General features: G+C 42.8%; 1 long non-coding RNA gene and 1 pseudogene across 1 annotated transcript; one reads left to right on the plus strand and one right to left on the minus strand.

The window, feature by feature from the left end:
• Positions 1-17,544: 17,544 nt before the first annotated feature.
• Positions 17,545-17,640, minus strand: LOC115297350 (annotated as a pseudogene).
• A 29,512-nt stretch (positions 17,641-47,152) lies between these two features.
• On the plus strand, positions 47,153-48,196 carry LOC115295728. Its single transcript, XR_003910551.1, has 3 exons — positions 47,153-47,328; positions 47,429-47,512; positions 48,079-48,196. It is a non-coding gene; the product is annotated as an uncharacterized LOC115295728 (long non-coding RNA).
• The last annotated feature ends 23,893 nt before the right edge of the window (positions 48,197-72,089 follow it).

Raw genomic sequence — 72,089 nt, forward strand, 5'->3', positions numbered from 1 at the left:
AGACACACAGCTCTCCCCACCGCCTCCTGACACACAGGAAGCTAGGGAAAGGTTGAGAGTGAATCATTAAGCCATTTAAAGGGTGCAGGGGTGAGTGCTGGGGGATGAGTTAAGTCCAGAAAGAGCCAGAGGCTAAGACGGCAGCTGGCAGCTGGACCAGTTCTCCCTGCCTTAATCCTGGGCAAACAGGCTACTGGCCCCTTTCCATTTCACTGCTCTCACTGCTCCTCATTTCCTCTCCATCTTCCCCACGATTACCACGCTCCTTCACTCCCCTCATTTGGCCTGTGAACTTGACCTCCTGCCAACCTCTTTCTTAGGCCCTTGTGCGTTTTCTTACAACACTTGCTACCATGGGGAGTCATTTTATCTATTTGTTTACTTTTTGTTGTTTGTCTCCCCCACAAATATAATCTCCATAAATATACAGGACCACATCCGCCCTTTTCCTCATGATACCTTGGTGGTATCTCCAGTACCTAGTAGTGGGTTAATAAATATTCTTAAATCTATCTCCTCTGACGTATCTGTTTATCTAGCTGTGTCCCTTCAGAGGGCCCCCTCTGCTCCCCCCAATGCTTCCTCTCCAAAGAGGGGATGGGAGATGCTCGACTGTGGCTCAGGGGAATCTGACATTGAATTGGGAATAACTGTTCAGGCGATGGTTGGCAAAGCCCTGGCCCTCACTCTGTATAAATCCCTGGCATAAGAGTGAGTTGTGCCTGCTGGCCACCTGGAGTATTGCTGCATTACTAACTGAAGACTAACATGGGAGACAAAGGAAGGAGACAGATATTTGGAAGTGGGAACTTTTGAAAAAGGGAATCAAGGTTAGAGGGCTGGAGTCAGGGTACTCAAGGAATAGAAACTGAAAGCTCAGCGGCATCTGGATATTTGGTAGATACTCAGTAACTTTGTTGACTCCACTTGGTTTTGCAGTAGAAAGGAGACATGATGTAGCAAAAAGAGCGTATTAGAATCTAGTGGTGTTAGAGGAAACTGGGTTTGAATTCCAGTTACTTAACTTCTCCAAAAATGTCTTCTCAATTGAAAAGTGGGCAAATTGGCTTTCAGGTTATCGTGAGGATTAAGGATAGAAGTATACGCTCCTAGGCACATAGCAGGCACTTCTTCCCATGATGGCCACTATTATGATTAAACGAAGAGGGGTTGCTTTGGGGGGAGATATGGGCAGCAGTGAGCTGAGATCAAGGTTACAAAATAGCCTCAAACTGCTAACGTCATCAGGACATAGAATTTCTTTTGGGGGGGCACCTGGGTGGCTCAGTCAGTTAAGCATCTGACTTCGGCTCAGGTCATGATCTTTCGGATCAGGAGTTTGAGCCCTGTGTCGGGCTCTGTGCTGACAGCTTGGAGCCTGGAGCCTGCTGTAAATTCTGTGTCTCCCTCTGTCTCTGCGCCTCCCCTTCTCATACCTGCCTCTCTCTCTCTCTCTCTCTCTCTCTTTCTCTCTCAAAAAGAAATAAACATTAAAACGTTTTTTAAATGGAATTTCTCTTTCTGTTTTCACCCCACCCCCTTCCTTCCTTCTCCATCTCAGATGGGTTTTGTGGCTTTTTCTTTTCTTCAGAGAAGCAGAGACTTCTGCATTCCTAGTTCTTGCTCAGCCAGTTGACTGATTTTAAACACCCTTCCCCTCCCCGCCCCATGTACACACATTCTAGCTGGAACAATTCTTGCAAGAGGCATGGCAATAGGGTGAGCTGGTGAATTCTTGGCAGCAAGTTAATAAATGACCCTCAAAGACACTCAGTTGGACCTTAGGAAGGTCAAGATCAGGACCTGACAGTTTTCCCTGATGCAAAAGGAAGCCAAGAATGCCTGGAGCACCAAAGCAAGGTCACAAAAGAATATGGTTTCCCCCGTCCTGGTATACAGGCTGGTCCATCCTAGCTCTGTCCAACTCAACCAAAATTTCTTGGAGGCTGCTGAGAGTGGGGAGCTGGGAAAGGACCCAATGTACCCGTTCCTGTGCCAACACTAGCTTTCTAGGACCTGGTGTTGTAGCTCCTCCCTTTGGCCTCAATTTCCTTCCTATCAGATGCTCTATGAGAGCAGGACTGTATCCATCTTGTTCACTGCTCTATATTCAGTGCCTAGAACTGTGCTTCTCCATTGTTATAGGTTACCTGAAAAGGCTGGACATGGAGGGCCCTTTAGCTCATTAATGTTACAGAATTGTTCATGTGGGAAGCAGCTTGCATCTCTCTGTAGAGAGCTCCCATGTCGGTATTTGGAAAGTATGATTGCAATTTAATTCAAAGTATAATGTGGGTGGTGGGGAAGAGGAAAGTGCAACAAGTAAAGTATTTCCCCCTTTTGTCTCACCTTTTCAGACACTCTGTATTTACTGGATGAGTATCTATAAAGTCAAGTGCTTAGATTAAAGGCTCTCTGATGTCTCTCCCTCCTTTGCAACCCCATAATTCAGCAGGGGCTCCCCTGGGTTCTCAGAAGTTAAACTAGGCCTCCCTCCTACTTTTAGCACAGCTGCCATAGGCCCTTTTCTTTGAAGGTTGGGAGAAGCCTCTGGGGATGGGATGAGAGTTCTGGGCTGGCCTGCCTCCAGCTGCCAACAGGCCCTCCTCCCTGTATCACGTGTTAGCACTAGGGCTTGACTGCCTGCCAGGGGGTGAGCGCTGAGGCGGGTTTTCTGGGAAGGGTAGATGCCTGTGTGACTCAGAACCAAGTTAGGGAAAAAACATATTCACTCAATCTCTGACACCCTCCTGCCTGGCCTGGCTTTGACCATGAGCTCATGAAAGAGGAAGCTGGGCCAGGCAGACCTTCCCTCTTGTTTTCTCTCCATGGCCTCACAGATTCCCTGCAGTGTCTGGGCCTCATGTTGCCGTCATCCTGGCTCCAGGGTGGCCCTGACTCTTTTGTGACAGTTTTCCTTCCCAGACAATTGGTCAGTTGTTTCCCCAGGTTGGAAATCCCACCCTGCACAGAAGGGGATTGCTCACAAGGGGAGGCTGAAAATACTGTTGTCCCTTGAGTTTGTTGATCTCTCAGAGCCTGGAGTCTGCTTTGGATTCTGTGTCTCCCTCTCTCTCTGCCCCTCTCCTGCTTCCACTCTGTCTTTCTCTTTCAAAAATAAATAAATATTAAAAATATTTTAAAAAATTTCTGAGCAACTGAGCTACTCTCAGGGTTGCTTTATACTGAGACTTACCTAATACTTTTGGCATGCAGAACAGTCCACTACCAGAAATGCATATTTTATTTCAGTGGAAATTATGACAAGGATGGGCTACAAAGAACCTTCCTAACTCTCCTCCCCACTGTCCATCTTCTATGTCTTCCTCAGAGCTTTCTTGTTAAAAGATGGACTTGACCGAGTCAGTGCCTGCCAAGCAATTCCGTGCCTCCCAACCCTTCAGTGGGGTGACACTGGCTTCCCAACCTGAATCTGGGCAACTTCACAGGATTTGTCCTTCAACTCCGCCAGTGCTTTCCTGGTGACCAGAGATACAGCACTGCTGTTCTCACAAGTGCCAAACTCTTACCCATTGGACACTTCACACATGACACATGCGGTTTCCTCTCCTTTTTCCTCTCCATCCTCCTGGGAATACCCTGCCCTGACTCCCATGTACAGAATTAGTCTATCTACTTTTTAAAAAACGTATTTATTTATTTTTGAGAGAAAGAGAGAGAGAGAACACAAGTGGGGGAGGAGTGGAGAAAGAGAGGGGGACGCAGAATTCGAAGCAGGCTCCAACACAGCAGGCTGTGCTGACAGCTCAAAGCCCCAGTTCAGGGCTCAAACTCCTGAGATCATGACCTGAGCTGAAGTCAGACACTTAACCGACTGAGCCATCCAGGCACTCCTAATCAATCTACTTTGTACAAAAACCTCTTGAGACATCAAACACAGTTTATAGTCATTTGTTTATCTTTCTGATTGCCTGGATAGCCATTGCCTTTTCTCACCAGACATTGTGATGCAGCCATTTTGATACTAGGAATCTTTTGACAAGGCAAAAGAAGTTATTAAATTGGGCACCTGGGTGGCTCAATCAGTTGAGCATCCAACTTCAGCTCGGGTCATGATCTTGCGGTTTGTGAGTTTGAGCCCCACATCAGGCTCTGTGCTGACATCAAAGAGCCTGGAGCCTGCTTCAGATTCTGTGTCTTTCTCTCTACCCCTCCCCCGCTCATTCTCTCACTCTCTCTCTCTCTCTCTCTTTTATTCTCTGTCTCTTTCTCTCTCAAAATTAAACATTAAAAAAGAATTTTAAAAAAAGGTTATTAAATTACCAGCACTTAAAGAAAATCAAAAAGAGGGGCACCTGTGTGACTCAGTCAGTTAAGCATCTGACTCTTGATTTTGGCTTAGGTCATGATCTCACAACTGTGAGTTAGAAGCTCCACAACAGGCTCAGTGCAGAGTGTGGAAACTGCTTGGGATTCTCTCTCTCTCTGCCTCTCCCCTGCTCCCTATCTCTCTGTCAGAATAAATAAACCTAAAAATATAAAAATCAGAAAGAAATGTATAAACCAGGTATTCTCCACCCATCTTTGTGGGTTGTACTCACCCTGTCTCTGAATCCCATCCCTTCACATAGAATTTGCTACTGCTTGATATTACCTTATTATTAAAAGTCAGGTGTATTGACATATAGCTTACATACAGTAAAATGCATCATTTTTAGGAGTACAGTTTAATGAGTTTTGACAAACTCATAAACTTGTGTGAATGTCACTGCAACATGATACAGAATATCCTCATTGTCCCAGAAAATTCCTCATGTTCCTTTATAGTCAATACCCTCTCTCCACACCCAGCCCCTAGTGACCACTGATCTGATTTCCATTCCTGTAGTTTTGCCCATTCTAAAATGTCGTATAAATAAAACTATATGAGGCATTCTTTTGTGTCTGGATTATTTTGCTTAGTATAATATCTCTGTGATTCATCCATGTTCTTGCATGAATCCCTGGACTTTTCCTTTTGATTTCTGAATTGTATTCCATTGTATAAATAGACCACAGTTGGCTACTCATTCACCATTGGTGGACATTTGTGATTTTTTTCTTCTTTTTGGCTGCTATAAATAATACTGCTCTGAACATTTTACATGACTCTTTTTGTGGACATGTGTTCTTTTTTTCTTTTTTTAATTTATTTTTGAGACAGAGAGAGATGGAGCACGAGTGGGGGAGGGGCAGAGAGAGGGGGAGACAGAATCTGAAACAGGCTCCAGGCTCTGAGCTGTCAGCACAGAACCAGATGCGGGGCTTGAACCCACAAACCATGAAATAATGACCTGAGCTGAAGTCAGACGCTTCACTGACTGAGCCACCAAGGCTCCCCATTGTTTTTCTTGCATAAATATCTAGGAGTAGTATAATTAGGTGTAGATTTAACTTTATAAGAAATTTCCAGAGTGGTTTACCATTTTATTCTTTTAAGGAAGGTGCCTGAAAACATCTTTGTTGCTGGGACAGCTGGCTGGCTCAGTCAGTAGAGCATGCAACTCTTGAGTTCAGGGTGGTGAGTTCAAGCCCACTTTGGGCTAAGTATAACTAACTTAAAAACAAAACAAACAAAAAATCCCCGTCAACCAAATCTGCCAAGTGAAAATGTTTTCTTCATCAGAGAATAGGTTCTTACTCAGGTTACCTCAGGGGACAGTGATGGGCTGGAATGCAGCTATGTCCTTGGTTAGCAATTGATCCTCTAAAGGACTGTCACGTCCTCAGGATGCTGCTAGCAATTTCCCTGGGAACTGCAACAGCTTGAAGAACACACTCTCCTGCCCTCACCCAACAACCTTGTGTCTCAGTATCTCTGTCTGCCTTGTTCCCACTCCCCTGTAGGCACTGTTCTTTCTGACTGCTATGAATGAATCCATTGTTGGTTTTCACAAACCTCGGATATTATTATTTATACCCTTATTTTACAGGGGAGGAAAATGAGAGGTTCGATGAGTTTCCCAAGACTGCATAACCCTAAAGTAGTAGGAGTTAGACTAGAGCTCTGGTCTACCTCATTCCGAAGACCAGCCATATGGCATATTGGTCAGAATGAAGTCTAGAGCTAGTCCACTTGGGTCAAATTTCATTGTTCAAGTTTATCTAGTATTAGTAGTAAGCCTCTGAAAAGAGGGCCTTTATAACATCTGTTTAACAAGTGAAGAGACCCCCCCAGGCCATTATGCAGCAGGGGAGGAGCAGTGTTAGGATTGCCATCCAGGAAATTTGGCTCTAGAGACAGAGCAACCAACCTCTATGTTTTCCTGTCTTTCAACAATTCTTATTATTAAAGTTATTATTTGGCTCACTGCCCTGGCTTTTAGTGTCTTTGGGGTTTTACACTACTTTGACAGTTGCATCCTTGCTTGGGTCTCACTTTCAAACTCTGAATGTGTTGTGCACTCACTTTCCAGGATAAAATAACCTTGGTAGGCATCCCTTTTGGGCATGGGTACCTCTGGCCATATCAATGCCCTTTTACCAGCTCTTGAGAGCTGCCTCTAGCGCAGGCAAGGATCCTAATGTAGCAGGTAAAATCAGGGAAGTAAGTTATTTGCAGGGTGACCCAAGCCCAAGAAATCTCCTCCAGCTCTTTATCTCAAGAGGATAAGGACTTGAGCTCATCTGAAGGGATTATTTGCTTCCATAAACAATTTTTAAATATAATTTATTGTCAAATTGGCTTACATACAACACTCAGTGCTCATCCCAACAAGTGCCCTCCTCAGTGCCTATCACCCATTTCCCCGTCTCCCCCTCCTCAATCGTTCTCTGTATTTAAGAGTCTCTTGTGGTTTGCCTCTCTCCCCTTCTGTTTGTAACTATTTTTTCCCCATTCTTTCCCCCATGGACTTCTGTTAAGTTTCTCAAGATCCACATGTGAGTGAAAATATATGATATCTGTCCTTCTCTGACTGACTTCACTCAGCATAATACCTTCCAGTTCTATCCATGTTGCTGCAAATGGCATGATTTCATTCTTTCTCATTGCCAAGTACTATTCCATTGTACATATAAACCACATCTTCTTTATCCATTCATCAGCTGATAGACATTTAGCCTCTGTCCATAGTTTGGCTATTGTTGAAAGTGCTGCCATAAACGTTGGGATACATGTGCCTCTATGAATCAGCACTCCTGTATCCCTCGGGTAAATTCCTGGTAGTGCTGGATCCATAAACAAATTTTGAACTCTTTCAGTTGAGACAATCATTGAACCCATTGTCAGGGCTTAATACTGCACCTGACACATATTAGGTACTCAGTGATTTTGATTGATTGAATGAATGAATGAATGAATGAATAAAGGATCCAGATTCTTTTAGTTTAGCTCTGTGCTGTCCCATTGGGTTTCATGTGGCTATTTACATTTTAATTAAAGAAAATTTAAATGAAGAAAAATTTTTAATTTACATCACCATATTTCAAGTGCACAATGGTTATCATATTGGAAAGCATGGTTATAGCACATTTCCATCATCATAGAAAGTTCTATTGGACAATGCTGGGTTAGAGGATGGGGCAAGAGAAGGAAAAGTGGTGCGTAGGGAAAACATTTACTGAAGGCTGATAGCTTTACATTGTTTTAAATACTTTTAAAACAGCCATGATCAATCTTCTCTCATTAGATTATGTTGCATACTGTCCATTTAGAGGTCTCGGAATCACTTCAGAAATCTATTCTTGAAAAAGGGGAATTAGATCTCTGATCACATCCATGAGCCAAACTTCTGAGAAACAGAAGACAGGAGATTGAAGGAGGAACTAAAGCCACAGTTTTCTTTCTGTCATAGGCCACATGGAACTAACCCATCCAGGGTGCATTGTGCCCATTATCTCATCTGGTCTTCTCAACAGCCCTGTAGGATACAAAAGGGCAGTGGAGGTAAATGGCTGAAGGTCATGTATTTATGAAATGGTGGAGGTAAATTCCCATACTCAAAACATCAGTAGATTGAGTAACAACTGTGTTCCAACTAAGAGCAGTAAAAGGCAGAAAGATGGATAAAATATGCTTCAAGAAGCTTATAACCCAGTGAAGAAAGACAGAATAACTATATAACTGTACATATATACACATGTATATATGTATATATATTATATACATGCACGTATACATTAATATGTACACATTCTATGTATGTATAGACATATATGTGTGTGTAGATACATAATAGCATATGACTAACATTTGTTTGGTATATTAAAGCTTATAAGTACTTTTCCTCAGCAAACCACTATGATGAATAGCAAATGAATAGAATGTTGATACAGAAAGCAAGCATTCTAGGAATTCAGTGCAGGGTGAGATCACTGCAGGATTGGGTGAGGGGGAAAGTTTTGGTGGAGGCACAGAACTAGCAAGAATGCTGGGCAGTCACACAAACTCAATACAACTTCTGGCTTCCATACTAGAAATCTGCTAGACTCTCCGTTGCTTATAGTTTTTAATGAGGTGATTGTAAATTCATTTTACTTTCTAGAAGATAAAATGCTAACTGAGTACTAAGGGGTCTGTGTTTTCTCTCTGATTCTCAATCCAAATGATCAACATATTAAAAACAACAACAAACCTCCCACACACTTTATGTGATTCTAGAAGCATGGAGTAACTTGGACACTCTATATAAAAAGATTTGAGTTGCCTTTACGTAACTACCCTGTGATGGGTATCCAGGGGTATAGTTCAAACACCTTACTTAACACTCAGGGTTGGGGTGCCTGGGTGGCTCAGTCAGTTAAGCGTCTGTCTTCAGCTCAGGTCATGATCTCACAGTTTGTGGGTTTGAGCCCCATGTTGGGCTCTGTGCTGACAATTAGCTCAGAGCCTCCGTCCTGTCTTTGGATTCTGTGTCTCCCTCTCTCTGACCCTCCCCTGCTCGCTCTCTCTGTCTCTCAAAAATAAAAACATTTAAAAAAAACACTCATGGGTATGTAATGTCAATTCTGCTCATAATTCCTGTGGTGTAGAATGCATAAAACTCCAGCCCTGCATTCTGACTGGGCTTGCCTCAGTTCTCTTTACCTAATCATGGCCACTTCCCTGTTGGTAGTGATTTAGAAAGGTCTTTCTAAGGCTCTCTGCACTTTGCCTCAGCTTCCTTTAATTTTATCTAAGGCTTCTGTCTTTCTTCCTTTGGATTTCTTTGGTTTAAAGCCACAGAAACTCATTATGGCTAACTTAAACAGCAAAGTTGAATATTAGGAGGATATTGGATAGCTCGAGAAGGCTAGAGAACCAGGCTTAAGGAACAGAGCAACAAAGGAAGCTCCAGGGGAGTCAATGGCGGAAATTAAATCTTGCCCTTGTCACCTGCTGAAATGAATGAGTGACAATCAGATTTTCCCATCCCTCCCATTCATGTTCATCATTCCAAGCCCTAGTGAAGACAATCTGGTTACCCTAGTTTAGGGGCTAGGAGGAGAAAGGAAACTTTATCTGACAGTCATTACAACTACTCAGAGCAGAGTGTATACTGGATGATCAAACCTCAGAAAATATCCACCATATCCCATTTTCTCTTTCTAATCTCCATTTCCTACTTTTTCTAATTATCCATAAGAGGAGTGACCAACATATCTTCTAAGGTTATAGAAAAGATATTTTAAAAAATCCAGTTGTATTGGAAATTTTCCCAAAAGGTATTAATGGTTGAGGAAGTTTGGCCTTACCCCTCAGCAGATGGTAGGACTAAAGAAGATAATGTATGCAAAATGCCTGTTAAATGCTAACATGGGGTAAGTTTCATTGAACGTCATTGCTATCCCAGCGCTTCCCTAGTGGTGTGTCAGAGCCAGCTCATACACCTCACACAAGAGCCAATCATTACATTTTTAGGATTTTTGAGAATAAATTGACATAATATTGGTAGCTTGAAGTTGACCTTGATGGGAATATTTACATCATGGAAATTGGAAATGTTGCAAATGAGGAATTGCCCCTTACCCCACCAGCAACATAGTTTTTAATTATTTACCTATCCACCACCACATCCACTTCTTTCTTCACAAAATGTGAATAGAACCATGAAGGATTGAGTGTCAGTTAGGATTAGATTCAGCTGTGAGTAAAAACAACAACAGTGGTTTCCACATATAAGTTAATCCTCTAGATCGAGGTAGGCAATTGGGGCTTGGCTAGTAGCTCTAATTTGTTACCTCACCATTTTCAAAACATGGCTTTTACCTTATGATATGAGATGGCTGCTTTAGGGGCCAGGGACTGGCTGCCCCAAGATAGGCCAGTTTGGCATGAATATTATTTTCAGTTATAAGCAATCAAAAGATGAAGAAGCTCTTCACATCTCCTTCACTGCCTGCTTACACTGAGAGAGATTTCTTCTACCAAAGAGAGCTATTTTTTTTTAAGTTTTATTTATTTTTGAGAGAGAGAGAGGCAGAGAGAGGGAGAGACAGAATTCCAAGCAGGCTCCTCACAGTCAGCATGCAGAGCCTGACGTGGGGCTTGAACTCATGAAACTGTGAAATCATGACCTGAAGCCAAAATCAAGAGTCAGCCTCTTAGCTGACTGAGCCACCCATGATCCCCTAACAGATTCCTCTTTACCTAAGAAACTTACCTGCATAATAGTGAGACATTTGTTTTTTTAAATATTTCATTTCACCTTCTTGCTAATGGTCTTTCTCCTTTGTATCATCAGACACTACCCTTCTCCCAAGCTCATATAAGCATCATGTTGCCTATTGTCTTTGGAATTTCATGTCTGTGTGGATTCCCTGTATGTATGGTATTACATCTGATTTTCTTCTGTTAATCTCTCTTATGTCAATTTGATTCTTAATCCAGCTGGAAGGACTCTGAATGACAGAGGAAATTCTTCCTCCCCAACACTGCTTAAGCTCCACATTACAGCCAGTAGAGAAGAGAAAGGCAAAGAAAAACAGTCCCCTTCCTATTAAGGCCATCAACAGAATTAACACACAACATATCTGCTTATACAAAATAAGTTGAGGTGAAGTCACTTAACCATATCTAGCTGCAAGGAGGCCTGGACATGTTTATTTACTCCAGGCAGCAATGTGCCCGGCTGGAAACTGGGAAGAAAGAGCATTGGATACTGGAAGACTGCTGGCCATCTCTCCGGTCACCAGCTAGACCCAATGGCTTGTACTCACTGATCTTTGTCCCACATTTTTCCTTAACCTCTTTTTTCCAGCTTATCTCTTAACTCAGGCAAATGGAAAGCAATACTGCCCCTTGATCAATAGCAAGCGCCCTGACAAGACCTTTAGCCGGCCCAGAGCACCCAGACCAGTTTGAGCTTAATTCCCAACTTACACCTGCACAGATGGATGATGGAGTGATCTCTAGAATGACCTACCATTACCTTTACCTCATTATAATACTAAAACCTCTGCCCAAGGAGGAGCCTCAGCCTCATTTAGATAACATAAAATGTATCTATAGGCATATTTCCTAAAGGTGCATGCATGACCTTAAGCCCAACTCTACATGACAAGATTTCCCTATCTAAATATTCAGCCTAACCCTAAATAAAATGGAACCCATCCACCCTTGTTCACAGAGTCACAGCTTTAGAAGTTATTCCAAGTGATCTACTTATTTGCTGCAAATAAAGTTTTCTTTGTGCGACAACCTGGTGCAGCATCTGATTCATTAAGGCGTGAACTCATGTTGGTTGATTCCCACTAATGGGAGGGATTTAGGAAAGTATAGGTGAGAAGGGAAAGTCCTGATGGTGTGATAGGAATGTGTGTGTTTGTGGAACTCTGAAGGAGCTAGCTGGAATCAAAAACTAGAAATATTGAAAATGAGACTAAGTAAATAAGGTGGAAGCCAGATCTCAGTGAGAGGCCAGGAAAGCGGACAAAAAGATCTTTATCTGGTGCCATTAGAAACAGGAGGCATTGAACTTTTGGGTAGGGGAGCTGTACAATCAGAGGCATTAAAATGTTTTTAATCTGGCAATTACATGCTGGACATTTCGGAGAAGGGTGGAAAAACAGGAAGCATCAGGCAGGGGGCAGGGGAGACCCATTTCACAATCCAGCTGTGAGGTAGGAATACATCTGAGAGCCATTTGCTAGATAATGTGTTTGGCTTGATGGCTGGCCTGATAGGGGGTTTCAGGCTGAGGTGGCCAAGACACCGGATTTACAGGGTAAACAGAATAAACCTGCCTTGGAAGGTGTTTTCAATTGGGCCACTTAGAAGCAGAGCTTAATGGGGCTCCTGGGTGGCTCAGTTGGTTGAGCGACTGACTTCAGCTCAGGTCATGATCTCACAATTCATGGGTTCAAGCCATGCTGCCAGCTCAGAGCCTGGAGCCTGCTTCACATTCTGTGTCTCTCTCTGCCCCATCCCCCTTCCCCACTTGTGTAAGTGCGTGTGTGCACTCTCTCTCTCTCAAAAATAAACTAATATTTAAAAAAAGAAGCAGGGCTTGGAGGGACATTTATTCAAGGGATTGACTAAAGGAGGACAAGAGAGTAAGGACAATGGGATGGCAAAGAGGAAGCAGCTGAGCAATTGTGTGGACTGTACAGTCTGAGTCCATAGGAAAGCTCTTGGCACAGATGGCATAAGGGTGGATTACAGCTGTAGGCAAAAGTGTGTGTAAGTGGGGGAGGGCTGGCTCCCATTTGATCCAGGACAATTCTTCAAAAAGGGTACAGCTGTGTGTGGTTATCAGCCAACATGGTGTGGGTAATGAGTGGATATGCTGCTAAAAAGGATCTGAGTGAGGTCCAGACAGAATCCATTACAGTGGGTCCATTTTGGGTGTGTTAGATTTGAGGTGGCAAAGAAATAAGGTATTGGTACATGACTAGTGTGTAATGAGATCTACCAGATAGGAGTTCATGCATATACTGGAGTGAGGGACTCTGGCACACAGATGATAGTGTGATAACAAGAAGAAATGAGCTCTTTGAGAGAGAGAGGGGACCAAGTCTTTGGAAAGTAAGTTGGTTATTCTCTAGGGAAAGTGGGTGGGAAAAGAGGAATCAACGAATAAATCAAAGCAGAGATCAGTAGAATGACATATTAGTGTGGTAGTGTAAGGATGCAGGTCTGAATTGGCTTCTCAGAATCATTAGACAATAGAAGGGCACACATTGCCCAAGGCAGGAGGGACCACCCTTGTAACACCCAATCAGGAAAGCCAGCTAACACCTTTAACCTTTCTAACGGCAGGCCTAGAAGGCTAGTCACACCCTACGTGAGGGTTTTGGGCCCACTCTGTAATTGGTCAATACTCTAAATGTTGTGATTGACTCCCACTAAAAGTATCAATGTATGGTTAAACTTACTGCCAGTATTGATAGGTGATAGTGATTGGACCCCTGTACCTGTGTCACAATTTCCTATAACTTCCCCTTCCCAAACCCATAAAGGCCCTGCCGCCCCTTTGTTTGGGGCTCTCGGCATGGATCCACTGCGCTGGTAAAGTCTGTGAGCCCGAATTTAGGTCCGGTGAGCCTAAACCCATAATAAGGCCCTTTGCTTTTGCATGCGTGACTCGGTCTCCCCGGTGGTCTCTGGTTTTTCGGACGATAATGAAAACTTGGGCATAACAGTAGTTTAACTTGTATTATCACTGGAAGTCAAGGGAAGAAGATGTTGGAGAGGAATGAGTATGGAGAAAAAGTTGAGGTGTTTTGTTTCGTTTTGTTCTTCTGGTAGTTCAGATGTTGGTGGCCTTTAAGTGAACAACTTCACAGCATAACTGGGTTAGAAATCACATGGTGAGAGCTAGTAATGCTTTCCATATTTAAAGGCATTTCATTCTGGTTAAGTCTTCTAGGGCACTTCTTGCTTCATTTGATATGCTGCTCATTCTTGCTTGCCCTAAGGTTACTCTGTATTCTGGTTATCTAGTATATGTGCTGCTGAAGCAAGCACAATGTTCTGGTTCTCTAATGTTGCCTAACAGATTACCCCAAGATTTAGCAGCATGAGACACCCTTAGTTATACTCATGGGTTCCGTGGATTAGGAATTTGGGTGGACACAGTGGGGATGGCTTGTCTCTACCCCATGATGTCCAGGGCTGCAGCTGGGAAACTCAAAACCTGGGGACCAGAATCATCTGCAGGTTTCTTCACTCACATATCTGACAATGGATGCTGCCTATTGGCTAGGGGCCTCAGTTTCTCTCCTGGTGGTCTAGATTGGGTTATTCCTGCATGGTGGCTGAGTTACTGAAAAAGAAGCAGGTATGAACTGTATTTTTTTAATAACCTCATCTTTTTAATGATCTACATTGCTCTCCCTGTACCCCATGGTCAGTACAATCACAGCCCCACCCAGATTCAAAGGGAGGGAACATAACCCCACCCTGAAGTCTAAAGCTACTGAAGAAGAGCATGGAGGGAGAGGGGCACTTATCTTCAGAAAATGCAATCTGCTATATTCTGTCAGAGCTCTCCATTTGCCTCTTATGAGTGGCCCCTTTATTCAACAACCATCAATAATAACATGAATAAAAGGAACTACCTGAGGCTTAGAGGGCTAAGTGTTGTACTCTAGATAACTCAGCAAGGGCTCCACTGTGACATGAACCCAGTGCTTCTGGGTTGATGTTACTTTTATTAAGAACTGGATGCCTCCAAAGAGCAAATAAACTTGTGGAAACTGGGACTGTTCTTCAGATGCCTCCTCCATCGTCACAGCAGCTCAGGGCCAACTACAGAGCTATAAACAGATCTCTCAGCCACTTACTGACTGGTCCTACATTTGATACACTCATTTAATATGATGATTTAGTATAATTTTGTATCTCTTTTCTCAGGAGAACAGTCAAGGGCTAGGACACAGACCCTCATGCTGCATTCAACTTCCTGGCAGGAAGACCAGGATGAAGTAGCTTCTCATCTCTATGTTAGCAGTGAGCAAGTCCGCATTCATGTCAGGAGTGGGAGATGAGTGGGATATGCCAAGGAGTGTTCAGGTAGAGCAATTAGATGGTGATCTGAGGTAATTGCGTAGGAAGAGCAGGGAAGGCTAGAAAGGAAGTGGCTGAAGCAATTCGTGTGGGTCCAGCTCAGAGAGGGGAGGGGAGCCAATTTCCACCCCCTCCCCAACTCACATCCCAGCATCACAGCCCCAGGGGGAGACTCTGGCAAAGGACCCAGGGTAGGTAGCAGGCATGCTTGTCACTATCAGGAGGCCGATCTTAGAACTTGTATCAGGTCAAAATTTTCCAGACTCTGCCTATGCCCTGCCCTTCCACCCAAACCAATCATTGACTTTTATCTCTTTAGAAATGTCCCTGGGCTAGCAGTTTCTTTCTCAAAGATTGCAGATCAGGAAGGACCTTTGGAAACCACAATTTCCACTTCCGCTGTAGGGGCAGAAAGCATGGGGCAGCCCAACCCCTCAGTGCCTGGGAAGTAACATAGGAAGTAAGCTGAAGCTGTAGTACTACTGCCCTTGCCAGGTCCCCGCTGTCCTGCACCAGCCCTGCAGGGACCTGTCAGGGGGTCTTTTTGCCTCTGGTTTCTCTCCATCCTGTTCACCTCTGCAAAAAGGTATATTCTCCCTGCTCAGGGCCCTTGGCAGTAGCTCACTGTGACTTCTCATCTTATCCCAACTCCTTCGCCTCACCTTCATGGACCTTGGTGTATCATTTGTGAGTCACCCTTGACTTGTTCCCGCCCCACCAATGTGCTTATTGCTCTCTCCCACATAGGAATTACTCACTGCTTATGTCACCAATCTCTCTGGAATGTGCCCCTTCCTCAATGACACCCATTCTCTCTTCATCCTTTACTATTCTTTTTTAAGCTAACTGTTGTTGAGGCATCTGGGCGGCTCAGTCAGTTGAGCATCTAACTTCGGCTCAGGTCATGATCTAACAGTTTGGATTCGAGCCCCACGTGGGGCTCTGTGCTGACAGCTCAGAGCCTGGAGCCTGCTTCTGATTCTGTTTCTCCCTCTTTCTGCCCCTCCCCCACTCATGCTCTGTTTCTCTCTGTCTCAATAATAAATAAACATAAAAAAAATTTAAATTAACTCTTGTTTCCCCCCTCCTTGGATGATAAAAATAATATGTTATAGAAAATCTATAAAATGAAAAATGTATACAAAAGAAAATTGAAAGTACCCATAACTCCACGCTTAACTAACTGTGGTAACTAACATCATCATTCTGGTGGGCTTCCTTCACCTTCTCCTCACCAAAACTCCTTCCTGCCTCAGGCCTTCATGCATGCTTATTATTCCTTCTACCTAAAAGTCTCTCTCTTTCTCTCTCTTTCCCCTCTACTCACTCCCCCTCTTCTCTTCCCACCTGCATTCAGGAGTGAATCAACTCATCTGTATAATCATAAAGGTCATTCTTGCAGAGAAACCATTCCGCTACCCCTAAGTTATGTCTATTACACACTCAGCACCCAGTACTTTTCCTTGTAATGCTTACCACAACTAGAAATAAACCATTATTTTTGTCCTCCTGTGTTTAATGTCTGTCTAAGCTTTCTCACTTGACATAAGGTACATGACTGGCTTACTTGTTTATTCTGTTGATGCTAACATCTGCCACAGTGCCCTGTATACAGAAAACACAACATATGGTACCAGGACACTTTCATAGAGTAACCATATGTCTTCTTAGCACTTCAAAATAATCAGTTTAATAAATACAATGAATCAATCACCAGATGAGACCTAGTTCCATGTATAGGAAACCTGGATCTTGCCCCAATGAGTCTTCAGTCTTTTGAAGGAGACAGAGAAGTAAGTGGAGGATTCTGATACGTTCTTGTTGATCAGTTATGTGTATATATGATCAATAGTGTTAAGAAAAGCATCAAGAAAGGGTACCTAAACTATCCTTGAGGGAGGTGATGCTATTGCCTTAATTTGTCCTCATTAGTGCATTTTCTTCATAGAATCATAAGATAATAGAATTGGATGGGACCATGAGATCAATAGGCCCCAACTCTTTCTGTGAGGTGAGGAAACTAAAGCAGTGCAGGGGAATAAAGTAACTTGGCCAAAGCCACTGGGTAATTTATTGGTGGCAGATCTGGGATTAGAGCCTCAGTATTGAGACTCCCAGCTCAGTACTCTTTCTAACTGTACCTTAGGGGCCTTTGGAGGAGGGGCCTTTAGAGGAGGGCCCACCTCCTCCTTCCATTCTGTTAATCCCCAAGTCCTGTTCATTTTACTTTGTAAAAGTTTCTTCAGTCTGCTTTTCCTCTCCTCCCCTCTACCATGCTCCAAGCCTTCATCATCTCCAGCCTGGGTGCTTACACTCACCTCCTACCTTGTCTCTCTGCTTCTAGTCTTGTCCTTCTCAGATTCCTTTTCCACTTTGCAGCTCAAATGAACTTTACAGACCTAAGTGTGAGCATGTACATCCCCATGCTCATTGAGCATTTTGTTCAAATTAATATGCTTTATTAGCTTGGGATGCCATAACAATACCACAGAGTGTGTGACTTAAACAACAGGAATTTATTTCTCATGGTTCTGGAGGCTGTAAGTCCAAGATCAGGGTGCCAGCAAGTGGGTTTAATTCTGAAGCCTCTTTTTCTTTTTCTTCCCCCTCCCCCATGTCAGACAGGTAATATGCTGAGGTTGTAACAGGGAGGCACATGTTACATAATGATGTGAATATCCAATCACCACTCTTATGAACTACAAAGGGATAAGAGCCTTCTTGTCTCTGCCTTTTGTTTTCAGGACACAAATCCTATCAAATTAGGCCCCTACTCTTAGGACCTCATTTAACTTTAATTATTTACAAAAGACCCTATCTCCAAATATAGTCACATTGGAGGTTAGGGCTTCAACAGATGAATCTTGGGGGCACACAATCCCATCCATAGCACATGGTCTACCAAACCTTCCTTTCTTTTTTTTTCCTTATTGCTCAGTATTTTCTTTTTTTTTTTTAATAGTTGATTACCAAGTTGGTTTCCATATAATACCCAGTGCTCTTCCCCACAAGGGTCCCTTCCCCCCTCCCTCTTCAGCTCTCAGTTTGTTCTAAGCACTCAAAAGTCTCTCATGATTTGCTTCACTCCCTCTCCTCAACTCTTTTCCTCCCCTTTCCCCTTCCCATGGTCCCTTGTTAGGTTTCTCCTGTTAGACCTATGAGTGAGAAGATATGGTATCTGTCCTTCTCTGCCTGACTTATTTCGCTTAGCATGACACCCTCTAGGTCCATCCATTTTGACTAAGCCTTTCTTAATCTAGCCTACTTTACCCACTACCCTCTTTGCTTCCATGCTTCTGTACCTTCGATCTCTCTTGCTTCCTTGAACTTGTTCAGTTCTCTGCAGCTCTGATCCCTCCATCAACTGCCCTCTTTGTCTGTCTGTCCTACTCCTATTTAGTCTTTGTAAGGAAATATTCATCTAGCCTTGGAGCAAATGGATATGGTTTTTCCCACTTTGGCTCTGAGTCCCCCAAGATATCATAGGACCTGTCTTGGATCTTTTTTAGAGTCGCTTATTTTTTTGAGAACCGAGATCTGTATACAAAACATAGTATACAGCCCCCATGGTAAGCCAGGGATGGAAACTCAGTCCCTCTTTATAAGTTTCCTCCTTTTATTTTTTTACATTTATTTATTTTTGAGAGACAGAGAGAGACAGATTATGAGCAGGGGAGGGGCAGAGAGAAAGGGCACAAAGAATTGGAAACAGGCTCCAGGCTCTGAGCTGTCAGCACAGAGCCTGATGCAGGGCTCCAACCCATGAACCGTGAGATCATGACTTGAGCTGAAGTCGAACATTCAGCCAACTGAGCCACCCAGGCGCCCCAAGTTTCCTCCTTTTGTACCTATATCTCACCCTTTCTATTCTGCTTGAGCAAACCACTGAATTATTTCTTGAGGGACATGGCCCTCCCTTGTCCAGTAAGCAGTAAACTCAGCTTACCTCCTCTGCCAGCTCCCATGTCTTTGTATTTTGGTTTGTTACTTTCAAGTCTCAGTTTAAATATCAGTTTCCAAGGGAGGCCTTCCCTGAAACCCCATCCTGTGTTTAGTCCTTTGTCTCTCCATTCCTGTGGCATCCTGTGCTCCCCCTTTTGTAAGAGTCACTACCTCATTCCTATATGTTTCGTGTCTGTTTTTCTGAGCAACCTAGGCAGGATGCCTCTCTGTTTACTTGGTTGCAGCATCCCCAGGTTAATGCAGTGCCTGCTCCTAATAGGCTATTAGAAACTGTTAATTTTTTATTAGTAGATGCTCCATAACTATCCATTAGCTTGAATTGTTCTCAAATAGTTTCTCAGGTAGTATATGCATCTTGTCTAAATTGGACTGAAATTTGTCAGAAGGATCCTGTCAGTTCCTTTCTTTAATTCTTCCTCACTACGTCTATTATGGGCTTCTTCATCCAAGAAACATTTCATAAATGACTTTTAACTGATCTTCCACATCTACTTTCCCGAAAGGGATCATATTCTAAGACAGGACCAAATTTAAAAGAGTACGTTTGTAGCAGGACAATTTATCATGAATTTGTTGTAAGAATCTATTAAGGATTAGAAAGGAATGCAGGTGTTCTCTTCCTCCTCTGCATAGCCAGGACTTTGTTTCCTTGAAGTTGTAGGTTTCCTGACCCCTTGAGGAGTCTGGCTTTTTTGTGTGTGTTTGCTTATTTATTTATTTAAATTCTTATTATTTTATTTTAATTGCATTTTTTCCATCATGATAAGTGCACTCTTTAATCCCCTGGGGGCACCTCCGTGGCTCAGTCAGTTAAGTGTCCGACTTTGGCTCAGGTCATGATCTCGTGGTTCGTGGGCTTGGGCCCCGTGTTGGGCTCTGTGCTCAGAGCCTGGAGCCTGCTTCGGATTCTGTGTTTCCTTCTCTCTCTCTGACCTTCCCCTGCTTGCGCTGTCTCTCTTGGTCTCTCAAAAAACATTAAAAAAATTTAATCCCCATCACTGTTTCACCCATCCTCCCACCTACCTCTCCTCTGGTAACCATCAGTTTGTTCTCTATAATTAAGAGTCTGTTTCTTGGTTTTGTCCTTCTCTCTTTCTCTTTTTTTCTTCCTTTGCTTGTTTGTTTTGTTTCTTATGTTCCACATATGAGTGAGATCATATGGTACTTCTCTTTTTCAGACTGACTTATTTTGCTTAGCATTATACTCTCTAGCTCTATCCATGTCATTGCAAATAGTGAGATTTTGTTCTCTTTTACAGATGAATAATATTCCATCATATATATATATATATATATATATATATATATATATATATATATATATATAAAACTTCTTCTTCTTTATCCCTTGATCTATCGATAGGCATCTGGGCTGGTCTGCTTCCATAGTTTGGCTATTGGCTATTGTAAATAATGCTACAATAAACATAGAGGTGAATGTATCCCTTTGAATTTGTGTTTTTGAATTTTTTGGATAAATACCCAGTAGTGTGATTACTGGATCCTAGGGTAGTTTTATTTTTTTTTTAGTTCTATTTTTTTACATCTGTTTCAGTGTTTATTTATTTTTGAGAGAGAGACAGAGTGCAAGGTGGGGAGGGCCAGAGAGAGAGAAGGAGAACTTGAAGCAGGCTCCAAGGTCTGAGCTGTTAGCACAGGCTTGATGTGGGGCTTGAACCCATGGATGATGAATTCGTGACCTGAGCTGAAGTCAGACACCCAACTGACTGAGCCATACTGAGGAAACTCCATACTATTATCCACATGGCTGCACCAGGTTGCATTCCCACCAACAGTGCTGCAAGAGGGTCCTTTTTTCTCCACATCCTCCCCAACACTTCTTGTTTCTTGTGTGTTTTTATTTTAGCCATTCTGACAGGTGTGAGATGTTATCTCACTGTAGTTTGGATTTGCATTTCCCTGATGATTAATGATGTTGAGGATCATTTCATGTTTTGGTGTTGGTATCAGTTCTTTATAGATTTTGGATACCAAACCTTTATTGGCTATCATTTGCAAATATTTTCTACCCATTTAATATGTTGCCTTTTAGTTTTGTTGGTTGTTCCCTTCACTATGCAGAAACTTTTTATTTTAATGTTGTCCAATAGTTTATTTTTGCTTTTATTTCCTTTGCTTCAGGAGACATGTCTGGAAAAATGTTGCCATAGCCGATGTCAGAGTAATTACTGTGTGTGTTCTCTTCAAGGATTTTAATGGTTTCCTGTCTCACATTTAGGTCTTTAATCCATTTTGAATTTATTTTGTGTATGGTATGTGAAGATGGTCCAGTTTCCTTCTTTTGCATATTGCTGTCCAGTTTTCACAACACCATTGTTGAAGAGACTTTTTCCTATTGTATATTCATTTCTCCTTTGTTGAAGATTAATTGACCATATAATTGTGGATTTATTTCTGGGTTTTCTAGCCTATTCCACTTATCTATGTGTTTGTTTGTTTGTTTTGTTTGTTTTAGAGAGAGAGAGCACAAAGGGAGGTAGAGGGGCAAAGGGAGAGAGAGAGAATTCTTTTTCTTAAGGTTTATTTATTTATTTTGAGAGAGAGAGGGGGTGAGTATGAGTAGAGGAAGGGCAGAGAAAGGGAGGGTTCTTTTAAAATGTTTATTTGTATCTGAAGGAGAGAGAGACAGGGTGCAAGTGGGGGAGGGGCAGAGAGAGAGAAAGAAAGAGAAACACAGAATTCAAAGCAGGCTCCAGGCTCCAAGCTGTCATCACAGAGCCCATCACAGGGCTTGAACTCATGAACCGTGAGATCATGACCTGAACTGAAATTGGACACGCAACTGACTGAGCCACCCAGGCAACTGCATGTGACTTTTAAAAAAAGATTTTATTAGCTAGTTTATTTATTTATTAAAAGTATTTATTTATTTGGAGGGGGAGTAGAAGGAGAGGGAGAGAAAAAGGGAGAAAAAGAATCCAGAAAGAATCCCAAGCAAGCTCTGCACTGTCAGCATGGGCCTGACACAAGGCTTAAACCTACTAACCAAACCGTGAGTACATGACCTGAACTGAAATCAAGAGTCAGACACTTAACCAACTGAGTCACCCAGACACCCCTTAAGATTTTATTTTTAAGTAATCTCTACACACATCATGGTGCTGAAACCAACAGCCCCGAGATCAAGAGTCACGTGCCCCATCAACTGAGCCAGCCGGGAGCCCCAGCATGTACCCTTTTGAGATCAGTTTTGTTCACCCAGCATAAAGTCTTTGAGAGTCATCATGTATCAATAATTTGTTTCTTTTTGCTTCGGGGAAGTATTCCATGGTATGGATATGTCAAGTTACTCATTTAACTCGTTTTAACCCAGTTTTGGGTAATTACAAATAAAGCTGCTGTGAACATTTAGTGTACAGGTTTTTGTTTGAACATATCTTTGTCTGTCTCAGGTAAATACCTATGGGATTGTTGAGTTATATGGTAAGTGTAATTGACTTTATAAGAAATTGCTAAACTCTGTTTTGGAACAGACTTTGCACTCCACTAGTAATGAAATAGAGTTGCTCTACATTCTTGTCAACATTTGATGATGCTGTCAATATTTTTTACTTTAGCTATTCTAATAGAATTGTAGTGGTAATGCATCATGGTTTCAATCTGCAAAATTGATGGCCAAATGTTTAATTTATTTTTGCCTTCTTCCTTTTTACATTTGTTTATTTTTGAGAGACAGAGAGAGACAGAACATGAACAGGGGAGGGGCAGAGAGAGAAAGAGACACAGAATCTGAAGCAGACTCCAGGCTCTGAGCTAGTGGTCAGCACAGAGCCTGATGTGGGGCTAGAAACCACAAACTATGAGAAAATTACCTGAGCTGAAGTCGGACGTTCAACCTACAGAGCCACCCAAGTGCCCCTCTTTGCCTTCTTTCTATCCTCCTAGTGAAGTGTTTATTCATGTCTTTCCTTATTTTTAAATTTATTTTTTAATGTTTTATTTATTTTTGATACAGGGAGAGACAGAGCATGAGGGGGGAGGGGCAAAGAGAGAAGAAGACACAGAATCTGAAGCAGGCTCTAGGCTCTGAGCTAGCTGTCAGCACAGAGCCTGATGCGGGGCTCGAACCCACGAATGTGAGATCTGACCTGAGCTGAAGTCGGAGGCTTAACCGACTGAGCCACCCAGGGGCCCCTTTCCTTATTTTAAAATTGGGTTGTGTTTTCTTGCTGTTGAGTTTTGAGAGTTTCTTATGTATTCTGGATACACATTCTTTTAATAAAAAGTTTTTTTAAATGTTTACTTATTTTTGAGACACACACACACACACACACACACACAGCATGAGTGGGGGAGAGGCAGCAAGAGAATGAGACACAGAATCTGAAGCAGGCTCCAGGCAGCATAGAGCCTGACGCAGGGCTGGAACTCACAAACTGTGATCTCATGACCTGAGCCGAAGACACTTAACCGACTGAGCTACACAGGCGCCGCTGGATACACGTTCTTGGTAGGATATGTGATTTGGAAATACTTTCTTTCACTTGCAATTTTGTCTTTTCATTCTCTTAATAGAATCTTTGGCATAATATATATTTTTAATTTGGTAAAAAATATTTTTATTATTTATTTTTATTGATATGTAACTGCTATTTAGAAACATATACAAATAATAAGTGTACAGCTTGATTAATTTTACATTTGTATTCACTAATTTAACCACAATCTCCCTCAAGATAGCATCACCCCATCACCCCCAGAAGGTTCCCTAAAGTCCCTTTTTAGATTAGTTTTACCTAGAAGGTTTCAAAGGATTGTGCTCTACATTTTGTGACCTACTTGGTTTTGTCTTGAAAAATGGAAGTCTCTAAAAACCTCATTTTGGAGAGAGATACGAGAGGTTGGTGAGCAAAGCTGGGTTTCTTATTATCTTTCTTACTATCTTGCTTCTAGCATGCCACAAGCCGTGCTTCACAACAGGGTCCAAAAACTTGGTAGAAAATGCCAGAAGAGGTCTAAGCACCCTAAAAATCCAGTGACATGGAACGAGTCAAGTCTCAGGAATCAAAAGGGATGGGTTCAGCCTCCCTCTCTGACATTTCCTGCATGTCCTTGAACAAACTACATAAACTTCTTGAGCCTCAGCCACCTCATCTGTAAAGTGGGAACAGCCGTATCCACTGTGCTTATCAGGCTTGTTCACAGATATGTGAATCTCTTTCTCCTTCCAGGTTCCTCAGAAGACTGTACTTTGCAACCCCATTTAACTCAACATTTAACCCAGGTATGACTATGTAACTTACTTTGACTAATTACAACGTGTTTCTTCTATCTGGAATATTTTTAAGGATTTTTAGGTAATCTCTACCTCCAATGTAGGGCTTGAGTTTACAACTCCGAGATCAAGAGTCACAAGCTCTGCCAACTGAGTCAGTCAGGTACTCCCTACTTACCCCACCCCCAAATATTTGTTTATTTATTTATAAAGGTTTATTTATTTATTTCATCAATCTCTGTGTCCAATGTGAGGCTCAAACTCACAACCTTGAGATCAAGAGTCACATGCTCTTCCAAGAGGCACCCCTCTTCCATGCAGAACTTTTAAAAGACAGTGTGTGCTTTTTCACATTCTCTTCTCCTACTCATGGCAACTGGCAATGTTTTAGATAGTGGCCACCCTGTCAACGTGGGTCCTAGTGTTAGGACCATGAGGATTCAGAGTAGAGCCTCAGCCAACCCACCATTGCAGGATGGTGTATAAATAAATTTTTGTTGCGCAAAGGCATTGAAATTTGGGGATACATAACCTAGCTTCTTTGGGTGACATACTGTCTTATGGATATTACCAAAATTATATGAAAAAATATGGAACTTCTGGGGACATAATAAGGCTTAATTTTATCCCTTTCAAAATCTTTTTCTTTCCTTCTGAAGAGTCATGAACCTGAGGATATTCTTACCACCCCAAACCCTTGATGGTCAATAAGAGAATAGACATCCATTCAACCACAAAAGGAAGAAGAGGAAAGGATGCAAAGCAACAAAGGGTAAAGAAATATGACACAAAGCAAGGAAGAAAAACAAAATGAAAAAAAGAGAGACAAAGTATAAGAACAGGGAGAGGTACAGAGGATGCCTGAGACACAGACAGAGATGATTCTAAGAAAAATAACTGCTGAGGCAAATGGAAACTGTATCTGTTTGAGATATTCACCCCAGCCCCGGGTAAGTATTGTCATCTGTTATGGTAGCTGAACAATCTTGATTAGTTCCTGGTCTTCCATTCATCAGTCTTGGCACCCAATGTTTACTGAGCACCTACTGTATTCCTGGCACTGTGCTTGTGCTGAGTTTAGGGAGGTAAGTATGACCCAGTGCTGACCATTCCTTTCATGAATCCCCTAATCTGGTGTGAAAGAGTCACATAAAGAGTTAGAATAACTCTAGAAGATGAGGCTGGAGAGGGACTAAGAGCCTATCTCAGGGGCTTGATATCTTTCACTGGGTTGTCTAGGGCAGACTGGTTAATCAGAGAAGCTAAAATGCTCTGCCTGCTGTGTGGACAGTGGATTGGGGACAGAATCTCTTTTTGTGAGATCTCTTGGGATTAGGCTGAATGCCCAGCCTATGGCCCAGAAGTGCACAAGATGGCCTCTGGAATAATCCCCCCAGCCAAGGCTTAGTGAGTGCCACCATGAGCTGGGAAGTGTTCTGTGAGCCTCATGGGCCCCTATGTGGAGTAACTACTTCACTCTCCTGGCAACTCCGTGGAGAGGGTATATTCTTATCATCCCCATTTTGACCACCAGTAAACTAGGTGCAGAGAGATTAAATTGTGCATCCTGGCCCCAGAGCTAGTAAGCAGCACACCCGAATTCCAGGGCAGGCTGCCCAGCTCCAATCTGCCTCTAACCACTCTACCTCAGGCCTCCTCAGGGTCGCTTGCTGTCAGGAAGGGCCTCACAGAGGTATAATTTGGCTTTGGCATCCTGCTTTAAGTTTATGAAATCTTCCACATAGATGACCTCACTCCAGCTTGCAATAATAACTTCTGTGAGGTAGGTAGTGTTATTCATAGCTAAGAAAACTGACCAAGGAAATCGAATGATTTGTCAAAGGTCAGAAGTTAGACTCAGACGTGCATCTTCCAAGCCAGAGTCCAGTGTCAGGTTTCATGTTCATTTGTCAGTCAAGGCTGAGGCCAGCTTCATGCTCAACACATTGCATGGTTCACAGATCAGAGCACTTTCCACTCTTATTCCATTCTCTCCAGGAAAAATGCTTTTCTGAACTGAGGCAAGGAGTCACAGAGAAATGTGCTGTTGGCATTGATTTCCTATGGTTGGGCAATAGCTTCCGCCACCCGGACCAGGTGACGTCAGCTGTCTGGATTCCTGCCAGTGTTCTCCTGCCCAGGAAACAGACTTCCGGCCAGGGCTAAGTTGTCTCTGGCTTCCTGGAGCAGTAGACCTCTGAATTTGCAGTGAAAGACTGAACATCAGATCTCAGGGAAGGTTTCACTATAGGGGAGGAGGTAAAAATGGAGAAGAGGAGTTGAGAAAACACTGTTTAGGGATAAGTATAGAGCCCCTCTGCCTGGGGTCTGGGGTTTTCCTTCCAGCATGAGGCCAGAATTCGGTGATCAGAATGAGAGGTTTAAGGCTGTGACTAAAAGGAGTGTCTGGGTGGCTCCGTCAGTTAAACATCTGACTCTTGATTTTGGCTCAGATTGTGATCTCACGGTTCTTAGGATTGAGCCCTGCGTTGGATTCAGTGCTGATAGCACAGAGCCTGCTTGGGATTCTCTCTATTCCTTTCTCTCTGGTCCTTCCCTGCTTGCGTGCTCTCCCTTTCTCTCTCTCAAAAAATAAATAAACATTAAAAAAAAAAGAGACTATGACTAAGAGACTTAAGTAAATTGGGGGTGGAGGGGAAGAAAGGCAAGCAAAACTAAGGAAATCTGGAAAAATTACACATAGAGATACAAACACAGAAGGTCAAACATAGGCCAAAAATAGAATGTTGATCCCAATCCTTATGCACTTTTCTGTGGATATAAGTATTGAACAAATCAGTAATGCAGGAATATAAGCAGCCCTTCATTTCTTTTTTCTTTTTTTGTAATTATGGAAATATAAAAGTTATAAAAATATCTGAAAAATAGATACTTGAATTAAAGTAAAAAGTGAAAGTGTCCCTCTACCATCCAGAGCCCCACTCTCCAAGCCTGGTTCATAAATGGTTTAGCCACTCCTTCAGCCCATATTGATCTCAGTTAATCTTCACAAAAACCCTATGAGGTAAGAACTACTATTATGCCTTTATTATTATTTTTTTAAGCTGTGCTAAAATATACATAATGTAAAATCGACCACATTAGGGAGTCCTGGTGGCCGCTGAGGGTGAGTGGTTGTCATGGCCTTGTGGCCCACCCGACCCACTGGCAGACGGTGTTGCAGTGCCACTGCAAGTCATGGTGTATCCACAGGGACAAATACTGGTTCTTTGCTTGTTTGAGGAGAACCCAGTTTGAAGAATATAAGAATGAAAAGGATTTGGGAAAGGGTGCCCAGCTACTGAGGGAGGCGGAGGTAGAAGCTGGCAGTCAGCCTCCACCACCATGTGTCTTCCCTAACCCTCCCGGGGCACCTGCTCTGAGATGTGGGAGTGTTACAAGGTTCCTCATGGTGCAGAGATGACCTGTCATCCTTCTGAGAAAGCAGTGTATCGTGATTTCTTTGCCAAGAGAGGGCAGTGGAAGAAACTGGGGAGGGAAACGAGCGAGACGCTAAGCAGCCACAGGAGGACACCTGCTCTGTAGTCCCGAGATGGAAGCTTTGCCCCTGGTCTGAAAAGCAGATGAGTTGAGTTGCTCCCATTGCGGCAGCACACTGTGACCAGGCCCTGAGAGCAGCCGACATAGAGAAAGAGAGACAAGGACACCTCACCATTCAGGCTTGCAAGGAGATAAGTTACAGAACATACACACACTTGCCCTAATAAAAATAATAGACATGGGAAAAATTTACCATTTTAACCATTTTTAGGATACGGCTCATGGCGTTAAGTACATGCACAGTGTTGTACAACCATCACCACTATCCATCTCCAGAGCCTTTTCATCTTCTGCACCTGAAACTCTGTGCTCATTACACAGACTCTTCCCATCCCTTCCCATAGCCCCTGACAACCACTATTCTACTTTTTAAAAAATACTTTAAAATTTTTCTTTATTTATTTTAAGAGACAGAGAGAGGAAACACACACGTGCACAAGCAGGGGAGGGGCAGAGAGAGAGGGAGAGAATCCCAAGCAGGCTCCACGCTGTTAGCACTGAGCCCCATGTGGGGCTTGAACTCATGAACCACAAGATCATAATCTGAGCTGAAATCAAGAGTCAGACGCTTAACCAACTAAGCCACCCAGGCACCCCCACTATTCTGCTTTCTGTCTCTATGAATTTAACTATAGTAAATACCCCATATAAGTGGAGCCATGTATTTGTCCTTTTGTGACTGACTTATTTTACTTAGCATAATGTCTTTGTGGTTCATTCATGTTGTAGTATGTGTCAGAATTTTCTTCTTTTTAAGGCTGAATAGTATTCTATTGTATGTACATACCACATTTTGCTTTTCCATTCATCCATCAATGGACACTTGGGCTGGATCCACCTTTTGGCTATTGTGAATAATGCTGTTATGAATGAGGATATACACATATACATTTGAGTTATGCCTTTACCTTTAATAACAACTGTATTGAGAGAGAATTCATCTACTACACACTTCCCCTTTTACAGTGTACAATTGGGGTGAAAAAAAATAAAATGAAACAAAAATAAATAAAAATAAATAAAGTGTACAATTGAGGTGACTGGGTGGCTCAGTTGGTTAAGCATACAATTTCAGCTCAAGTGATGATCTTGCAGTTTGTAAGTTCGAGCCCCATGTGGGGCTCTGTGCTGTCAGCTCAGAACCTGGAGCCTGCTTCAGATTCTGTGTCTCCCCTTCTCTCTATCCCTCCCATGCTCATACTTTGTCTCTATCTCTCAATTATAAATAAACATTAAAAATTTTTTAAATTTAAAAAACGAACAAAAAAATAGAGTGCACAGTTGGACAGTTTTTAGTGTTCTCAGAGTTATACAATCAGCACCACAGTGAATTTTAGAACATTTCCCTTGCTCCGAAAAGAAGCCCCATACCCATTAGTAGTCCTGATTTCCCCTCAGATCTCCCCTGACTTCAGCCCTAGGCAACCACTAATCTACATTTTGTCTCAATAGACTTGTCTATTTAGGACATTTCATGTAAATGAAATCATATAATATGTGTGGCCTTTGTATCTGGCTTCTCATTTAGTGTAGCGTTTTTCAAAGTTCATTCACATTATAGCATATATCCAGTTCTTTTTTCTCTTCTCTGTTCCTTCCTTCCTTCCTTCCTTCCTTCCTTCCTTCCTTCCTTCCTTCCTTCCTTCCTTCCTTCCTTCCTTCCTTTCCCTCCATCTGATTTATTTTTTGTGGTTTAGTTCTCCTTAGAGTTTTGCTTTTATTTATTTATTTTATTTATTTATTTAGTATTGAAGTGTAGTTAACACACAATGTTACATAAGTTTTAGATGTACAACATAATCATTCAACAATTCTATATGTTATGCTAGGCTCACTGCAAACATAGTTTCCATTTATCACCCTGGAATGCTATTATAATTTCACCAGCAACATTCCCCATGCTGTACCTTTTATCCCTGTGACATTTATTCCGTACTAGAAGTCTGTATCTTTATTTATTTTTGAGGGAGAGAGACAGAGTATGACTGGGGGAGAGGCAGAGAAAGAGGTAGACACAGAACTTGAATCAGGCTCCAGGCCCTGAGCTGTCAGCACAGAGCCCCACATAGAGTTCTTTATGTATTCTAAATACAAGCCCCTTAACAGATGTATGATTTACAAGTATTTTATACCATTCTGTGTCTCATCTTTTCATTTTCTTGATGGTGCTCTTTGAAGTACAAAAGTCTAAGTTTTTATAAAGTCTAATTTAGCTATTTTTTCCTTTTGTTTCTTATGTACTTGGTGTTATATTACCTAATTCATGGCCACAAAGATTTATACCTATGTTTTCTTCTAGGAGTTTAATAGTTTTAGCTCTTACATTTAGATCCTTAATCCATTTTGAGTTAATTTTCATATATGGCATGAGGTGGGGATCCAGTTTCATTCTTTTGCATGTGGATACCCAGTCATCGCAGCCTTACCATGCCTTTTTACAGATGAATGCATTGTTAACTCCCTGAAAAAAGGGACAGTGACTGGTTTTGCTTATCTTTGTCTCCTCAGGATTCATTTAGCCCCATGCCTGACATACAAGATGCTTAATACATATTGGCAGAGTAAATGAGTATATGAGTAACAGATTCAGGGATGTTAAATAACTTGCATGGGTCAGTCAGTTGGAAAGTGGCCATATGTGGTTCAAACTCAAGGTTTTCCATCCATTCATTTCTAATCAAGAGTAGTTGTGCCTCTAGCTTTCCAAAACTGCCTCAGGTTACCAAAAGCTCTTTATCACAAGAAACCAGATTTCCTCAAAGTTTCATTTGATGTCCCTCTCTGTACCATTCCAATAATTCCATTGCTTATGAACAGCCTGCCACACTTCTCAAATCTAGTGAGCCTCCTCTCCCTTCCACCTCTGACCCTCTTCCTCTTTCCACCCTCTCCAGCCACAGAGACAAAGACTCCACTTCCTTCTGTGGAAGTTTTATAGTTGGAAAACTCTTCTAGATGTCTGACCACAGCCTCCTGCTGCACAATTGTACCATAAATTCCCATGAGTGTTAGGTGTAACAGTTTATTATAGGACCTGGTTTGGTGTGGGAGGCATTTTGATTGTGAAGGAAGCTTTATGTTCTCGGCCCTGAGTGAAGTACGGTTTTGGGGAAGCCCCCTGCCCTTGCTCTAGTCCCAATGTGGTGCTCCCTTCATAGACCATGGTTTCTGATTCAGGGTACAGCTTGCCATCTCAGAGAAGGAAGCCAGATGGTGTAAAACCCAGTTCTAAAACATTCTGATGGACTCATCTCTTTTGGGATGAGGACAAAGGACTGCCTGGAAGAGAAAAACCTTTGCTCCTCAGAGCTTCCCTGGTTAAAACCAAGACAGGTGAGAAAGTTGGTCTGCATTACCAGCCCCCACCCTGACAATGTTGAGTTTGGGCTCCCCCTGTTGGGCCCTTTGGAAAATAATTATGTGAACTACAAAAAAAGATAAGGGTTGGGGGGCAAAAGAAAGAATGTTTATGGAGAAATTGCTATACAGTAGACATTTTATTTAGGCATCTCATTTAATTTTTTAAGAGTTATTATTATTTTTTATTTTGGAGAAAGAGAAAGAGCAAGAGTGTGCGAATAGGGGGAGGGGCAGAGGGAGAGAGAAAGAATCTCAAGCAGGCTCCGTGCTGAGTGTGGGCTCCATGCCGGACTCAATCCCATGACCCTAGGATCATGACCTGTGCCAAAATCAAGAGCTGGACTCTTAACTGACTTAGCCACCCAGATGCCCCTCATTTCATTCTTAAGTAATCCCATAGGTAGGTTTTATTGATCGTCTTTTGCAGAGTTGGAACCTGAAACTTGCCCAAAGTCATACAAGGATTTGAACCCAGAGCTTTGACTCCCTAAAGTCCATACCTTTTCTAGTACTCTGAGCCAAGAGAGCCAGCAGCAAAAATGGCACATAAGGGCCCCTCCCTCTCTTCACTTTTACTGAATCTGTTGCTTTTTTTGTTGAGATAGTCTGAGGGAGACCTAAGAATTCTCTGGGGAATCCCCTTGAACCATTGGTGTGCTTCGGACACCTCAGTCCAACTGGTGAGAGCAATCGGGGTTTAACAAGCTGGTTGTTAAGTGGGTTTTTAGTTGGAAAGCGGTCATGGTAAGAGGGAGCATTTACATCATGGAAATTGGTAATCAGGGATCCTACCCCCTCATGCTGGTTTATCAGCACATTACTGTAACTGAACTCTCCGCTGAGGTCACAAATGCTCTAACAGAGTCTTAACTTTGAGGCCTTAAGTGAGAGCTGAGAATGCCCCCACTGGTTACAAACCTTCAGCTGTAGGCTGAGGAAGGATAGACATAACCTTTGGAAAATGAGGAAGTGTGTGCACATGAGAGAGAGAAAAGAGGCTGTAGAATATTGGCTTTTTACATGTAAATAAAATGCCAACATTTTTAATCATGGGGATTTTGAGGGGAGGGGACAACTTAATGACTTGTCATTAGGTTCTTTACCTTCAGAGTAATGGAAGACATCCAATATTTGTGGGAACTAGAAAAGTACTCTGGGTCAAGGGTGAAGGGCTGTGCACAACACAGAAGAGGTGAGATCTCATTTGTGGAAGGAAAGATGACTTTGAGCCTTGAGGTTTTGGGGTGGGAGGCAGTTTACTTTTTGTTATTTTGCTTTATTTTTTAAGTTTATTTCTTTATTTTGAGAGAGAGAGAGAGAGAGCGAGCGAGAGCACGCTCGAGTGAGCATGAGTTCCAGCAGACAGTGAGACAGAGAATTCCAAGCAGGCCCAGGGTGCCCAGCATGGAACCCAGTGTGGAACTCGAACTCACAAAACCAAGAGTCAGATGCTTAACCAACTGAACCACCCAGGCTCCCCTATTTTATTTTATTTTAAAGTTTACTTATTTTGAGAGAGAAAGAGAGAGAAAGAGAGAGAGAGAGAGAGTGTGTGTGTGTGCATGTGCGTGCACAAGCAGGAGAAGGGCAGAAAGAGAGAGAGAAAATTCCAAGAAGGCTCTATAGTCTCAGTGCAGAGCCCTATGTGGGGATTGAACTCATGAACTCTGAGGTCATGACCTGAGCCAAAATCAAAATCAAGAGTGGACACTTTTTCAACTGAGACACCCAGACACCCCTGGGAGGCACTTTATAGACCACATTCCTGATTCTGAGACTGCAGTGGGGATCCTTTTACTGCCAGGTGGTGACTTTCCTCCATCAAGGCTCCCAGATTACCCAGGGCTACAAGAGTCTGTGAAGAGCAAAAGAACTCTAAGCATCAGGAGAACAAATCTCCAAAGCCAACTCTGGGTGCTTTGGGGTCACTTCCATTTGAGAACTGGAGTCAGGGACTTTCCTCAGCTGTTCTAGATGCTGCAAAGAAACAGCCGCCTCCCATATTAAAATAAGAGGAACATCTGGGGGATACAGTTTGAGGGAGTATCTTCATGGGAAGGGGAAGGGACTTCCGAGCCCTGCCTTGTCCCCAGAAGTTTCCCTGTCCCTTTATGCTTTCAAGCAACTCCTGTTGAAGCCATCAGCCCTGCATGGACTCAGAACAATTAAATTATACTTCCCTAAAGGTCTAGAGTTGAGAAGAGGAAAGTAAAGAATTGAGTAGCAGGTAACTATATAATCTGATTCGCAAGACAGCTGATTTATCTTCAGCCCACAGGAAATTAAGGGATTGCTCCTCCTTTGCTCCTGGCTTGCAGCTGCTGCCTCCATCTTAAAGAGACTCCCTGAGTCTGAGGGAGAAGGATAGACAGCTGCAAGTTCCTACCCATGTCTGCTCAAGTCTCCCATTCTGAGTTCCAGGTCCTTGCCTGAGGACCTATCTTACCTATGCCTACCTGATGCCAGAAATGTGCATCTCTAAGAGACCATGCTTACTGACAGGCATGTAACTTTGGCCTACGGGGCACCCTAGGAAAGCCACAGTCCCCAGGTAACCTCATACAGTGAGGGGCGGAGTGGGGTGTTGTCCTTTGTTCCAGGTGTTGTGACTCTCAACCCTAGGGCTAGAGACTGTGATCAAAGGAACACCTGATTGGATGGGCCAGAGCTAGGACATTGAAGTGACTTTTAGGATTAGTCCTTTGGAAGGGCAGGCTTCCACCCACTGGTATAGCTCCCAGGCTAGGCGGGCCTGGGCAGACCTCACTGGCAAGACAGACAGCAGAAGGTATGTGCAGTGGGAGGGAGGCTTGAATTCAGACGCTGCTGTTTTCTGTCAGGCAGAGGTTAACAGAATACTATGACACAGAGACTGATCATATATCAACTAACAACAGGTTGGTTACAACACCTTTAACCTTTGAGAGAGCCTTCTCCCACTGCTTGTTCACATTCATTTATTCAACAATATTTATTAAGTTTCTCTTAGGTTCCAGGTGCTACCCAAGACATTAGATACAGTGAACAGGACAGCCATCTTGCCCCCATGGAGGTCACAGGACATTGGGATTAAAGACACTGAACAAATAATTCGAGGGTGATGAGTCCTATGAAGGAAAAGTGTAGGGTGTATTATGAGGCACCTAATTAGCAGGAGGCCCCAAGAGGACAAGGACCATGCTTGGCTTGTGCACTAGTGCCAGTGAGTGTCTGGCATGAAGTAAACATGGACATGTTTGGTTGAGAGGACGAAGGAGTCTATGTGAATAAAGGGTGTGTGTGTGTGTGTGTGTGTGTGTCTTCTGTAATTAACCCTCCAAGCTCAGCTTGGTATAAAACTGCTGATGCTCTGTTGACTTAATGATTGGTAAGAGCGTGATATTAATGAGATTTGCACCATTTGAAGCAGCTTACTAATAGAACAAGCCCTGATTTCTTCCCACCTGAGTTTGAACCCTGACTCTACCACTTACTAGCTACGAGAATCTGAGCAAGTTGGCCACATTTGCTATCCCTTGTTTTTGTAAATTCTATCTCCTAGCATTGTAAGGATATAAGGCAATGTACACTGTGACATTAATACTATAACTATTACAGTAGTATAACTTATATCTATCATAAATAGTATTATATGTAACACAGTATAACTATAACATATTATAACTGTTAATATAATTAATAGCTATAATACTTGGTAGTTACTGTTATTATTCATGTACACCAAACTTATATCCAAAATGATGTTGGTAGTTAAAAGAAAAGACATAAACACGACAAACCCAGATATGACAGACAAGAGTAGAATAATAAATCATGTAGGAAGGGAGGAGAAGTTGTGTTTGTAGTGCTAGATAATATTTACGTAGAGAGAGGATGAACCCTTGGAAGGTGAATCAGAAGCCTTTCCTGCTGGGAAGAGGCCTCTGTGCTTGACATGCTGACGGCTTTTCCCCAATCTTCCTCCCCCCAAAACCATCTTATTCCAGGGAGTTCAGAATTTTTTAACTTCCAAAACCTGTTTGTAGCAAGTTTGGGGTGAGCGATAGTGAAATGAAAAGGGGATTGATGTGTATTCACCCATTGGCCATGTTTGCAGAAAGGATAGCAGACCCTTTTGACCTTTACAAGAGGCACTGGAGATCTTGCACATCTCCAAATTAGATGGTACATGTTTATCCAGATTTTCCAGGTCTTTCTTAATTACATTTATACTGAGGCCGCTGTTTCCTGTTTATATTCTCTTACCATGAGTTAACCACTCTTCCTACTTTCACTTAAGTTTTGCATCTTTCTCTGTGAGACACTTTTAAGCTGCCTGAAAACATATCCTGAAATTGTTTCTCAGGTCTCTTTTCAAATATTAATTGAGGATTAATAAAGCTAAGCTTCTATCAAGATCAAAATGCTTCTGTTTAATTTTTATCCCAACTTATAATTCCTAAAAATCATTATTTTTTCAGAACGCTTCACATTTTCCTTCTATTACTAGTGTTAATGCCTGACTATTTTTCTGGGCAATTTTTACAAAGAAATGACATTTTTATTTATTTATTTTTTAAATTTTTATTTATTTATTTATTTATTTATTTATTTATTTTGGAGAGACAGAGAGACAGTGCAAGCAGGGGAGGGTCAGAGAGAGGGAGACACAGAATCTGAAGCAGGCTCCAGGCTCTGAGCTGTCAGCACAGAGCCCAATGCGGGGCTCGAACCCACAAACCGTGAGATCATGGCCTGAACTGAAGCCGGATGCTTAACCAACCGAGCCACCCAGGTGCCCCAGAAATGACATTTTTAAACTGGGTGGCTCAGTTGGTTAAATGTCTGACTTTGACTCAGGTCATAATCTCATGGTTTATGCATTTGAGCCCAATGTTGGGCTTTCTGCTGTCAGCATGGAGCCTGCTTCAGATCCTGTCTCCCTCTCTCTGCCCCTCTCCCACTCGCTTTCCCTCTCCTTCTCTCTCTCTCTAAAATAAAAATAAACAGCAACAACAAGAGTTTTTTCCAGTGGTTCTCTACCAATTGGACTACCCACTAAGAAACATGGAGCTGCTCTCTGAAGCTGGGTGGTTGGCTCTCCTCACCCAACCAGACCCAGTGGGGCAGCACTGTTCTTACTGTGCCTCAGCAAGGTCTTCACAGACAATTGAAAAAGTCTCAGGGTAAAATTTGCGGATGTCATGTGTACTGAGTATCCATATCAAGATTACAAACAAGTAATAAAGGTATGCACCCCCTTATTGCTTCACTGCAATAATTCTAGATATGATTAGTTATAGCTAAAGAGTTAAGCCTCATTGTTAATTATTTTTTGGTGTTTTTTGGGGGGCCAAAGTAATGGGTATATAATCTAAATGTTCCTTTACAGGGATCAGACAGATCTCACATGATATCTAGTTTGCTTCCTTGCCTTGTGTGTCAATTCCTCGTCCTATCCTGTCATTATCATTAGGCCATTAGGCAAGGGTCTTCAAGGCATGACTCTTGTTAGGAAATGATGGAAAAAATGCAGTTGCTCTATAATTGCCAATTACATTGTGACTTCTTACAAATAAATGCCCTCAACTTTCAGCATTACTCATTCATTGTAAAATTGTAAGAAGTCCAACTGCCTTTGTTTAGAGATGTGGTTCATGCTTTGCTTGCTCTACTTCCTGGGAAAGAATCCAAAATAGTGATGGTCAGATAAATCACTGTGAAGGGAGCAATGGCTGGTCATGGTCACATCACATGCAAAGCCCTGACTGGAGAAGCCTGGTATCTTCTGGACATCTTTTGCAAAGATGACAGACTTCTTTATGTAGGTCTTGCTTAAATATTAAGTGGAAGAAGTTTTGTTGACTGTGTCATGGAAGTTCTTGGCCCTCTAGTGACCTTAGACTTCCCAAGGTTTAGGCATATTTGCTACACATTATATGAAACTTCAGTTATTATATATAACTACCCGGTGTTTAAAACAGGAAATAGGTAAGGAATGTGTTCCTGAGAAGAGGGAGTGAGGTTGCCTTTGAGAGGAAGTAAGGACATTACCTATTAGGTTGTTGACGGTATTAAATGGGATGGTGCATGAAAAGGACGGCCCAGCACCTGGAAGGTAGTAAGAACTAAGTAAATGTGAAATTATTATTATTATTATCTGCCTAGCAGCTTCAGCCCCCTTGCCTTCATGTATCAGCAACACTTCCCAACTTGTTCACTTCTGATCCTTCCTTGGGTCCTTTTGTTTATCTTAATTTTTTCTTCTATCCTCTGAAATAATCATATCTCATATCTACAGTTGAAGAGCTAAGAGCAGTGAGGAACTTCAGGTGTAAGTATAGTCCTAGATAGAGATAATAGCTAATTTGCAGGTCTTTTGACTTAAGAGTATTCAGGTCCTAGGGACTTTTTATCTTTTTCAAGATGGAGTCCTGTACTGTGTAGGTTAGTTATTCCAGTCCATGGAGGTGCTGGTAGTGGTATTTGTGGAGTGTCCCATTTACTTTCCGTTGCATATCATAGGCTCATTTGTGATCAGGGTTATCAGTTCACTTCACACAATCAGAACTTGTTCATTTGGGGCACCCTGAATGATGCCAAAACTTGTGGTCCAGAAGGGCAAGATCCTGAATGAGGCCACCCCAAGAGAACCTCTTGCCTGGAACCTCATACTGAATTGTTGAATGTTTTATACTCCTGGTTCTCTCAACTGCAGTCACTTGGCCTGGGAGGAAGAGAGGGTGAGGAGCTGGGAGGGAATAGAAGACATGGCCTTGTTATTTAGAATCTTCCTCTGATAGTAAAGAGCCAATAGGAGGGAGCTCTTCCAACTTTGTGGTTCTGGACTCTGAAGTGGTCTTTACTTACAACAGCAGTGATGCCTAGGCTCAGACCAGTGTGAAAACAGCCTGGAGTTTAGGAGCCTCAAATTTTTTTTTAGATTCCCCTAAATGTCTCATATATTTTTTATGAGTTTATCTTTTGTGGATTAGCATTGAAATAAAGTCTATCTAGGTTGATATTTTTATGTTTCTTTTTTTAATGTTTATTATTTATTTATTATTTTTTAACATTTATTTTTGAGAGAGAGAGAGAGAGAGAGAGAGAGAGAGAGAGAGAGCACAAGTAAAGGAGGGGCGAAGAGGGAGGGAGACAGAGGATCTGAAGCAGGCTCTATGAGAGCAGAGAGCCTGATGCAGGCTCAAACTCAAGAACCATGAAATCATGACCTGAGCTGAAGTTGGATGCTTAACTGACTGAGCACCCAGGCACCCTTATTTATTTATTTTTGAGAGAGAGAATCTAAAAGAGGGAGAGGGGTGGAGAGAAAGGGAGACAGAGAATCCCAAGTAGGCTCTGCACTGACATGGTTGGATGCAGGGCTCAAACTCATAAACCATGAGATCATGACCTGAGCCAAAATTAAGATTCAGATGCTTGGGGTGCCTGTGTGGCTCAGTCAGTTGGGCATCAGACGTCGGCTCAGGTCATGATACCCCAGTTCGTGGGTTCAACTCCCACATCGGGCTCTGTGCTGACAGTTCAGAGCCTGGATCCTACTTCAGATTCTCTGTCTCCCTCTCTCTCTGACTCTCCCTCACTCATGCTCTGTCTCCCTCCCTCTTTCTCAAAAATAAATAAACATTAAAAAAAAAAAAAAGAGTCAGATGCTCAAGCAACTGAGCTACCCAGGCGCCCCTTATGTTTCTTTTAACATATCTTTCACTCAGTCTATTTTTCTCCTTGAAATGTATTTGTTGAAGAACTATCCCTTCTATAGTTTAAAATTTTTAAATAATATCTTATGTAGAAATTATCCTTTTGTGTGCTATGATAAATGCATCAAATTTTATTCTTTTTATATAGAGTCTCAAATTTATTTATTACCAGCTCCCTTCCCTCCTTCCCTTCAGCCTGCCTTTCCTGGATATTGTATTATTTTCTAGGTTTGCCAAAACTGGACATGGAACAAAATAAACATCTGTTCAACTCCCTGCCCTTAATTCGTTTTGTATCCTGTTTTTCTTTCCTGGAGTCTTTGTGATTTATGCAGTGTTTTTCCAGCAGCTCAAGGGAGTTATGACCTTTTGAGTTTTAGGAAGAGTGGGCTAAAGATCTGTTCGGAGAGTGATTCAAGCTGGAGCAGGTCCTGTAGAGGCCCAGGAAGGCTAGCTCTGCTTGTGGGTGAGGATAGGTTGGGTAGAAAGTGTTTTCCTGGGGGCAAGGTGAGGGTGCTCATTCAGGAGCCCTCAGGAGCTCAGTTGTTTCCTGTTCCCATGTACCTCCTGCTCTTGTTTTCTGTGTTTGGAAGTACTGATTTTCTAATTGGGAAAGGCTGGTGACAAAAGGAAGAGTAATGAGCAGCAAAAGGGATGAATGGAATACAGAGATTGGAACCTCTATTTTTCTGTGCTTACATGATATCCAGGGCAGCTCCATGTCATCGATGCCAGTTCCCACTTGCCATTTTCTACAACCAAGTACCAGGTAATCTGATAAGTGCTTTACAAAGAATAAGTCATCTAATCTTGACCCATTAGTTGACTAAGATTGTTACTGCCAGAAGGGAAAAGAGGCTCAGAGTTAAGATCACACTTCTAAATAGTAGGATTTCAGTCTGCATGACATCAAATTTCAGGCTCAATACTCGTAAGTCTGTGGACTCCATAATAAAAGGTTCACAATACCCTACAGTTATATTTCCTTTTCCATCTGAGGACTAACCACATTCCATTTCACTCCCCAGATCCACTGAGCTCAGATGTGGGCAATGTGGTTGGCTCTAGACTTTGCAGCCCTCATGCTGGACTGTAATGCTCTGTGGCCTGGGAGGGTTCCATGCTGGCCATCTTTTATTCCATTGCCAGCACAGTTCTTGGCACATTGTAGATACTCATTACATATCTGTTGGATGATTGAATAGATGAAAAAGAAGGGGAAAAAGGAATGTTGGCGATGAAGGGGCAGGAGTAGAAAAGGCACAGGGGGAGAGAAACAGATTTGGGGATAAGAGAGAGAGGCTGGAAGGTACTGAGCTGGTGGCTGGAAGGGGCCCATGTTGATATTTGTTCAGAAGCACAGAAAAGATGCCACTTACAGGTCAAGAAGGATTTCAATTTTTTAACAACTTGACCATGGGGAAATGACCTAGACTGTGGTAATTTTGTTACTTATCCCTTATGAGAGGCATTTTGTTTTCTGAATGGGTCCAGGATTGAACAGAGCTCCCCTCTGTGCAGCAGACTATGCACCTTCACTTCCATCCTTCAGATTTTGAACATTTTTATTCCATATTCAAACATCCTCAACTGTCCTTTCAACTGGGCAACAAAACACAAACACAAACCCTGACTGTCCTCTACAGACAAGCCAAGGTGAAGGAGGTATTCAGCTCTTTCAGGTTGCAAAGAACAGAGAAACACCCAAGTTAACTTCAGGGAAGAGTATTTTCTAAGGCTATACAAGTAAGTAAGAAAAATAGAAAATGGCTTTTCTTATCTTGCAAGATGGTCGATGAAAAAAAGCTCAGAAGCGAGATACTAAGGAGAAGAAATCTAAAGCCAAGAAGGCTGATGCTGGTGGCAGGGTTCAGAAGGGTAACCTCAAGGCTAAAACACAAGAAGGGGAAGTGGGAAGTCCCACCATGGCTGAAACCTTGTCCTAGTCAGAGGAATTGGTGGATATTCCCCACTGGCTATGTATTCCAGAAGGGCCATGTATAAGAGGAAGTATTCAGCAGCTAAATCCAGGGTTGAAAAGAAAAAGAAGGAGAAGGTTCTTGCTACTTTTACAAAACTGGTTGGTGGTGACAGTGGTGGTACCCTAGTGGTTAAACTTTGCAAAATACCTAGGTATTATCCTACCGAAGATTTGCCACGGCAAAAATCCTTTAAGTCAGCATGTGAGAAAACAGCGAGCTAGTCCCTCCTGGGACCCTTTTGACCATCATCACTGGGGGCAACAGAGGCAAGAGGATTGTTCTCCTGAAGCAGCTGAGCAGTGGCTTGCTACTTGTGATTGGCCCTCTGGTCCTCAGTTGAGTTCCCTTGCTTAGAACACACCAGAAAGTTGTCATTACATCTTCACCAAACATCTCAGTGATGCTTGCTTCAAGAAGAAGCCGTGTAAACCCAGATACCAGAAAGGTGAAGTGTTTGACACAGTGAAGGAGAAATATGAGATTAAAGAGGAGTGCAAGGTTGATCAGAAAGCTGTGGATTTGCAAACTACCAAAAATCAAAGCTCTTCCTCAGCTTCAAGGTTACTTCTGCTCTGTGTTTTCTCTCACAAATGGAGTGTATCCTCATGAATTGGTGTTCTAAATTTCTTACAAAGAATCTGCTTAAATAACTGATCAATTAAAAAAAAAAAAAGGAAAGAAAGAAAGAGGGGCACCTGGGTGGCTCAGTTGGTTAAACATCTGACTCTTGATTTGAGCTCAGGTCTTGATATCAGGTTGTGAGTTTGGACCCTGCATTGGGCTCCGTGCTGTGTGTGAAGCCTACTTGAAAGGAAGACAGAAAGAGAAAAAAGAAGGAAGGAAGGGAGGTAGGAAAGATGGAAGAAAAATATGAAATGATCCAGGTAGGCCTTGAGGAGAGCCATTCAGGATATAACATGGACGATGTGGCCTGGCAGAGAAGGGGAAATGGATCTCTGTTCTTGAGCATGATGACTGTAACTCCTTCAATTTACAGCTCTTCTGGGGCCAAACAGCTCACCTCCACATCAGCTCCAAACTTGCTCCACCTTCTCTGCTTCTCCCTCACCTGTCTCTTCTTTCCTCTCTAGTACCACAACTTCTACAAACTGGCTTCTCTTTTCTCCCTTTCCTTTTCTTTCTTTTCCTTCCTTCTTTCCTTCCTTCCTACCTTTTGTTCTTTCTTTTTGCTTTAGGGCATGCTTGTATCATTAATTTCGGGTCATATTGCTCTTTTTTAAGTTAAAAAATTTTTGTTTAAGTTTTATTTATTTATTCTGAGAGAGACAGAGAGAGTGTGAGTGGGGGAGGGGCAGAGAAGGGAGACTCTCAGGCAGGTTCTACACTGTCAGCTCTGAGCTGTCAGCTCCAAGCCCGACACAGGGCTTGAACTCACAAAACTGTGAGATCATGACCTGATCTGAAACCAAGAGTTGGACACTTAACCAACTGACCCACCTAGGTGCCTCAAGCATCCAACTCTGTCAGCAGAGCCTGCTTAGGATTCTCTCTCTCCCTCTGTATCTGCCCCTCCCCTGCTTATGCTCTCTCTCTCTCTCTCTCAGAATAAATAAATAAACTTAAAAAAAATGATCTACAAAATAAATGACAAAAGTTTATTTAAAAAAAAGAATTGGACGCTCAACCAACTGAGCCACCCAGGTGCCCCATTAATTTTGGGGAGTATTGCACTTTGTAAGAGAAAATCTATAATGTATCCTTTGACTACATGAAATTAAGGCAGAGTCTGAAATGAAAAGCTGATCCAAGAGGTATTCCATTGCTGAGCACAATTCCTTGAGCAGAGAGGTGAGAAATGTCTAGAGTGGGTCCCCTGAGACAGAAATCATTTTAGGAACAGTCATCTTTGGTATGGAATTCTAATTTGTCCGTGTTTTGGTCTGTAATTCCCCTTCTGACAGGCCTATCTGTGGTTCAAGCCTCTGCTGAAGCTGAGTTGACCCCTAGCCCAGTATTAGCTTGTAAAGGAAGGGAAGGACTGAAGAGCCTGGACGCCCACAGGGAAGTGGTAAGAGAAAGAAGGAAGAGGTAATATTGACCAAGAAAATGGTGACACTTCCTGGGTCAGGATCCTAGACTTCTTATAGCTGTAGAAAAGAGGGGGTCTGAGTTATTTTGTAACTGGGGTGCTGGGGTACAAGAGCACCTCCTCCAGGGACCCCAAACACACCAGGTTCAGCCACTCGCTGCTGACAAAATCCAAAGTCAGAGACATGAGTAGTGGTGAAACAAGAAAGGAATTCATTTCAGGGAGGCCTATACTGGGAGGACAGCAGACTGACTAGTGTCACAGACTGTCACCAAAGTGCTGAAAAAGCCTCTAGGTTTTATTTTATTTTATTTCATTTCATTTTATTATTTTATTTTAAAGAGAGGAACACAAGTGAGTGAGAGGCAGAAAGCGGGGGGAGAGAGAGAGAGAGAGAGAGAGAAGTGGGGCTTATCCAAAGCAAGACTTGGGGTGCCTTATTTACTATTTAACCCCAACTCCTACAGCATGTCTGGGATATTTATTGAAAGAAAAAAAATGAATGAATGAATCCATCCTTCCATGCATCCATCCTCCATCCACCTAAAATAAATGTTAGAAATAGTCCTTTAAAATTCCCCAGAGTCAGGGCACCTGGGTGACTCAGTTGGTTAAGTGTCCAGCTTCGGCTCAGGTCATGATCTCACAGTTTGTGGGTTCAAGCCCCGTGTCGAGCTCTGTGCTGACAGCTAGCTCAGAGCCCAGAGCCTGCTTCAGATTCTGTGTCTCCCTCTTTCTATGATCCTCCCTGCTTGCACTGTCTCTCTGTCTCTCAAAAAATAAATAAAAAACAATTAAAAAATTAAAAAAACAAAAACAAAAAACAAAGCAAGACTCAAACTCACCTGATGCGGGACCCTAACTCACATACTGTGAGATCATGACCCAAGCCAAAGTCAGATGCTTAATGACTGAGCCACCAGGCGCCTGCCTCTTAGTTTATAAAGGGAATATGTGTGACAAAAGTTGGTGGTATGTGTAAGTGGGCAGCAAAAGTCAGGTGGTTCCTTGTCTTGGAGTCAATGGTGGGGTTTTGCCAGATCAGGGCCCTCTTTATTGCATAAAGGGATATTTTCTGTCCCCAGTAGATGCTTTGCCCAAAGGGTCTTTTGTCTGAGTTAAGAGAGAAACTGGAAAGAGGAACTTAATCAGAAAGTACTGACTTTGATCAGAATGGAGGTAGGAGCAGTCCTCTTTCAATTTGACTATCAAAAGAAAGTGAGGGGCGACTGGGTGGCTCAGTCAGTTGAGCGTCCAACTCTTGATTTTGGCTTAGGTTTTGATCTCAGAGTTGTGAGATCCAGTCCCACTTCAGGGTCCAGGCTGAACGTGGAGCTTGCTTAAGATTCTCTCCCTCTCCTTCTCTTTCTCTCTCTCTCTTTTTAAAAAATAGTTTATTGTCAAATTGGTTTCCATACAACAGCCAGTGCTCTTCCCCACAAGTGCCCTCCTCCATCACCACCACCTCTTTTCCCCCCTCCCCGTTCAACCCTCAGTTCGTTTCCTTCTCTTTCTCAAAAAAAAAAAAAAAAAAGAAAAGATAGAAGAAACACAGAAAGAAAGACAGAAGAAAGACAGAAAGCAAGCAAGCAAGCAAGAGACGGCCAAAGGCTAAGATACTGGGCTTCCCTTTCACCACTTGGAGCTAGTATTCTCTCTGTGGTGCTCACATATTCTTGTGTTTCTGTGGAAGGATCCCCAATCCCCACCCTCTGTCTACAGAGGCCCTACTACTTCGTACCTCTTCAAATCTCCTCTCCTTTCACACGTTTTTCTCCCACCTTTTTTCCCCCAACCTTCTTCCTTTCTTCTTCACTCCCTCCCAATCTCTTCTCGCTCACATTCTTCAACATCTTTTTCTTTCGACCTATATTTTAATCTTTCCATACCACCATCTTCGGTCTTTACTTCCATTTCTCCCTTCTTTCCCATCTCCTCACCTCACCAAACTTGCCTTTCTCCCACTTTTCACTGAAACAGCTTTTTATCCCATCCATTCAGCATACCTGAAGGGCGCAAACTCAAGGCCTGCCGCTGCCAGATAACTGCAGAGACATATGAAACAGCATGTTTACCAAAAATATTGAATTCATTCCCAACATTTAATAATGGAAGTTTTCACCTAAAAAGAAATCCAGATTTCCAGCTTTTAAAGATTGAGACTCTCCGGCATTGTGAGGCCTGTGACGGTCACAATCAAAGGAGTGGGACGGTGGCTGCTCCTCTCAGGTCACCAGAGTCCACTTGGTGTTGTCTGGCGCCCAGCGTCCCTCGCACTGAGGAAAAATGTCAATTAGCATTATCATTTTGTTTGAGCAGCCTTTTTTTTTTAAATTTTTTTAATGTTTTATTTATTTTTGATACAGAGAGAGACAAAGCATGAGAGGGGGAGGGGCAGAGAGAGAAGGAGACACAGAACCGGAAGCAGGCTCCAGGCTCTGAGTTAGCTGTCAGCACGGAGCCTGATGCAGGGCTCGAACCCACGAATGTGAGATCAACCTGAGCCGAAGCCGGAGGCTTAACCGACTGAGCCACCCAGGAGCCCCGAGCAGCTTTTTTTCCTTTAGCAGACAAATTTCTGTTCCAACTCACATCTTTACTCAAAAGTGGGAGAACAAAGAGACAGCAAGAGCTTTGTTTTTCTCTCACCCCTGAGTGCTTGATCATTTGAATTTCCTGCTTTGCCTCTGCAGGCGGCAAAGTCTGCAATCTCTGCTATAAAGACCCCTAACTCCCTTCCCTGTTTCTCTCCCCTCACCTCCTCTTTTTCCATATTACATCCTCCGCCCACCTTTTGTTCCTGTGAAGATTAGTCTTTAATGCAGTGCTATAAGGTTAAGGACCACCACTGAAACTTTAATCTTCAATCTACAGAAAAGTTCTGTGAAAAATCATCGTATTTTTGCAGCAGTGCTTTGTATATGCTCATGGATTGGAGTACTTACTTTTTTGAGAATCTATTATTTGTCTTGCTATTTGTGTCATCTGGTTAACCACCTATTCATGTGGATGAGAGCTGAGGAAATGTAAACTATGCGTGCCCAAGACAGTCTTCTTTTAGGATCATTATCAGCTAGGGGATGAGATTCAGCTGGTAGTAACTGAAAAGCAGTGACATAAACAATTTAGGGGCTTGATTTTTTCTGCTTTTAAAATCAATCTCACAGCAAGAACAGAGCTCCTAATAGTGCAGCAAAAAGCTGATCCCTCAGCCCCTGAGCAATATTTTCTAGGGCTGGCTGTGTCTTGCATCATCTCTTCATTTATTTTCCTCCTTGACCCTTACTACATTCCGACATATTATATAGCAATATGTTGATGATCTGTCTCTTCCCACTAGACTAATTTCACTGAGGGAAGGGATTTGTGCTGTTTTCTTCATGTGGAGTTCCCAGCACTGAAAACACCCTGTGTCGGTTGAGTAGATGAAGAAGTGCGGCCGGATGAGTACTGGAGCTCCAGCTAGCATGCTGACACTTCAGGCAGCGGTAGTGGGAAGATAAAGGCCAAAGGGAACCCAACCCTGTAGAGTCAGTTCCAGAAGAGGTTTTTCCTGCAAGTCCCATTTTGTAACTTAAGAGGACATCTCATTGAACTGTGTCACACAGCCATTCCTACCTTGCATGGGAAGTTGAAAGGAAAAGATTATTTTTAAAGCAGAGGAACATTTCTAACTAAAGTAAAATTGGAGTTCTGTCAGTAGGAGGAATGGTGAATGGATATTGGGTCTCTGCAAAATGGGTCTGAATGCCTGGAGCTCCAGGAATCCTACACAAAGCTCCTGACCATGGCTCTATATCCTATGCCTCCTACTTAATTTACTCTTGTGAGTAACATCAACTTCTTTGAATTCACTACATTGTTATTCCTTAATTCAATACTGACCATTTACCTGTTGGGTTTCTAAAGTGTAATTGCATATAATACTAAGAACTATGAATAGTAAGATAAGCCTCATCTTTAATCTACCAATTATTTTATTTTAGGTGTTGCTATTCTTTTTGAAGCATCCAGTGGCTTAAGCTCTACCCAACAGGCCTCTGATTTTGTGTGTGCTTGCATGGGCATGCAAGTGTGTATGCATGCGTTCACATGTGCACAGACCTGTGGCCACGTATCACAAAAAGGGGAAGGGAAGAGAAGCTTCCCCTTGTCTCTTCTTCTCCCCTTTCAAGGCAGATGCTGTCTGGAGCTGAAAATGCTTTCATGTGTAGAATGCAGGACTGTGCCTACCCACAGATGACCTGAGGCACAGGGAGAATTGGGTACTTCAGGCTCTGCCTATGAACTCACAAAGGTGGGGAGTGTGGCTGAATTACAACCTCAGCCTCAGCGCCCTTGGCCTCAGACCCCAACAGGGCACAGAAAGATTGCCTGCCCAAAGGAAGGTGCTTTTTTTCCTAATTTGCACAAAAGGTGCCATTTGTTGCAAAACTCACATACCTATGGGCTGCCTGTGACTATTTAATTCAACCTGGGAGAAGTCTTTTAAAAATGCATACAAAGTCTCCGTGTAGGCAGGCTGTAGCCAGCTGTCCTGTATGGAGGTCAGTAGATTTCTCCCCTACGGAGTTTGAGAGTCAAAGATCTGCATGTGAGTCATCACTGAAATCCCCACTCTCTTCCTTCCTTCTTTTCTTCATCTAGTCAGTCAGTGTGTGACTACTGAATGAAAATAAGCCGAAGACAAACACAGTCCATTCTTTGATTCAGACCAACACCTTCTGCTAAGTAAGACTCCCTCTCCCCAGGCACACTGCCCTGCCAGAGAGATGAAGCCAAGCTTGTGGGGTAATTGGTCGGGTTGGAGGCTGGCTGAGTGGGCAGTGAAGGAGATAGAGGTTTATTGAATATACTGCAAGGGAGCAGAAGCCAGGACATCAAAAAAGAGACTCTGCCAAGAGGCAGTTAGGGACAGGAGGGGCTATAGTTAAGGGGGGGCGGGTGAGAAGGTATGGGAACCCGTGGAATTTTCCTTTTTTGGTATCTGTGCCCAGTTGCAAGTGGCCCATTGGTCAAATAGGACTTATGGCTACTTTGAGGTGGGCCATAAGTGGGCCCACCTAAATGGGCCTGTTTGCACTTGGACTGGTGGTCACCGTGGGCCCTTCTGCCTTACTCAGATTTCCATTGCTCAAGCTTGCTGCCTAAAAGAGGTCTTTGCAAAGCTCACAGTGGGTATAGCCCATACTGTACTCCATCGAGGGATTCTTGGTTAGGGGCAGATATCCTGGCTCCCTCCAAATTGCTTCTGGAGGTGTCTGACCCCATCCCCTCTCATTTTAATCTCATTTTAGACAGTGCTGTCTTCAGATGCTGGCACCAAACAAGTGTGAGCTGTTTCTGGAGCCCCTTGTGCACTGGTCACACTTTCAAACTCAGCAGACCGATCTACTGAATGTATGAAATAATTAGATCTATCTTAAAATGCTCACTAAATAATGAATGTACACAATAGTTAAACAGCAGAATGGTTTATTTTTTATTTTATTAAAAATTTTTAAATGTTTATTTGTATCTGAGAGAGAGCGAGCAAGCACATGAGCAGGGCAGGGGCAGAGAGAGGGAGACACAACCTGAAGCAGGCTCCAGGCTCTGAGTTGTCAGCACAGAGCCCCACGTGGGTTGTGAACTTGTGAACTGTGAGATCATGATCTGGGCTGAAGTCAGATGCCCCACCAACTGAGCCACCCAGGCGCCCCCAGAATATTTTTAAAGTAACAGTTTAGGGCTTCTGGGTGGCTCAACTGGTTTAGTGTCTGACTTAATTTTGGCTCGGGTCATGATCTAGTGGTTTGTGGGATCAGGCCTGTGTTGGGCTCTTTGATGGTGGTGCAGAGCCTGCTTGGGATTCTCTCATTCTCACTGATCCTCTCCTGTTCTCTCTTACTTGCTCTCTCTCTCTCAAAATAAATATTTTTAAAATAAAGTAACAGTTTAGTCCTTTTTTTCAAATTAAATCTCTTAGAGAAAGAATCTTACTATATAAGAAGAACACAAAGGTAGAATCTCTATGAGTGAAGATGCCCAGGAGTGGCCTGGCCACTGTGTACCAATCTGGATACTTGCCAGAGCCCCATGAGGCCATATTGTGGATCTTCAAGTGTCCCTTGAACATGGTTTATGAGTGTAAAGGGCAGTGGAAAGAACTCAGACCCAAATTGGGACTTGGTGTGCATTCCTGCTTTGCTGTTAACTGAGTGACCTGGGGCAAGTGACATAAGCCACTCATTCCCTGTGAGCCTCATGCCCACACGCACAGGAATGGGAGAACAGCCCACGCAGGTGCCTACACCCCTGTGGAGGATTACCTAGATGTCCCCTCCCCCTCATTTACTCAGAAGATCCTTTCTCAGAAGCCTCCTCCATCTTATCATTTAACTGTTTATCTAGATGGCTATGTATCTCTGACACCAGCAGAGCTGATTGCTGCCTCAAATTCTACCATCTTCTTCCTCAGCAATGGTATCTCAATCTTGTTTGAGGGACAGTGTGCTACTCAAGAACACTTACTTTCCCAGATTCCCTTGCATCTAGAGGTGGCCACATGACTATTTGGCTAATGAGTCATCAGTGGAAGTCTGTATGGTGTGGCTTTCAGGAATTCTATTGCTTTCAGATGGATTCAGTCGCAACATACCTTTTGCTCTTTCCTCTTCCTTTCTGCCTGAAATGTGGGTATGCTGTCTGCAGGCAGAACAGCCACCTTATACCCATGCGACAGAAGGATGAACTGGTGAACATGGGAGGTAGCCACTCTGGCAACACAGGGGACATGTTACCAAACCTGAAGAGATGGGTCAACACAGCAGCAGTGTCTTTCTCAGTGAGCAGTGTCCTTACTGAGCTTGATTGAGGTGGGATAATACCCATCCTGCCTGATGAGAAGAAAGGGAAATCCAAAGAGGCTGGGTCTCAGCTGGAGCCTATGCAGGGCTAATGGGGCAGACTCTTGCCTCTCCTACATGTCTCTTTGTACTAATATTACCTTAATAATCTTTCTCCCATGACCTTGCCTCTGTCTCCCAGGATATTCCTATAGTCTCCGTATTTGGCCTCAGCTATGAGAAAATTTTCTTACTGTTATTCTTTTTTATTAAGCAGTTCTCTGAAGATATTCTTCTGATAGCTTTTTGCCACTTGCTACTCTTTTTTCTCTATTCCTTCTGTGTCATCATTCTTTCTTGCTTATTTGTCATGTGCTCACTCCCTGAAATTTGATCTAGCCTTCAAGGTGTGTACCAGATGCTTTTATGAAACCAGCCTAGATGGAGACATTTCCTTTCTCTGGAACCCCACAACATGTAGTTTTGTGGCTTCTATGATTATCAGCAAATTGGCATGTGCTTGATTAGACTTACTTCTTTTACTACCCTCTTGTACTCAGTCCTGCTCTTAGCATATTGTATGTGCTCCCTAAGTATTCATTGAATTCAACTGGAAATTCCAATTTGGGAAGAAAAGACAAATAGATACACATGAAGGATGATGCATTTAAATAAAGTGGAGATAATTTTCTTTGAGAAATGCCTCCTCTACAGGCCTTTGCCACACATATACAAGACAGGAGGAAAGAAAGCATGGCTGTGAACCACCCACTCGGAGAACCCTTTTCTTCAGGAGAAACACAAGCTGTAAAAGAAATCACTATCACCTCTCATCACCTGTAATAGGGAAATTCTGAATAACTCTTTCCTGGGGACCCAGTGAGTCAGAGGGTCACACCTGGTTAGGTAAGTTGTGGGTGTGATCAAGGAAGAAGTGATGAATGTTCTTTTGGCGTCAGCAGCCAGCATCAGCTATTTCTATAGCAGTGATGCAGGTTTCCATGTGGAATCCTTACTGGTGTGCAGACTGCTTTCATGCACATGCCCAAACAGGAGGGAACAATGGTAGCTGCCTAGAAAAGGAACTTGATAGAGCAGGTTCAAAGATCCAATTGTTGCACTAGGAGAAGTCTTCTTAAGGGTAGGAACATGGCAGGAAAGGAAAAGCAGAACTTCCCTGTCTTGACAGTGTTAGTGTGAACATGTCTAGCAACCAATTAGATGTGAGAATTGGAAGCTGAAGAAGAAGGGAGTGGGCTGGAGAGTAGATTTTGAAATCACTGTCATGTAAATGGAGATTAAATCCTGACTCTGGGCAAGATCACCTTCAGAGGGTATGGAGGAAGGGGAGGATGGAGTCTGAACACTTAAATAGTGAGTAGAAGACAAGACCCCAGAGAAGGCCAAGAAGGGTCAGCCATAGAGGTTAAGACTAGTAGGAGATGGGGAGCCTAGGTGGCTTGGTCAGGTAAGCACTGGACTTTTTTTTTTTTTTTTGAGAAAGACGATGCAAGTGAGTGAGGGGCAGAGAGAGAGAGAGAAGGGCTCACTCAAAATGGGCTCATGTTCACCTGAAGTGGGACTTGAGCTCTCCTGAACCTGGACTTGACCTCATGAACTGTGAGATCATGACCTGAGCTGACATCAGAGACTTAACTAACTGAGCCACCCAGATGCCCAAGCGTTGGACTCTTGATCTCAGCTCAGAGTCAGGAGTTCAAGCCCTGAGACTACTTAAAAAAAAAAAAAGACTAAATAGAAGAGGAAGTTATTGTGGAAATCAAGGGTTGAAACTTCTGAGAAGAGAGAGAGGGACAGAGAGGGAGAAACAATACGAATGAATGCAACAGAGTTTCTGGGAAGGGAAGAATCACAAAGCACCTATTGGATTTGAGTGGGGCAAAGGGAGGGGATACATGGGATAAAAGTGGAAACAAAAGGTGGATTTCCAAGTGCCAGAAAGGAGAAGCAAGGAGAGTATGGGAGACAAGGAGGTAGGGTGACGGATACCAAATGTCAGCTCCTTCAGGGTCCTTCCTGTTTCTGGGCAAGCCCCTCATGGTGAGTGAGCAGGCCTGGGGTTGGAAAGGCCTGGCCGGTTCGCTCAATTTGGTTTGCTCTGTGGGGCTCTCCATAGCTGTCTGAGGCTTTGCAGGTCCTCCCCTTACCATCATAGAAGTTGATTTCTAATCAACTACTTGAATCTCAAATTCCATCTGGGTGTCTGCTTCCGGAGAACCGAATCTCTGACACAGTGGTGGAAACAAGTCTTTTGAAGAGTTTAGTGAGAAAGAGAGAGGAAGGTTTCTAATTTTTTTCCTTTTGTTTGTTTTAAGAACAAGAAGGAGAGGAAGAAGCCCGAGGAAGAACTGGAAGGGGACAGGATGGTTACTAGTTGAGGCCTGGGGAGAAGGTGGAGGACGGACTTTAAGGCCAGAAAGAGTGATTGGCTTGGAATAAGAGGGATCAGTTGCCTAGTCTCTGAGATTGAGGCTGATGGCGTATTGATCAGGTGAATCTAGATTGTTTTCGGGGGTAGTTGAGGAAGTGAGGTATACTCTGCTCAGTGACTTAAGTGACCAATTGTTGGAGAGATGAAAGCAGGTTAAGGTGGATAAGATGCTTTCACCTAAGTGAGGATTTAGGGGAAGCAAAGCAAATTTTAGAGGAGCTGTAAACAGAGGAGATCCTGCGGGCAAAATCCATAAAACAAGAGAATGAGATCTGAGATAAAAGAAAGACCCACTTCTTTCTGTTTTTGGTCTGACTAGATGGATTTGTGGTACTGATTCTGGAATCCAAGGGACTTTCTATACCTTCAAACTCCATGCCATCCTCAAATCTGCTAAACACATCCTCTGTATTACACACAAGACATGATACAAATATTGAGCAGCGCAGGATTGACGTGAAACATTCTAGCACCTTGGAATTCTGTCATTTAACCAGTTCTAGTTTGTCCAAACTGTACAATTATCAATTCTGTATTTCTCAGTTTGTTCCAGAAAGTTATAGTTTGAGATGTCATGAAATGCCTTAATTAAATGCAGCGCCTTGTTCTGCTACAGTGCCTCATTCTATCAGTCTCCTTGACAAGACAACAAAAATGAGGGCAGTCTAGCATGACCCTGGTGGCCATATTTACTTCCCCTAAGGCCTTACAAGATACCACTTTTAAAAAAATGTTTATTGGGGCGCCTGGGTGGCTCAGTCAGTTAAGGCTCCGGCTTTGGCTCAGGTCAGATCTCACGTTCCTGGGTTCGAGCCCCGCGTCAGGCTCTGTGCTGACAGCTAGCTCGGAGCCTGGAGTCTGCTTCCAGTTCTGTGTCTCCTTCTCTCTCTGCCCCTCCGCTTCTCATGCTCTGTCTCTCTCTGTATTAAAAATAAATAAAACATTAAAAAAAATTTTTTAAATGTTTATTTTTGAGAGACAGACACACACACAGAGTGTGAGCAGGGGAGGGGCAGAGAGAGGGAGACACAGAATCCAAAGCAGGCTCCAGGCTCTGAGCTGTCAGCACAGAGTCTGACGCAGGGCTCGAACTCATGAACCTCAAGATCATGACCTGAGCAGAAGTCAGATACTTAGCTAACTGAGCTACCCAAGCACCCCACAAGACACCTTTTTGTATCTTATTTGAGGATTTTTACCTATGGTTGTTGTTAAGGCCACTGATTTGTAATTTTCAACATTTGCCTTTTGTCAAAGCTACCTCCAGCCTCCTAATACCTGATTCCTCAAAGATCACTGATGGGTTAGGTGATTAACTAGTTGTTATATAACCTTCTAATTTCTGTATAAGTCTAATTACATGAAATAGAAGTTGGGGTTTTGATTTTTTACTTTGCTTTTCTGTTTGGAGTATAATTGTAACTACTGTATTGTAAATGATGAAAAATAATTGCATATGTTAAAAAAAGTAAATTGTATTATATTCAAAGAAAAAAAGTTTTGAAATTGAAAAAAAAATAAAGGGAGTTCAAGAAAAAAAAAGATCACTGATGGTGACTTGGTGATACTCTTAGTATCACCATTAAAAAAATTTTTTTTTAATCTGGCCTGTGGTCCATTCATAGCAGGAATTTTAACACATTTAGTGCAGCTACAGTTTCTCTTGTCTTTTTCTTCTTTGGGGAATCTGATCCCTGGTCACCAATAGTCACCCTACGCTGTCCATTCAAAGGCCATGGTTCTTGTGGAGAAACTGGAAGCCCTCAAAGATTCTGTTCTCCATCCCTCATCTGGGAATGCTGTATGATTGGCATGAGTGCCGGACGCATGCCTTCTTCCTTTTTGCTTTTGTCCTAACCAGTTTCCCATCATCCCAAGATCAACCCTCCTTATCTTTCCCTATAGGGATCCAGATACTATCAAGGTCAATGCCCTGGCACTCCCTATGCAGTGACGGATATATTATTTTTTAATGTTTTGTTTTTTAATTTTAGAGGGAGAGAGCGAGCGAGCATGGAGAGCAGGGGTAGAGGCAGCAGGAGAGAACATGAAGCAGGCTCTCAGCTCCGAGCCCCATGCGACCTGAGCCAAAAATGAGAAAGGAAGGCTCAACCGGCTGAGCCAGGCGAGCTCTGTGATGGATATATTCTCTTGGGAAAATGGGGGTGGAGATTAAAAGGAAAAGGGAATAATTCTAAAAGTACGCATTCACACATTCTGCAACTACAAAAGCCCTGCTCAAGGTCAGCGTAATTGCGGGTTTCTAATTTATTTGGCCGCCAGATGGCGAAACTGTGTGCCTTTAAAAAAGAAAAGAAAAAAGAAAAAAAAGTAAATCGGCCATTCTAAAAAAACAAACAAAACAGTTACTAGATACAGGTACCCCGTGCTTTTTGAAAGTTTGCGTTATGCCATTTTACTTTTACAAAAGACCTACATTAGTACCTGCTTGCGCTAACCGTAAGAAATCTGAAGAGGATTTTTGCTTTTACAGAAAAAAAGTGAAGGTAACACTCAGCACTGATTTCCATCGCAGCCCTGATGGCAACAGCAGGGACCACGAGCAGCGCGAGTGGCGCCACTAAGCGCCTTCCCGGGGAAGCATTTGGGCAGGAACCTGCCAGAGCTTTGAACTGGGTCTGTGAGCATCTTGTGCTTTATCACGATTTATTTCGTGTATTCCTTAACAAAATGTGCCCTAAAGTATCAGAAAAGCCTAAAAGTTATTTTTTGGTTCTGGGAATACTATATCTTTTTTCCATATAAATTAATGCTCATTGTTTCTTTGTTTTATGCCATTTTGGCTTCCAAAAGTTTTCATAGGAATGCTCTAGTTTTGGAGAGGGAGAGAAACCTGTAAGCAACGCTGAAAATGTCCACAGGAAAGCACATTTCACATGTCTGTTCTAAGTGACACAGTTGATATTTTGATGAGGTTTTCTTGCCATCAAGGTACAGACAAATTCCTTTCTTAACCTTAAAATTACAAATATGGGCCTCCTGACTCTGTTTAGTCTGTATCTTTTTTCCTGCCTTGTGTATAGAAAGCCACTTGGGAGTGAGAACTGGAAGTGGGCTTGTCTTTATCTGCATCTAATGTGTACTTCCCTTTGCTATGGTCTCCTTGCCATTGAACCTTTGAATACCAGAGTAGAGGAGGTCAGTGAGGAATTATTGCTAATATCAGCATTATTGAACTAAAATATGTATCCCATTTTGTGAGAAGTGCTGACTGTCCTCTGGATGTCTGAAGATGAGTAGACTTGATCCCTGAATTTTAGCCTATCTCTTTTGGTTACATCCGGATTGGATTTGGCACTTATAGGATCTGGAGTCCAAGGTAAGGAGTGCCTGAGAGTGTGCCATGGGTCTTCGTGGCGGAGAAGGTGGGAGTAGGAGTCACAAGGCAAGAGGGAACTGAGAACAGGAAAGCCATTCAATGCTTGTTTTGTGCTTCTATCCATTTTTGACTCTGGGGGATTTTATTTTATTTTTTAATTTTTTAATAGTTTTTATTTATTTTTGAGAGACAGAGACAATGCGAGCAGGGGAGGGTCAGGGAGAGAGGGAGACACAGAATCTGAAACAGGCTCTTGGCTCTGAGCTAGCTGTCAGCACAGAGCCCGACGCGGGGCTTGAACCCACTAACCATGAGATCGTGACCTGAGCCGAAGCCGGACGCTTAACCGACTGAGTCACCCAGGTGCCCTGACTCTGGGGAATTTTAAAGGACTATTTTTAAGATTTATTTTAGGTGGATGGATGGATGGATGGAAGGATGGATTCATTCATTCATTTTTTTTCTTTCAATAAATATCCCAGACATACTGTAGGAGTTGGGGTTAAATAGTAAATAAGGCAGAACTCTAGGCTTCAAGGTACTTTCTAATTTTGGTCTTTAGTCCCACAGGGACAAGATGGAGAACCCAAGAGAAGCTCTTCAACTAAGGCTCTAGGAAACACCCAATGCCCAGAGGTGTGGATGGAGACACAACTCTCAGTTGAAGCAAAATTTCTTTAAAACTTTGTTAATCATGAGGAACAAACCAAATGGCAAATCTTCATGATAACATCCTCTTTCATTTCTTACTCAAGAGACAGTACTGAGGGTTTGCTAAAGCAAGAAGGAGAAAGCAGCATAATGGGAACCATGTTGCAAAAGTGTAAATTGCTCACTAGTCATTGCCAGGATCTTGATGATCTGAGAAAATAACTAGTGTATAAAGCAGAGCAAATACACCCTTGTTATAAGCCAGAAATTTCAGCCACAGGGAATGAAAGATGTGTACCAAAAGGCAGTGCAAAAGTGTATTAGAGAAGATCAAGACTGGTGTCAGGAAAAATAGTTTGGAAGCTATAGAAACTGTCTCAGTGACAGGTGATGAAAGTCTGAATTAAGACAACAGCCAAAGGGTAGTCAGGGACAGATAGGAGATGGATCTCTGGGTAGGAAGGAGGGATATAAAGCTGAGGGAGAGGAGAATGACCAGAGAGAACATCACTTCTAGTGGCCTGACCTCAAGGGCTGTGGTTTTTTTTCTGAGATGTCAGATTGCAGTGTCATAGAACAAAGACCCCAATTCAGAGCCACTTGAAGGAGATGATCCAAACATACACACCTGGGCCCCGGCCCAGCCAATCGGAACCCCTGGGCTGGGCCCGCTGGCTCATTCCAAGAGGGCACACAAGCTTCTCTTCCTACCACCATCTTCCGTAGCTGGTTCTGCCTGAACCACACTTTCTTTTTCTCTGTTTCATAATTACATTACATAATTGCAATATATCACATAATCCCACTGGTAATTGGAAAGGCACTGAGTGTTTAGATGGAGAACTACATGTAAGCAAACACCAAAATCCTTCTTCCTAGGTTCATTAGTGGTAATAAACTAGAACTAATTTGCAAATATCTCATTGAAACTATAGGAGGGGGATTCTTAGGAAGCTGCTCTGCAGTAAGGGAAGGTTAACGGACAACCATGGTTCAATAAGAAGTTACCAATCTGTTTTGTAAAATTGATAATCTATAATTTTACCTTACTAAAAATAAAGAATATGTTTAAACATAAAAAACAAAATCTTAAACATTTAAAACTTTTCGTAATAAAATTTACCATCTTAATAAATTTTTTAAAATGTTTATTTGTTCTGAGAGAGAGAGCACGAGAGAGCAGGAGAGGTGCAGAGAGAGAGGGGGAAAGAATCCTAAGCAGATTCTACTCGGTCGGAGTAGGCCTGACTCAGGTCTCGATTTCACAAACTGTGAGCCAAAATCCAGAGTCGGATGTTAAACCGACTGAGCCACTCAGGCGCCCCACCATCTTAGTCATTTTAAAATGTCAAACGCGGGGTGCCTGGTTGGCTCAGTCGGTTAGGCAGTTGATTTTGGCTCAGGTCACGATGTCACGGTTCTTGGGTTCGAGCCCCACATTGGGCTCTGTGCTGACAGTCCAGAGCCCTGAGCCTCCTTCAGATTCTATGTCTCCTTCTCTCTTCGACCCTCCCCCCTTCATGCTCTGTTTCTCTCTGTCTCAATAATAAATAGAACATTAAAAAAATTAAAATGTACAATGCAATAGTGTTTAATACACTATTGTACAACCAATTGTTGTACAAGCAATCCTTAGAACCCTTTTCATCTTGCATGATGCAAACTCTGTGCCCATTAAACAACTCCCACTGTGCCCTCCTGCCAGGCTCTGGCAGCCACCATTCTACTTTCTGTCTCTGTGAATTTGACTACCTCATGTAAGTGGGTTCTTACAGTATTTGTCTTTGTGGCTAGCTTATTTCACTTGGCATAATGTCCTCAAGATTCAAACACGTTGTAGCATGTACTAGAATTTCCTTTCTTTTTAAGGCTGAATAGTGTTCCATTGTATACATATACCATATTTTCCATGTTTTGCTCATTCATCCGTAGATGGATAATTGGGTTGCTTCCACCTTTTGGTTATTGTGAATAATGCTGCTATGAGCATGAGTGTCTAAATATATCTTTGAGACTCTGCTTTCAATTCTTTTGGGAACTGTTAGACTGCTGGATCATATGGCAATTCTATTTTAAATTTCTTGAGGAGTCACCATGCTGTTTTTCATAGTGGCTTTGTCATTTTATAGTCACGTCGAAAGTGCTCAAGGTTCTCATTTCTCCACACACTTGTCAACACTTGTTGCTTTCTGTGTCTACTGTAGTTATTCTAACAGATGCGCGGTGGCATAAAGTCTTTTCAGAACACAGGTTTACTAACGATTTTGATCCTCCCACCCCAAAATTTGCATAAAGCCCTAAGTTCCTTAATCATAATGGAGGATCAAGGGAGGTTTTTTAGGATGGTTAGAGAAGGAATACTCCATGTCATTTTAACAATGTTTACCAACTAAAAAGGTAAAAATTAAATTTTATTTTGATTTTTTCATTATTGGTGAAGTTGAATTTTTTTAACTGTGATTGTTAATTAGTTATGGCTTCTCTGCTGTGAACTGTTTGTGTCTGAATTTCTCACGCAGTACAATAAAACACAAAAATATCTGTTGAGAGCTTTCCATGTGTTAGTGAGTGTTCTAAGAACTTTACAGGTAGTAAGTCAGTTAATCTTGACTCACCAGGAGGCAGATGCAATGATTAATCTCGTTTATGGAAGACACAGAAACATGAACAAATCAAGGATCTTGTCCCAAGTCATACCCAGGAAGTTTGGATTCAAAGCCTGTGCAAACTACTAAATGGCCACTATTTCCCTAATTTATTTGTTTGCCTTTTTTCCCTTATTAACTATAAATATTTTAAAAATTTATAGTTAAATCTATCAGTCTATTCCTTTCTTTTGCTGACTTATTTTTCTTTCTTTTTAAAAAAACTTTTAATGTTTATTTTTGAGAGAGAAAGAGAGGCAAACATAAGTGGGAGAGGGGCAGAGAGAGAGGGAGACAGACACCAAAGCAGGCTCCGGGTTCTGAGCTGTCAGCACAGAGCCCGACACGGGGCTCGAACTCACGACCCGTGAGATCATGACCCCAGCCAAAGTCAGACACTCAACTGACTGAGCCACCCAGGTGCCTCTGTTGACTAATTTTTTTTTTCAGCTAGCTTAGGACATCTTCTTTTTAGAGATCAGAAAATATTTGGATTTTTTTTTTAGTATGTTAGACATTTTATGCCTATATGTATTTTCCCAAATAGTCCATTATTTCTCCCAAACTGCTTATCAAATAATGTTTTTGCTTCCATTGTTTCAGAATGGCACCTTTCTCCTGGGTTTTATTTCATAATTGCGTGTTTTTTAATGAGCATTATATGTTCAGTCAGCTCTTTGAGGATACTGAAGTTTCTCTGGTTGCTCTTTGCTTTTCACTTCATTTGCCATGAATCTGTCTCTGGCCTGTCGACGCTGCTGGCTGCCTTTCTCAGTGTGAATTTTCATGTAGTTTGGAACTCACACTCCGGTTCATTTCCCGTTTTTTTTTTTTTTTTTTTTTTCCTCTCTCTCTGCCACCCTTCTCTGTTCCTCACTCCTTCCTTCCAGTGACTGAGCAGTTGCCCTCGCTGGGGCCTGTCCAGAGTGAAGCCTCCTGGGCAGCCAGGGCACTGCCCTGCTCTGACCCTGGGGATGACTCAGGGTAGGAGGTGGCTGCATCAGGGCCACGTGCCGACCTGTTCAGGTGTCCAGGTGCCTCCCTATCCATTTATTTTCTCGAAGAGGGCAGGGAGAGGCCAGTCACAGCTTCTGGAGTTTTGATCAGTGAACATGACTCTGGTCCCCCGCCTCAAGTAGGCAAAGTAATTCTTTTTCATCACTTGACGGACCTTGAATTCCTAGCTGTCCTTAACTGTATCTCGACTCAGAGCCCCACCAGTCACAGCTTCAGCCCTATTTCTTTTTCATTTATATTCCATTTGTGAGATTATCTGTGGGGATATATATTCTCCCCTTATTGAACATAGAGTTTTATTTTCTCCAATTTTTTATTCATCGTTGCTTTGTATAGTAGCCTCCGGGCTATCTGTTTGGTTTCACTCACGTGTCTGTGTCTTTTGTACAAGCATTAATTGTAGCATTACACTACACACTAGGGGGCTGCTCTGACCAGTTCCTCCAATCATATTCTGATACCTTTCTCAAGGCTGGATCAGGTGGGAGGGTCTACAGCAGTTACCCGAGATGAGGACGGGGAAAGTGGTGCTGTATCCTATCCAGCCTGAGGCTGCATGTAAGGGGTTCTGGGATAGCAGCTTTAGGACAGGAGGAGGTTTTCTGCTTGGGCTTCCATGCCAGCATTTCAGTAGGGGTTCTAAGCCAACCTGGATCCAACACCAGGGGAAATATGAGAGCAAACACTAGAAGCTGGAAATGGTCCCTGGATGGACAATCAGAAATTTCATGTCACATGTGTATACAACTGAGGCATCATGTAGCCGTGTCCTTGGGACCCAGTGAACAAATCACCCAATATTCCAAATCCACTCTGGTCTGGGTGAGCCTAGGATTCCTAGTTGCTTTCAGATGGAGGCAGAGCTCGCGCATGGCTCCAGTTTGTTTCCCCTCTCCTGCTGCACCCATTTTCTCAGTGGCACAGCAAAGTGATCTAAACTTAAAACTACACCAGCCTCTTTTGCAATATAAACAGAACCAGGGATTTTGCTCAATTGCCCTCTTGGCTATGAATTGAGAGGCAGTAAGGAGCAGCCTCTGGCTGGGAGAGGCCCTGGCTCCCCTCGCCACGAGCAGTCTGTGCTCAGGCCCAGCGGGGCTGAGGGAGCAGACATGGGCTGGCTTCCCTCACACCAGTCATACTGGGCTACCTGCTTGGCCAGACTGGGCACCAGTGCAAGTTTCTCCCAGAAGCCAGTTCTTCCTGGAACTGAGTGTCATTTCAGGACAGAGGACGTCAGGAGTCATAACTTGGCCCTGCAGCAAATGAAAGTCTTCCAGTACTGCCTGAGATGGCAGACAGCTTAGCTTGGGCCTTTGGCCTGACTAGGATTGCAGTTCCATGGGGAACGGCTGGGGGAACTGCTGGAAATCCCACCAGGGGGAGCCATTTCCACATCTCGCCCAAGTGAGTCTCTGCTGAACCTCCCAGAGTATTTGTGTGGGGGCACACTGAGGTAGTTTTTATATGATACAACATTGAACCATGCCTGAATTTTCCTAATTCACATATTCAACTTGATCTACTTCCATGGTTCAGCTTTCATCGTGCTTCAGATAAGAGTAGCTATGACTGTAGTTATATAACATTGCAGGCACACATTGAAGTGTGGGGTGAGAGAGAAATGAGAATGATGTGTCTTCACTCTCCAAATGCTGCTTTGTCCACTCCACCTGGTAACCAAGGTCCTGAGAATGTCCTAAAGCTTCAGAGGCCCAGGCAGTGGGAGGAGAGAGGCATGAGAGGTGGATCAGTATGTCCGGTGCTCCGATGGGCTCCACTGCTCAGCAGGCATCCCCACTAGGACAGAGAGCCCTGTCTACCAGCAAATTCTCCCTTTCTGTTCTTGCCCTGTGCTCTAGAGTCTACAGGTGGGGTGGCTCAAGAAGTGCTCAAGGAAGACACTGCCAGGGAGAGGAGCCTGTGGCCACATCTGATGAAGGGAGGTAGCTAACCCCGCCTCGGGTGTGCAGGAGAGTGATTAGGGTCAGCGAGCCTGGTGACGGCTGGCAGAGAGGCTGAGCAGCACAAGGCAGGGCCAACCTCTCCAGCCTTAACTGCACAGATAGCACACAGTCTGGCTCCCTATAACGCATCACAAGCTCCACTGCTTGGGTGAAAACACTGGAGGGTTGTGCTGTTAGAAGTGGTCAGGTGAGTCAGGGGGAATTTCAGGATCATGGGGCTTGTACTTTTCTGGTTCAGGCTAAGAAAATGCCAATCTCTCCCAGGAAAAGTACCATGTCCCACAGAGTGCTGCCCATGTTGCAGATAAAAGATGGGAGGAAGGTGGGATCTAAGTGGAGAAAGGGTGGCAGATAGGGCCTGGTCATCCTTCCATGGCTCCTGAGTTTTAAATACTAGACCTTTGAGGGAACTGAAAGGGTTCACAACAAAAGCCCAGGACTTAGGAGAGGGGAAACTAAGAGCAACATTCCCACCTGGGACTGGAGGGGACATTTGTGGGTCCTAGAGGAAGAAGTCCTTGGGCTAAGCCCTGGGGAGGTGGTGGAAGTGCCAGAATGGTTTGTGGGATAGGAGAGAGGCTCTGCTTAGTTGAGCCCTAGCAGGCTGGAGCCCTTGGGCAGGAAGCACTGTGTGATGCTGCCAGCTGGGCCAGGTCTCAGTGTTTCAGACTGGTGCCCTGTGTCTTGGCAGGGCCCTGTGTCTTGGTGGGGCCTGCACCTCAAGAATAAGCAAGAGGATCAGAGTGGCTCCTGACAGAGATATGCCTATGAGGGACCATGCTGCAGCCTACACCAGAAACTGCCCAAATAGCTTTCCACAAGAGAATGGGAAGAAAAATTGTAGCAGCTTCATGCAGTGGGATGCTTCTCAGTGATGAGAATGCATCATCTCATAGCTCCTTGTGACAACACAGGTGAATCTGCAGACATAAAGTCTATACAAGGGCACGTATTGCTAAGTTCCATTCATATAAAGCTCAAGTCCAGGCACGACTGAAGAGGTCAGGAGAGTGGTTACACTTTGGGGAGGGTAGCGACTAAAAGGGGACATGGAGAGGCCTCTGGCATCCTGGGAATGTTCTATTCCTTAATCTAGGCACTGGTTGCATGATGTGCTCAGTGTGTAAAAGTTCATTGTGCTGCACATTTACCATTTGTGTGACTTTCTGTATGCATACTCTATTTATGTAAAACAGTTTAAAAAAAAGATTTAAGTATGAGAAATGAAACTATAGAATGGAGTGAGAAACATGGGAATGGTCTTTTGTCTATCTCAGTGCTCACATCCTTGGTGCCCTTCTCATAGGTTCTTTGCTCTTGTCTCATCAAGAGGAGGGGAGGTGCTGCAGAATTTAAATCATGAAGGACTTTTCTTTTTGCTTACCCTTTTAATGGCTTCCTGAATTGATCTCATGTGTTTTTCAGCTCCTGCTGAAAACGGAAATGAACTAGATGGGTTTGTGTTATTGAGAGCTCCCAATCTGCTGCCTCCTTCATAAAATACTAGCTGGACTCTTGAGCATGAGCACCAGCATTTGTTAATCCAGGGGGAAGGCCTGTGCGCTGTTCACAGCAGCCATACGGACACTGCTGATCAAGTTGGAGGTCTTCTTGGTATCTTCTCCAGAACCATCTAGTTTCATAGGTGCTGTTGCTAGAGCAGGATGCAACTAACCTAGAATCACCCAGAGGGAAGGGTCTACTTCTATCCAGTGAAGGAGATTAAAGATGGCACGAATCCTTTGCTGCTTGTCTCATTAAGAGGTGGGGTTTCCTTGAATCTGGGTGGGTTCTCTGGCTTTTTGATCAACCAAAATCAGTAAAGTGATACTGAGCCAGTTCCCAGACCCAGCCAACTTCCACTTCCTGTCTCTTGGAACCCTCTGGGAGCCCTGACCTGCCATGGAAGATGTTCAAATTCCCTAAGGCTGCAGGCTGGAGCAGCCATGTATAGCACTTCCGTCAACTACCACCAGAGTCCTGCTGTCCCCACCAGAGACATAAATGTGAGGGATGCTGTCTTGGACACTCTAGATCAACCCCATCTTCCATCTGATGGTGCCAAGTGATTTTACCAAGTCAACATCAAGAGTAAAAGAGGGGTGTCTGGCTGGTACAGTTGGTAGAGCATGTGACTCTTAATCTTGGGGTCATGAGTTCAAGCCCCACATTGGGTGTAGGGATTACTTAAAAAAATAAGTGAACTGTAACTCACATTAAAAATAACTGTAACTGTACATTAAAAGAGTAGAATTGCTAAATTGACAGAATGATGAGACATGAGGCAGTGGTTGTTGTTTTAAGCTACTGGGTTTGGTGTAGTTATTTCTCAGCAAAAGATAACTGGAAATGTTTAATTTTTACCTGGAGCAGAGCCTTCGTGCCCATTGCCTTCACTCCTTGGCTCTGTAAGAACTTATCTCCTTAACTCACTTTGCCAAATTGTGGTTACAGTATTTACTATCTTTTCATTCCATTAGAATTTATCTAAGCTGCCAGGCTTGTGGCAGGATAATCTATTGTGGAATTATTTTTTGTTTTGTTCTTGTTGCTCTATGTACACTTTCCTCACTGAGAAAATTATGAAGCTGTTGTTTTCAACTCTGAGCTTCTTTTTGGGTATGAAACAGGTGAGTGGTTGTTGGAATCTGGATTATGTACTAACACCTAGGCTGACAGAGACAGAAGTGGCCTGTCAGTGTGTGCTGAGCAGAGGCTGAGTTTCTCTGGGACCTGGAAATTTGAGACTTTCTTCCTATTGGTGGTGGTGACCCAGGCACCTAATTTTGTCCAGGACTTTCCCAGGCTGAAGGATTGCTGCAGAATGCCTAGAGAGACTAGGCACAGTTTCTTCTAGTAGGAGCACACAAGCCAGGGTTCCCTAGAGAGACTCTCCATCAGCTAGGACTGCAGGGCTTGACAAAAGCCCTGAAATCAGGGGGAGCAACAAAAACAATGGCCTCTGAAAGGGACTGCATGTTTTTGGCACCCTAAGATTCCTATGTTGAAGCCCCAATTCCCAGTGCAATGGTATTTGGAGTGGGGCTTTTGGGAAAGAATTTGGTTTGGATGAGATCATGAAGATGGAGCTCCTCATAATAGAATTAGTGCTCTTAGAAGAAGAGGAAGAGACCAGAGTCCCCCCTCCATCTCTCTGCCCTGTGAGGGTACAGTGAGAAGATGGATATCTGCATGCAAACCAGGAAGAGAGCTCTCACTAAACACTGAATCTGCCAGTACCTTGATCTTGGAGGTGCTGCGAGACTCCAGAACTGTGAGAGAAATGTCTGCTGTTTAAGCCACCTAGTCTGTGGTGTTCGTTAAAGCAGCTCGAGCTAAGGTAGGTACCACTAAAAAGACCTGGCATTGCTTTCAATTTTTCTGGCACTGCATAAGCCCCTGATATTTTGTAACCTTATAGAGGGAGGATGAAGCCCCACTAATGACTAGGGTTGAATTTCTTCCCAGCCTGGCAGGTTGGGACACAGAGTAGATTCCATTTGATTGAGAAAAAAGAAGGAATATGACATTTGGTATCCATTTTATAACCAAAATCAATAAACATGATTCTCAAGGCATTGGAACATTTTACGACCTTCTCTTTTTTTTCATTGTGACTCCTGTGTCCATTCAATTCTAGGCATTTTCCTTGGCAGGATTTTCCTGAAATGTCTCCAAGGTTGGAATTTTTATTTTTTATTTTTTGTTTTATTGTATTTTTTATGAAAGGAAGGGCATGGAAACAGAAGAAAGGCTTGCTCAGAAAAAGAAAACCCATGGATCAATAAGATGTGGTATATATATATATATATAATATATATATATATATATTATATATATATGTATACAATGGAGTACTACATGGCAATGAGAAAGAATGAAATATGGCCATTTGTAGCAAAGTGTATGGACCTCGAGGGTGTCATGCTAAGCAAAATAAGTCAGGCGGAGAAGAACAGATACCATATGTTTGCACTCATAGGTCTAACAGGAGAAACCTAACAGAGGACCATGGGGAGGGGAAGGGGGAAAGAGAGTTGGGGAGGGAGAGGGACACAAATCATGAGAGACTATTGAATACTGAAAACAAACCGAGGGCTGAAGAGGGAGGGGGATGGGGGAAGTAGGTGATGGTCATGGAGGGGGCACTTGTGGGGAGAAGCACTGGGTGTTATATGGAAACCAATTTGGCAATAAACTATTATTTTAAAAAAAGAAAAGAAAAGAAAAAGAAAACCCAAGTATTTTTGATGCATGTCCTTTATTTCTTGCCTATTGAATATCTGCTTTCAGTATTTCTTTCTTTTTGTTTTAAATTTTTTAATGTTTATTTATTTTTGAGGGAGAGAGACAGAGACAGAGTGCGAGCAGGGAAGGGGGAGAGAAAGAGGGAGACACAGAATCTGAAGCAAGCTCCAAGCTCTGAGCTGTCAGCACAGAGCCTGATGCGGGGCTTGAACCCATGAACCATGAGATCGTGACCCTAGCTGAAGTCTGACGCTTAACCAACTGAGCCACCCAGGCGCCCCAGTATTTCTTTTTTTTTAAATTTATTTAGGGGCTCCTGGGTGGCTCAGTTGGTTGGGCCTCCAACTTCGGCTCAGGTCATGATCCCACGTTCGTGGGTTTGAGCCCCGCGTCGGGCTCTGTGCTGACACCTCAGAGCCTGGAGCCTGCTTCCGATTCTGTGTCTCCCTCTCTCTCTGCCCTTCCCTGCTCATGCTATATCTCTCTCTGTCTCAAAAATAAATAAAACATTAAAAATTTTTATTTATTCATTTTAAGAGATAGAGAGGAAGAGAGAGAGTGAGCAAGGGAGAAGAAGAGAGAGAGGGAGACAGAGAAACTCAAGCAGATTCCATGCTCTCAGCACAGAGCCGGATGCAGGGCTCAAACTCATAAACTGTGAGATCATGACCTGAGTTGAAACCAAGAGTTAGATAGTTAACCTCCTGAGCCACCTAGGTGCCCCCATTATTTCTTTAATCTTTAATAAATCATTAGAGATTTTTTAAAAGTTTACTCTTTTTCTCCTAACAAATATTTCTTGGGGGTTTTATTCTTTTTTCTCTCTCTGTTTTCTGTTCAGAAACTGGTATGTCTTCCAGTTCACCAAGTATGTTTTCTGCTATTTCTAACCTGTTGATAACCCATATATCAAGTTCTTAATATTAGATGTAATTTTTTATTCCAGAATTTCCATTTGATTATTTTATAGATTTCAGTTTTGTGTGAAAGTCCCCATTTTAATATAGCTTCTCCACCTTTTCCTCTTTTTTTTGTTAACCTATTAACTGTACATCTTTTAAAGCCCTTTGTTTCCTTTTTTGTGTAATGCAAGTGGGTGACCTTCAATTCAGCTCAGAGGACATAGATCAAATATGGTTGATCTTCATGAAAGTTCCCATAAAATTAAATGAGGTAGTTAAAATCCTCCTCTAAGAGCTAGTTAGCTCTTAAAGAAGCTAAAATAAAGTTGAGAATGTGGTTAATAAATGTACCATTGCACTATCCTGGCTGGTAGTGACAAATAGCTTCATTAATATGATCTGGTCCCAGAAGCCAGCAGTCAACCAAAGCCGCTATGAGAATCAGCTAAAGAACATGTGTGAGGCAAGAAAAGAAGCCACACTGAGAAAGGAAATATCTCAGGTTGTGACCATTGCTGAGACCATTCCACAGTGCATGGAAAAGACAGGAAGTCTCAGTGATACAAGAATCCTCAGCACAATTAAAAGACTACTTGTGGGTTGGGTAGCATTAAGTCTTTCAGTTCAGTTCAATCTAGATTAGGGTAGGAGCAGCTTTTTACAGCACAAAATAAATATAGGAAAGTAAAATGCCCCCTCCAATCCAGAGAATTTAAGCAATATATATATTTGCCTTTGTGACAGTGATCAGTATTGTATAATAATGACTCACTTATTTGTTCTGTGAAATCCATTCATTCCTTTGTTCATAGTAAAGGAACTGGCAATTCTTTTTGATAAAAAGTTAGTCTAATGAATATTGTACATTTAAAAAACCAAAATTCAGCTCAGTAAATTTGAGATTTTATTGGCTTTATTTAATGATTCATGAATTGGGCAACATATCCATCTATCAGATTAAAAGGAGCTCCAAGGAGCTGTGTAAACTAAAAGACACTTATAGGCAGATGGGAGTTGGAACAAGAAGGCAGAATGCAAATTGATCATGGCAAGGTCACTTTCCTTTAGAGGATGGCAGAAGTCTACTCGACAGATTCCCAACTAGTGCTGATCAGGCAATTCCTGATTGACTGATTTAAGATTCTATTTCTGGGAGAGGCTGAAAGTGTAATTAAATTAGGTCTTGGTTTGGTGATTTGGGGCTTTGCATAAGGAATTCCATTTTGGGCCTATTGTCTTGTTTTTAACAACAACAATGCACATGCACACACATACACATACACAACTGAGGAAATTCTGGAAAAAAACAGGGTAAATAGGAGAATGTATTCTAAAGGAATACAGGTTAAACTTATGTAAAAATATTATTAAAGTTGTCAAAATCTAGATAATCTAGTACAATGAGAGAAACAAAAGGCATAACAGAATTGATAAGCAAGAAATTATAAAAATTTAGGAATGCATATCAAAAGGTAGTCACCTTAAGGTGGCGACCAAGTGGCCATTTCTCTGGGGGCTGGAGGAGAACACGTGCACGGATGACCCCCGCCCCTCACCTGCAGACCTGGAAGGTCCTGCGCCAGTTTGAAAACAGCCAATCATGAAGCTCCAGCTTCCCATCACCCTAACAGAGGAGGCAACCTATTCCATCCCGCCACGTCCCTGAAATGCCCTTATTTGATAATCTGCCCTCCCAAGATCAAACCCAGAACCCCCTCACCCATAAAACCCCGCGCCCATCACCTATCAGGCGCGATTTCCCTGACTCCCCACTCCCGGGGTCATGGGACCTCGCCCAGGAATCGCAGACCCCAATAAAGGCTTTCTTGGCTCCATAACCTGGTCTCTTTCTTTCCTCCTATCTCTGCCTCCATCTATTAAATCTTACAAAAGGTATTGGAATTTGTTTCTCTGGGTAAATTTGCTCTTTCTTGGTCTCCAACCTTTGTGAAATCATGCAGGTGGAGACACTCCAGAAAGGCCATGACAGAAAATGACATGAATGTAGGTGGATAAAGAACTGGAGTACTGCATCACAAATCAGACAGGAGCCATCTGGAGTTAGCATCAGACTCTCAGGTTAAGGGTACAGTCCCCAACAAGAGTGCCCTTATTTCAGATGCCAGCCACAAGTTTGGGGGGCCGCACTTGCTTCTCTCACCAACTGGATTTAAATCTGAAGGGTCCACCTTCAGGTTTGATAATTTGCTAAAATGACTCCCAGAACTCAGAACAATGTCATACTTAGAATTATAGTTTATTATAAAAGATACTTATAAAGACCATAACTGAACTCAAGGGGTTCAGTACTTGAAGTGCATCAAATTGAACACAACTCAAGGAAGTGTTGAAAGGAAAGAACTTTTTATTACTTGTTACAGGTAAGGAGACAGCAAGATAGCTCTCAAAACACTTGTGGGGTTAGTACTGGAAACTTTTATTCAGTGTTTTAGGGGGGAGGGGCAAGGACCTTGCATATACGTTTTTGGGGAGGAAGGATTTCTTCTGCCCTTCATGGTCCTTCTAGCTTGACAAAGAATCAAATTGACATGAAACTGATTACCAGGAGAAAGTAAAATGAAATAAGTGTACCTACAGGGATTCCATACAAACATGGAAATTCCAGAGACAATGAGGCAACTTGAAGAACTAGGGAGCTGGTAGTGTAAGGAAGCAGGTCTGAAACTGACTCCATGAGACAATAAAAGGGCACACATTGCTCAAGGCAAGAGGGACCACCCTTGTAACACCCAATCAGGGAAGGCCAGCTAACATCTTTAACATTTCTAAGGGCAGACCTAAAGATGGAGGCTAAGACTAGTCATGCCCTACGTGAGGGTCCTGGGCCCACTCTGTGATTGGTTAATACTCTAAATGTGATTGGGTCCCGCCAAAAGTAACAAGTACTCTAGACAATGTGAATGGTTAAACCTGCTGTCAATAATATTGTATAATAATAATTGGATCACTGTACCTATGTCACAATTTCCTGTAACTCCCCCTTCCCAAACTCATATAAGCCATACCCTACCTTTGTTCGGGGCTCGCTCCATGTGGATCCAGTGTGTTGTTGAAGTCTATGAGCCCGAGTTTAGGCTGGCCGGGCCTAAATTTGTAGTAAAGCCCTTTGCTTTTGCATGTGTTATTCGGCCTCCCTGGCGGTCTCTGGTTTTTGGGGACGATATTAAAATCTGAGCTTAACAGTAGGGTCTAAGGATACAAAAAGGAGGAAAGCCTTTAGCAGGAAGGTGAAAAAGGTTATTGAAAAACGAAGATTGCCCTATTATGTAGATAAGTTTCTAAGGTAAAGAGAAATCTCTATTAATAGCTCTCTTCCATGAAAAATCAAGTTAATGAATATCAGGCAAGCCATTAAGGGGAAGGTAAAGAGCTTCTTCTCAACTGGCTGGCTTTTGATTGTTTTTAACTCAAAATAATGTTCATGTCAAAGTGGCCCACCTTGAGGAGACCTGTCTCCTACAACATTAAGGAACTCATACACATTCTATTATTTATGCACTTCAGTTCAATTATGCATGCCTAGCAAACATCATATGTTCAAATAATGGTGGAAAACTCTACCTGTAGGAGAAGATCTTAGTTTTATAATGAGCTAAAGATATTTTCAGGACAACTTAGTGGGGCTTCTGTGCAGGTCCTCTGCAAGAGGCTATCAGGCGAGACATATGTAGCAAGGGATTATCAGGTGAAATAGTTAACTGGTGTCTCTTTGGCTGAAACTGTTGGTTCTGCAAAATAAAACACATTTCTTCCTTGCTTTTGCCCCCTACCCCTCTTCCCTTCTGATAGCTTTTACCTCTTTGATTTGAATAACTTATTGCATCCTGGCTAACAGTCCCAGCCAAATGAAAAGACATGTAAGGTGAAATCTAGGAGGGTCCCAAACACATCCTCTCCCATGGAGTCAGGGTGACTCACCTTCCTGGCACATGAATGTGTTCACCAACTTGGAAGCTCCACCAAACTTCATTTTATTATGTAGACATGATTGATTGAATCTTGGCCATATGATTGAACTCAATTTCCAGTCACCCTCTCCTCCTGGGAGGTTGACCTGGCTAAAAGCTCCAACCTTAAATCATATGGTTGGTCTTTCTGGTGACCAGCCTCTCATCCTGTCATTAGCATAAATTCTGGTGTGACCAAGGGGCTCATGAACCACAAAGATACTCCTATTACTCAGGAAATGCCTAGGATATGGAGTCCTGATTCTCAGGAACCAGGGACAAAAAGCAGTTTTTATTGTATGATAAGGATACACAACATAAAATAAAAGATAGTTGAGAAATATTGGCTTGTCTTGAGAAGCTTGTCACAGGAGTTTTAAGGAATTCACACTTATGTATTTAGCAAGTGCATTAGGAAAGAAATCTGACAAGCACAGTCTTTTTTTAACTATGGAATCATAGGAATTAAGTTCCTGGTTATTGCAGGAATTGAAATGTGGATGTAATAAAGCCCAGGGTGCTGTAAAGGAATTGGTGTTCCAGAAGATGAAAGAGGTTGAGAAATATGTCAAGATACAAACATGGAAGATCTGTCACAGTTATGTATTCTTTGCCTTCTCTTAGGAGTGAAACAAAATTAAAGGTTAACCCAGGAAGTATTAAGCAGCAATTTATCACAGCTGCTGTAAGGACGCAGGTCTGAATCAAACTGACTCCATAACAGGCTTCAAGTTTCCCCTCTGACCTTGGAGGCCGAGATGTTGGCTTCTCCGAACATTAGATAATAGAAGGGCACACATTGCCCAAGGAAGGAGGGACCACCCTTGTAACCCAAGGTGTTAACCCAATCAGGAAAGGCCAGCTAACACCTTTAACATTTCTAAGGGCAGGCCTAAAGATAGAAGCTATAGATAGGCACCTATTACTCCTATTGCTTGAGGCTAATCATGCCCTGTGAGGGTCCTGGGCCCACTCTGTAATTGTTCAATACTCTAAATGTTGTGATTGGCTCCCATTAAAAGTGTCAATGTATGATTAAAGTTACTGCCAATATTGATAGGTGATAGTGATTGGACCCCTATACCTATGTCACAATTTCCTGTAACTCCCCCTTCCCAAACCCATAAAGGCCCTGCCCCGCCTTTGTTCTGGGCTCTCAGCATGGATCCACTGTATTGGTGAAGTCTGTGAGCCTGAGCTTATAAACTCGTAATAATAAAGCCCTTTGCTTTTGCATGCGTGACTCGGTCTCCCTGGCGGTTTTTGAGGTTTTTGAGGATGATATTGGAAA

Source organism: Suricata suricatta, chromosome 7, assembly GCF_006229205.1.
Source record: "Suricata suricatta isolate VVHF042 chromosome 7, meerkat_22Aug2017_6uvM2_HiC, whole genome shotgun sequence".
Lineage (NCBI taxonomy): Eukaryota > Metazoa > Chordata > Mammalia > Carnivora > Herpestidae > Suricata > Suricata suricatta.